The following is a 52,172-nucleotide window of genomic DNA, read 5'->3' as shown; positions in this document are numbered from 1 at the left end:
TATATTTTTACATGTTGTAGAGCCATTTTTGGGAGCCTTTCAAGTTGCCATACATCAATACAACATTTATAGCCCAAATTTTAATAATATGTCTGCATTAAGTGCATAGTAATTACATAAATTGCAAAAAAGTGCAATAAACTACAAAAAAATTTAAAATCGTTTTTGTTTTTTTAACATATATTTCTAGTTAAAGAAATTTAAGAGGCTTATCCCTCAAAACTGTAAATAGAAAAAAGTTGCACAAAATAGTTTCCCACCACAGGAAATTTATTTTAAGTGTCTTCATCTGTCAGTGTCTTCTTCTACATTTCCGCAAAATGACGTCACGTCCGGTTTCGGGCAGGACATGGCGGACATGCGATAGTTCGCGCTGATGGATGTAGGAAGTGTTACAAACAGCTGATCGGATTGGCAAAGCGTGTTTCTGGAGTATTATGTTTTTGTTGCTGCAAGTGCTTTTTATGCAATTTTTGCAAAGCTATATGTGGAAGGAAACCGTGACTTAGGACAAGCTGATGGCAAAAAAAATTATTGCGCTAGCTTATGTGGTTGCAGTGCTACCGGGATTTAAAAATATTTGCGCAAAACGGAGCGTGTCCGCTCCGACCGGGTTTAAAGGGTTAAAGCAGACTCATTTTAGTTTCTGCCTACCCCAACTGAGAGTGAGGTTTTCTTTATGAGTCTTCATCGCCATGAAACTTTGCAATCTCTTTGTGCATATACATATAGAACATTATAAAACATTATAAAATCATTTAAGCATGTGGTAGACTTCCCCCTGCAATCCCTTCGTTTGTGTGTCCTGCCCCTGCAATCCCTTCATTTGTGGGTCTTCCCCCTGCAATCCCTTCGTTTGTGTGTCCTGCCTCTGCAATCCCTTCGTTTGTGTGTCCTGCCCCTCCAATCCCTTCGTTTGTGTGCTCTGCCCCTGCAATCCCTTCGTTTGTGGGTCTTCCCCCTGCAATCCCTTCGTTTGTGTGTCCTGCCCCTCCAGTCCCTTCATTTGTGGGTCTTCCCCCTGCAATCCCTTCGTTTGTGTGTCCTGCCTCTGCAATCCCTTCGTTTGTGTGTCCTGCCCCTCCAATCCCTTCGTTTGTGTGCTCTGCCCCTGCAATCCCTTCGTTTGTGGGTCTTCCCCCTGCAATCCCTTCGTTTGTGGGTCTTCCCTCTCCAATCTCTTCATTTGTGTGTCCTGCCCCTGCAATCCCTTCGTTTGTGGGTCTTCCCTCTCCAACCCCTTCGTTTGTGGGTCCTGCCCCTGCAATCCCTTCGTTTGTGGGTCTTCCCCCTGCAATCCCTTCATTTGTGGGTCTTCCCTCTCCAACCCCTTCGTTTGTGTGTCCTGCCCCTGCAATCCCTTCATTTGTGGGTCTTCCCCCTGCAATCCCTTCGTTTGTGGGTCTTCCCCCTGCAATCCCTTCGTTTGTGGGTCTTCCCTCTCCAATCTCTTCATTTGTGTGTCCTGCCCCTGCAATCCCTTCGTTTGTTGGTCTTCCCCCTGCAATCCCTTTCAATGGTTGCCCCCCTGCAATCCCTTCATATGTGTGACCCTCCTCTGTGCTATTATGTTGACCTATGGTTTTGCCAGGTAGATCTGCTGTTTTATTATTTCCGTTCCCATCCATGTTCTGAGCTTGTGGTTGGCTTATTTCTTCTCCAGCTTCCTTGATCTCTTGTTTTTGGCCTCCACTCATTACAATCTGATGTGTGGTTATAGGTTTTTCTGACTGGTTTTTCTTATTGTCATGCTGCGTTGGGGGTGTTTCTGCTCTGTTTGCAGAAGAAACTTCCTTTGCTCTTTTTTCGCCATCCACATCACCACCAACCTGATTTTGGTTTGCCATATTTCTTTCTGATCCTGTGGGACTGACATTTTCCTTGATATTGTCCGGTTTCATTGTGTCTTCTCCCTCAGAATGAGTAGTTTTTTCCCCTTCTGCTTTAATTAGACTCTGATCTGCTGTTTCATTTATAGTTTGTGTTTTGTTTTTGTTTTCTTCAGTGTTTGCTTCTTCGTGTTGTTTAGGCCGATGTCCTTGTCCACTATTATCAGTCAGATTTGGAATTTCATAATTTCTTCTTTCGCTGTTATTATCAAATTGTTCAGGTTGTGCTTGTCTTCCATCATGTGATTTGCATACATTATTTGTTGTTTCTCTACCTGGGTGGTTATTATTTTGTTGTGTGCCAGTTTTTGTTGTCTGCATGATATTTTTGTTGGAAACATGGTCATTTTCCACCTCTATTTGACACAAACTGACATGTAAAGTGTCGTTGACCTTTTCTTCCCTCATCAGAGATTCCTCTTCTGGATCTTTACCAAAAGCTTGCATTTTTTCTTTGCTTCCAGTCTCTGTGGGGAGATACAATTAGTAATTTTAAATGCATTACTTTCCCACACCAAAGGTTTAAAAGTGAAGAATTACTGTCATGAAAATATTATTATTATTATTATTGTTAAAAGTAGCAGTAGTGGTATTATTGAATAATAATAATATGTGTTTCTGACTCAAAACAAACTTTTTTCATGTCCTATGTGGCAGTATAAGAATCACAATTGTTGTCTGAAGGACAAACAAAAAAATGCAAAATGAAAAATGAAAACAACACAGTAGAGAAACCACAGCAACAACCAACATAAGCTTAAGTAACATAAGCTTAACCTTAATGTTTAGAGGCAGCAGCCAACCCAGACAATGTGCGTGTGTGCACCTGTGCTTGTGAGCCTGCACACGCACACTGTCTGGGTTAGCTGTGTTCATGAGGTTTCTCCACGTAAGTATTTAATAATAGGTGTGGGAAACCACAATCCTGCCCCCCAGGACATGAAGCAGGCATGGAGCTTCTTCTATTGGAGGGGCAATAGCTTCTAATATTATTGACTTTATAAGAAAATAAGTAAAATATGAAAAACACAAATTTTAAAACTGAATGGAAAAAAGCCTCTATAGACATGACTGTGTGCATAATGACATGTTATTGTTAGAGTGTTTGTGTATGTTTGCAGTTGGCCTTAAACAACATATCAGCAACATATGAGGCATTAACAGCAGCATCTAGACTTGAATGTAAGTCTAGCTGGTCTAACCACACATTTTTTGTCAATAATTAATTGGTGCAAATTTAATCAGATTTGTCTGACAAAGTAGGAGATTACGCAATATTTGGGCATGCATTAGAGTCTCACCCATGTTGTTTTTTCTCCATTTCCAAACAAGAAAAACAAGAAAAACAACAAAAGTAATAAACATAATGCCAACAATCAATGCCGCAATGGTAGATCTAGCTGAATCCACAGAGAATTCATCTGAAATAATAAAGCACATGAGATAAAATAATTATTAATAAGTTAACATATGTTTTGTCAAGTTTGCCAGTTTGTAGCTAAAATTTGGATCACATCATTAATTAAAAAAAACTTAACCTGGGACATGTATCTTGGCTTCTCTATGCTGTTTGTTTTGTTGGATTCTACAGGTGATGTTCTTGCTGTGTCCTTTTTCCAGAGTCAGTCTGCTGCTGAGGGCATAGAGATCATCAGGACCCCTGAACATCTCTTTAGACCCAGCAGGGATGATCCTGCCCTCACTCTCCAGCCAAAACACATCCGGCTCTGGATACCAGCCTTTGGATTTACATTCTAACACTCCAGGGCTGACTTTGATTATCTGAATATCAGCTTCTGTAAACACATAAAATTGCGACATAAAAGATAAACAGTAATCCAATTTCTACGTTCAGCAGCATATACATTTTGTTCACTTACCGACAACAAGTTCAACACTCAAATCTGCACTTAGTCCAGGAATGAAGCATCTGTATGTTCCTTCATCTGACAGCCTCACTTTGGTGAGTTTCAGTGATGCATCTCCTGTTTTCAGTTTCTCAATAGACACTGATGTTCTGTTCTTGTAGGATGGGTTTTGGCCAATCAGATGATCTTCACCTGACCGCCACACATGGACAAATCTGGGATTCAGGTCAGATCTTGACCACTCAACCATCTCATCCACAGCATTCATGGGAGGATCCACACTGCATGGCAAGGTGATGTCTTGAGTATGACCAATTACTGCCATCATGCGAGGCTGACTGTTTGTCAGAGATTCACCTGGGAAAGAAAAATGTGTTTTTGATCTTTATTTAGAATTAGAAAACAGTAAATGTAAACTTTAAAAAAAATGCTTTAGTCACAGATTTGCATAATCTATATATCGAGTTATATGTGTTTTTGGTTACAATTGTCTTTTTCTTTTTTTTTTCCAATGTCAGGATAATGAAAATAATGTGGTCTATAGGATGTTGTCAAATTAAATGCAATGTCAGATAAACTAAAACAACAAAACAAAAACCATGACATAATAAAGTCATAGCTAAACAGTGAATAAAAACAAAACTAAAATCCCCACAAATTCAACTTAAGTATGAATGTAGTACAGAAGAAAATGTGAAACTCATGTGTGTCTCATAATTTTGAACTGTCGTTCATGTGAGTGACAAAATAACTCACACTTCTGCTACCATCCATACTTCATAACATGAACCTGTTCACTATTTAAGACTGTTAAAATTCACTTAATTTAAAGTGAATAAAATAATACATGTGTGGTATAATTAGTAATGAAGAATTATATAATAATAATCACAGCAGGATAAGAGAGAACAAAATAAACATAAATTACTTGTCTCACATTTGGGGATATAGGGAAATGTAAAGACGGAAAACTGTTAGGAGGATTTGGAAAAGTAATATATGGCCGTTATTTTAGTAGGTTAAACACATGAAAAAAATAAAACGTTAGTAATAAACTTGGAAACTTCTCTCTTATACGGGACCTTCTTAACCTTAACGTGCTATAAAATATGACTAATCTAAAGGGATGCTTTCACTTTCATTCTTAGTAGTGCACTGACCTGTTTATTTGAACAATGGCACCACCAACTATTGTTAAACTGTAACCGTTGATATTATTTCAACATTTGAAAGACCTTGAGCTAAAATACATTTTGTGATGGAAACCAAATGTTCTTAGCACATCTGGTTGCAATTTCAAATACAGTGTTGTCATTCAAAGAGAATCCAAACACATAATTTAAACATAAATATTTAAGCAAAGCTTTTTTTTTTCTATTGTTTACTTATTTATCACAGAAAAAAAGTGATCACTTAATGAAGAAGTTATTCCAAGTTAATAAAATTTCACAATTTTAAAATAGATGAGGAACAATGCAGGAAGCTGATGATGCATTGTTAAGTGTTCCCCCCTAATTGATTCCTCACTTGTTCTCTAGTTAGAGCACACCTTTAAATACATTATTGTAAACTAATATTTGTGTAATGACATTTTGACAAGTATAATGCGTACAATGCAATTTAGAAACACCCCTGTTGCTTCAGTACAAAACGCTACATTTAAAACATATGTATTTCATAGTTTATATTATTAATATATAACTACTAATTTCATATTATTTAATTTTTTACTTTTTAATGCAACCCAAGAAAATACCTTAACCCTACTGATAAGTTTTGTTGAAACTTTATTTACACAGAGGTGTTACTAAAACTGTACTTTGTCCACACTATGACATTGTGCATATCCTGAGTGTACATATCAAAAGTATATTGGCTGTTGTCACTAATTGTGAGGATACATTACCTGCATTGATCTGTGTCATTTGAAGAATGATAACAGAGTGGAAAAACACTGTAGTCCATACACTGAGTCGAGATTTAGAGGATCGTCTGTCCTTGTGTTGAGGCATTATGTACTGCAGAAAATTCAAATACACACAGTTGTAAGACATTTTCTTTCACACTGGAAATCAAATTATGGTGAGAAAAGTTGAGGATATCTTACTGTTGGCTCACTTTTCAATCAGCATGTTGAAAGTCAAGTCCTTAAATCAAATAACTTGACCTGCACCTGCTCGATCTGTCTTATCTACCTTTCAGTCTATTAAAATCTACTCTGTGCAGCAGAGCTGTAAAAACACACCACACCTATAGTCTGATATAAAATGTTCAGGGACAGACTTCAGGCATGTCCACTGCGCTCTGAACTACATACGTTGAGTGTCACATATGAGATAAGAATACATTACTCATTAATGATCAAGTTTACACTAAAGAGAAATCTTACTGTAGTGTTTTAAACCAAGTTAACAGTTTAACTAAAATCATAAATATATGTGTGTGTTTTTTTTTCTTTATTTCTTATTTTTAGCTCCTTCTATAATGGGTTACATATAAATAAAAGGCTGTACTTTGACCTGGTTGCCAGGTAGCTGATTACCGCGATTATGAAGCTCGGCACCTGTGAGGCAGTGATATGAGCTGCTTTATTGGACTCTGCCCTCATATAACCGAAAAACATGACAGTGTTTACTGGTCAGACGGGGGCACTATGGGACCTGTTATTCATGCTCACACTATCATATAATACTTAATCTCATGTGAAGTTTCACTCCTCGCTCTTTTTCCCTTTTTGTCTCTGATTTATTATCTGTGAATGAAACACTGAATCAGCATGTGTCTCTTGTGACATTTTTAGATTCCTGTAAATAACTACAGCACCAATCTTTCCTATTGTGGAAATGCTGCCGTTGTGCTAAGGAACAGCAACTGTAAAAATGTGTCAAAATTCCTAAAACACTGGAATTGAGGTACTCTCATATGGTCTCAAAATAGTTGTGTTGTTTAATCAGGCAATAGGTAAATGATTGAAATCTGTAAAATAATTGTGTATCGGCACAACGTGTAGCAGGGAATCTTTGCTATATACTGTAAGTAAGCACAAAAGTATAAAAATATAAAGTACAAGTTAGGAATGAAGGTCCAGAAAGAGGACGCTGTGTTTGAATTCATCAGCCAGCTGTTTGTTTTTTCTCTGTGAAGTCTGCACATTCTCACTGTCTCTGTGCAGGTTCTCACTTCCTCCAAAGTTGCAAACTTTAGTCCAATAGGGAGAGATCATCGGAAGCAATTGCTTATGGAACTTAATAGTGCCATATGACGATTATACTCTGATAGTCCATCACAGCTGAATGAAATCAAGTGATGGGAATTAGCCTAAGAAAAATGTTACACTTTTTTTGCAATTTATGTAATTACTATGCACTTAATGCAGACATATTATTAAAATTTGGGCTATCAATCAGAATCAGAATCAGAATCAGAATACTTTATTAATCCCTGGGGGAAATTATTTTTTGTTACAGTGCTCCATTATAAACCAACATTAAGACAAGACAGACAATACGCTAACAAGAATAGTACAATATATACATATATATACATACATAAGTCACTCATAAATAAATAGCTGGAAAAGAAACGTGTAGTTGTAGCAGTAACCAGTGTGTTAAGTGGATGCGTTGTACAGGGAGATGGCCACAGGCAGGAAAGATTTCCTGTGTCGTTCAGTGGTGCTTTTCGGTAATCTCAGTCTCTCACTGAACGTGCTCCTGTGACTGACCAGCATGTCATGGAGTGGGTGGGAGGTGTTATCCAACATTGTCTTTATCTTGGACAGCATCCGCCTCTCCGACACCACCTTGAGGGAGTCCAGCTCCATCCCCACAACATTACTGGCCTTACGGATTAGTTTATTAAGTCTGTTGGCATCTGCGACCCTCAGCCTGCTCCCCCAGCATGCAACAGCATAGAGGATCGCACTGGCCACAACAGACTCATAGAAAATCCTGAGCATTTTCTGGCAGATGTTGAAGGACCTCAGTCGCCTCAAAAAATAGAGACGACTCTGGCCCTTCCTGTAAAGTGCTGTGGTGTTTTTAGCCCAGTCCAGTTTATTGTCAATGTGTACTCCAAGGTATTTATAGTCCTCCACAATGTCAACACTGACCCCCTGGATTGAAACAGGGGTCAAGTGTTTCCTGGTCTTCCTGAAGTCCACGATCAGTTCCTTGGTCTTTGCCACGTTGAGCTGCAGATGATTCTGCTCACACCACGTGACAAAGGAGTCGACCACAGCCCGGTACTCTGTCTCATCATCCCTGCTGATGCATCCAACCATAATGGTTGTATTGATCTATAGCAACTTGAAATGCTCCCAAAAATGGCACTACAACATGTAAAAATATAATATAAGCTGTGGCGGACTTGGTTCTATGGTAGGTCTTAAAGGGTTAAGCGATTTATGAAAAAAAGCAGAAAAAAATATTGTTGGGTTGAGGATTTTATGGCAGATTTTGTACACAAAGATGTTGAAATGGTGCAAAATTCATTAAGCAGAATATGGATGATATGTAAGAGTAAAAGAGTTCAAAAAGAGTTCAAAATTTTAACTAAAAAGAAGATTTCCTGCAAAAATTCATCTCACAAGCTATAACACAGCCAACATAAGGAAGGCATGAGGGTTTTAACAGTGTAGTAAACAGTAGTCACTCCCCTGTGGTTCACTGACAAGAGTAACATTTCTGACATTGTACTAATGCCTGACTATGACACTGCCACAACTGATCAAGAGTTATCATCAGGATAACTGGTTTTGTTTTTGTTTGTTCAGCAAGAAATGTGAGTCTCTTGGCTAGTGGTCCCTCTCCTTGAGCCGCTACTATATTTTCCTTTGAAAGTAGAAAAGCTCTCTAGCTTTGACTGACAGAATGCAGAACAAACCTGATGACTTGATGATGAATTTAACCAAACACCTCCAAACATTCAGGATTTTTTCTGAGGAAACCGACTCTGCCCCCTAACAGCTGAAAAGTTGTGTTAACTGATGATTGTCACAGTTCAACACAGACAGGTACAAACTCAGTTTAATCTCAGTAAATTCAACAGATTGCTTCATCTTCAGTTGTTTCAGACAGCTGAGCTTCTGAGTTTGTATCAAGCAGTCATTTTCAGAAGAGAAACTGAAACAATTCATGTGAGTTGACTCCACCCACTCAGCAGCAGTCTGTGGGTATGTGGCTGTCTTCACAGAAAGAAAATCTGAGAAACCTGCTGCTGCAGTCAGCTCTGTGTTTTATCTCTATTTGGCAAATTCATTAAAGAAAAGCACAAAGGCTCAGCCAAGGCTGGAGGTGACACTCACCAAGAACAGAAATCCGCTTAGACTATGACCTTTTATTTTAAAATTAACCTACAGTAGCAGTGTTCTTTATAAAATAAACACAGCTTTTCTCACACTTTGCTGCTACATTTGGAGCTTTGTGGGAGCTTTTAATGACTGACAGACATTTGTCATCTTGTATGTGCTCACGGTTTGACAGAGAAACAACAGTCTGACATTATTCAGAGTTTATTCAGTAACATGTAGAAAAAAATCCCTTTGTTTTTTACCACAGTTTTGGTGTTTTGGTATAAGGTTCTTGTTTGTTTGTTCTCTGACTCAAAAACAAAACAAAACAAAACAAAAACAGAACAAACAAATAGAAGAGTATCTTACCACAGATAAAGACCCCAGGTTCCAACACAGTGATCCAAACTGTCGCTGTCAAACTGAAATGCGTTGCTGGAGGCCAACCAGGAAACAAAAACTGAGACAAGTATTAATGAGTCACTGCAAACTGGACACTCCGGTCGGATCAGTTTCTAACGTTCATTGCTGCACATTCCTTGGTGTTTGTCAGATAAACACTAAGCATGACCTTGATTGCATACTGCATTAGATTAGTACAGATCATGTGTAAACCAAAGAGGAGCTGAAAATGATTTCTGCAGTTTCTTTCACCCACTTCCAATGACATCAGTCCATTCAATGGGCCATTGGGGGCCATCTCTACCTGCCGAAGCAGGTGATTATAAAATACTACAGCCATGCTCCCGTGAGGCAGTGATATGAGCTGCTTTATTGGACTCTGCCCTCATATAACCGAAAAACTTGACAATGTTTACTGGTCAGAAGGGGGCACTATGGGACCTGTTATTCATGCTCACACTATCATATAATACTTAATCTTATGTAAAGTTTCACTCCTCGCTCTTTTTCCCCTTTTTGTCTCTGCTTTGTTGTCAATGATGGCCTCTGCTGCCTTTTTGCCCTCAGTCTAACATATCCACTGTTCTGTATTTATTATTGTAACACACTTGCAGCAGTCTTCATAAAACTTACTCAATAAAGTCTGCTCAACACAAGAAGTAAAGTGACCTGCACAGGAAGAGGAAGACATGAGCTACATATTTAGATTTAATGTTGCTTGATACTCTCAGTGAGAAAGACAGAATGGAAGTCATCGCACTCTGTAGTAAACTCTGTGAGTACAGCATTTGTCTCTTGCCTCATGTAATTTTCTTGCATGTAGAATCTTTTTTATATTTTATGCAATAGTCTGTTCCTGTTCTACCCCAACATGTTTTATTTTAAAGAAAATAATAGTTGTCTTAATACATTTAATCTTTTGGGTAGTTGTGCAAATAATGAAAATGTAACATTTACTAACACCTCATTTGCAAATTATGTGTTACTTTTTAGCACTTGTAATGTGAAATATATTTGTGCAAGTAATGAACTGTCATATGATGATATCAGTTAGATTATAATGGAGATGTAAATGTCGATCTCTTGCACATCCAATAAGTCACAAAAAGATGAGCAAACATACTTTCATGCTGACTGCAGATAAATTCAAATTTAAATTGTAAATGTTGGTGTGAAAACAAAACTGTCCGTTGGGACTGTTTCTGCAGGGTTGTTGCTGTTGATGGCACATGTGCAGAAAAGTTATTCTAAGATCTCTTGTAAGTAGTATTTGTCCTTTTATATTCATGTCATGTTTTCCAATCCTTCTGCCTAAATCCTTGTTTTCCACCACTCACCCTGAATTAGCATGGGCCTTACTTCTTGAATCTCTGGGAACTCAGTCGTTGTTTTATTGCATTGTTCTTCTTTCTCAGATTCATCTTTTTCTATCATTCCATCCAGACTGCAGCTCTTTGAATATGAGTCAGTCTCTTTTACCTGTGAAGGATTTAACATTTCAGCAGGATGGAAAGTGAGGAACACTCAGCAAATCCTTTCGAAATGTTCCAATAACACTGTGACGAGGACTTGTGGGATCAAATATGCTTTTGCTACAGATAGTGGAAAATACTGGTGTGAGAGTGGAGCAGAGAGAAGCAACACTGTCAGTATCACTGTTTCAGGTATGTTATTATCAGAATTAAAATATGAAATGTGAAGGTTATAATGACTAAACCATTGCACATTTGTAACATTTATAAATTTCTTTGCATTTTCAGCTGGTGCTGTGATACTGGAGAGTCCTGTCCATCCAGTGATGAAGGGAGATGCTGTTATTCTGCACTGTAGAAACAAGACAGAGAAACAAGACTCAAATTTCACAGCTGATTTCTACAAAGATAACTTGCCCATGGGTACCAGCTATGATGGAAAGTTAGAAATCAAAAATGTTTCAAAGTCTCATGAAGGATTCTATAAATGCAAAATACAGGGAGTTGGGAAATCACCAGAGAGCTGGCTGGCTATCAGAAGGAAATCCAATGCAGAGGATGGTATACAACATTTTTGTTGTTTTTGTTATCGTAATCCTGAGTCAGTAAATCCCAGCAATACTGACTAGCATAGACTTAAATTTTAAGAAAAAATAGCCAGATAGTTGTTAAAGTAAAAACAGTTTAAAGGGCTTATTTGGCAGATGTGAATGTTTCAGCAGTGTTTCCTGAACTTTGGAATTGAAACTAATTGCATATGTCATTTATTAATTATTAATGCACACCCTTGCCTGCATGAGAATCCATGCAGGCAGGGCGGGACTTTATTTTGATCAGGACACCATGCTGCCAATCACATGCAAAGACAAAGTCTTGAAAGGAAGTGGGGCGGAAATTCCATATAAAGACAGCAAGTATAGTGGTGCAGGCCAGGTACATAGAGAGTTGGGGGGGGGGGGCTGATTTAAATGCAAGCATGTCAGGGAAAGTGAAGAAACTAACAAAAACGTAAAATGAGGTACATCTGGCTGCAAAGCTGAGTGCACTGAGCTGAATAAAGTAATACCTGTTTTTTGTTTGTTTTTTTTTTCAGTCATTTTCCATTGTGGAGGACAAAAAGTTTCAAACTTTTCCAGGCCTTAAACCTCGTGTGTTCTCCCTAGTAGTAGTAAATGTTCAAAAATGAGGCATTTATGAAAACACTTAATAAAAAAATTGCTTCCTTGAAAAAGCCTAAATTTACAGTTTAATATGGAATATTATGTAAAATAAACTATATACAAAGTGTCTTTGAATGGCAGCAATGCAGGGATGTCTACATGTAGAACAGAGCCATGGCTCAGTACCTGAGTGTCTAAATGAGTCTCACAGGCCCAAATGTGCAGTTGAAGCCATTTATATATTACATATTTCCTTATTGTGTAGAAAAAACAGTTATGTAACTTCTTTACCCCGACAGAAAGGGGAGTTTCACTGGTGTGGCCCAGTTAAGTAAATAGTGGGGTATATGTGGAGCGCGAAGTAAAATGAGTTTGAAACCCCTGATGTATAGCCTTAAAAACACTTTGGCATTAGTGTTTCTCTGTTTGAAAGGGTCATATCTCTTTCAGAAAAATATGATGGCAGAAGAAGTAGCCAGAAATGTACTGCAGGTATTGATGAAGAAATGTGCACTGAACAATCACAGTCATTGTGGATGTGTTGACACAATATGTAGCCACATTTCTAAAGAACTGCATGTCGAGTTTTGCAGTAACTTACAGTTTAGGATTTCATAGGGTTTTGTGGTTATGACATATCTATGGTGTTGTTCAGTCAGACACAGAACAGACACATATTCATATATTATAATACAGTTATGTGGGTTCAAATTATTTTTTGTCAGTTGCAGGTGGCGCTGTGACCCAGAAGAATTCTGCTGATTCAGCAACTGAAGGTAAGGCTTTTACTCTTTACTATCTTTATTAACTTCATATCTGATATATTCTTTATAGGCAAGTTGGTCAATGCATGCATGTTGCAATGCATGAAAATACAGAAGGCCTCACATTTACATCTACAATGTTTTTTCATATTTATCATCAAAGTTCCAATCCAACTTTATTTATATAGCACTTTAAAAAAAACAAAGTTGACCAAAGTGCTTTCCAATAATAAAACCATACACCAAGCAGACAAAGAAAAACATATAAATAACAATAAAAGGCAATTCAGCTTGCCACAGAGAAACTGGTAAGGACTAGTGTTGATGGACAGGACTTTTTTCCACCTCCACAATTGGATCAGTCACTGCAAAGTGCTCAGATCCTGTGATTGCAATACAAGCCCATAATTGCACCCCTCTATTCCAATGCATGATAGCTGTTAAATGTGTTTGTTTTTGCCAACTCCTCTGTTGTGCATTATTGCAAGACACTTTCACTTTGGTCTTTCCACATGTTTTCTGGATCTTTCCGGTGCAATTTTACACAGCTAATCTATACTGCCATATACTTTTTAGACAGAAGAGGCTTTCTTCTGGCAAACCTTTCAAACAAGCTGTATTTTTTCTAATTGCATTCTCATGATCTTTAAGATTTAACATGCTAACTCAGGCCTGTAGTCTTCGAGATGCAGTTATTGGAATTTTTAGAATTTCTCTGACCATTACAAGGTCTGACCTTGGGGTGAATTTGCTCAGATGTTCACTCACAGGAAGATAATGGCATTAATATACATCTGAATGCTCTAGACCAACACACAATCAAAACTCCTTTTACAGAGTTGGCTACAGAGATCAACTAATCAAGGGAATTATCACCTGTCTGCTACTTACCTTATAATTCCTATGAAAGCAGTGACTGTTTACTTAGTTTTTCACAGGATTGCATAGTCTTCTCAATTGTTTTCTTTTTCCTTTGTAATATATGTATAGTTTATTGTAACAGTATTGTACACATTAGTCAAATAGTTTGCTTTCCTGTTCTTGTCCAGTTTTCTAGCAGATCTATAATAACTTAAACACCATCTGTAAAGAACTTCTTTGTTTCTGCCTTTCCAGTATTAGCTGTATTTCCACTATCTCATGAAGAAATTCCTTCATTACACGTTTACTACACCCTGCTGTGGGTTGTTCTCACTGCTGTGTTGGTGCTGCAGTTTCTGGTGTTGGGACTACTTTACTGGAAGATGAAGCTAGGTATAACATGTTATGTTTTTAAAAATATATATATATATGTAAAATACACAACATGTTGATAATGAAAATTCTCTTTAATGTTTTAGTGTTATTACAGATCAAAATGAATGATCAAAACAAAGGGCAGTGTGGTGTTGCCAAGAATCTGAAGAGAGGTAGGATCTGAGCCACTTTTTTCCTCTTACTATTTTCATTATTGGGAGATACATGTATACAGATACACATACACACACACACACACACACACACACACATACACACACACACACATATATATATATTTATTTATTTATTTAAAAGCAATGGAAGGATGTGATGTGATGTTGGTATAAGCCAGTGGTTCCCAAAGTGGGGGGCACACCCCCTGGAGCACAGTCTGGGCTGTCCAAATCACTGACAAACAGTATCCGACATTCTTGATTTTTAGTTCAAACACTTCTTATAATGAATTTTGGAGATGTTAGCTCTTTATACAGTAAAGGTACAGTGGGATACAAATAATATCAGGCCGAACCTGCCACAATTTGTTCCCCTGGTTCAAATCACTCAAGATTTTCTTGTAAAAAAGAAGGGAGGCCTAGCAAAAAAAAAAAACCAAAAAAAAAACTTTGGGAAACACTGGTATAAGACATTATACAATTATGCGTAAATGTACATGGACCTTTCTTACCTGTTGAAAATCAAGTGGGGGAAAAAGTGGAAAATTTAAAAATATTAAAACACTTAAAAAGTCATTTTGCCTTACCAAGGCACTATCTGTAATGAGACAGAGAGCCTCCTTGCATGTCTTCATCCTTAAGAACACTTTACCTCCCTACCACACATCAGTTACCAACTTATCCATGAGGGCCCCGGATTACCAAAACGTAGTTGTCAAAAACTATTGTTGGAATATTTTTCTATAAAAGTCAGTTTTAATTTTCTCTTCATGGCATAGAATCGAACACCTGTGCACACCTTCATATCATATCACACATGACATAACATCACTGTAACATGCTCAGTAATAGCATTGAGTGAGATAATTTGTAAATGAGAAATAGTTGTAAAAATACATTGTTGTTTTGTAGTTGTTACAAGAAATGCTTTATAGCCGTTCTGCTTGAAGTTCACATCATCTCTGGCATTTTCTTTTAGACACTGAAACTGCCGCTGATAATTTGAGCCTCGAGACAAACAAAGTCACAAACCCACAGACACAAAAAGGTAAGATGAGTTCTGTGAACGTGTTAGTCTGCAGTCCTCTGAGGCTGCTGCGTGCAATATTTATACCTAAATAGCAATCTGCTGTTAAACCAAAATTGACCTGTGGTAACAGCTAGATGATAAGTTAACTCTTAAAATGCTACTCTACAATATATAATGTGTATATGCTACAATATATGTTCTGTTAGTTTCTTTTCCAGATAAAGATGAACCCTCGTTTCACACATTACACTCTACTTTCATTGACAACAATACTCTGCAGCCTATATATGGTGACTATTCATATTTTAATTCTTTACTATATTATATTTTATGAAGTATTTTACACACATTTTCTCACACAAGTTTGAAACATAAATTATAGCTGACTGTAATGAGAAATTGGCAAATACAATTCCTCTGTTGCTTCAGACAAACTATTTACCTGCAAGCAACATCAACCTGCTTAAAAGCCTGTTTTTCACTTTTGTTCAGTGTTGGTTTCACTTGTCCAGATTTTTACATTTTTGCTTTTCAACCCTATATGAGCAGGACCTTGGCTTGTAGTTAGTGCTTCTGCCTCAGTGCAGGAGGATGTGCACCTTGGTATCCACTTTATGCAGCTATTTAAAACACATCCTACGCTAATGCTGCATAAACTCCACAACAGTTTTCCTGATTAAGCTTTATATATGAATATGTGTTTTAAAAATAGAATCTGGATCTTAGTGTACAGACTGAAAAAATAACTTACTCTAATACTTAGCCTCGATAATAAAAAAACTTGGCATCTCAAGCGTTAAGCATCATATCAATGCTTAGCACAAAGAAAATATTGTAGAGGTTTAAGTACCACAAGTCCTTTCCCATTAGAAATAAAAATGTTTCCATTGTCAACTACCAGTGACTGAAGTAAGCCTGTTCCCGTCAGGGAAGGGGAAAAAAAACATGGTTCAAAAGTCTAAGGGGCTTGGAAAGAAAGGTGTTTCTTTAAGTTACTTGAACACATTTCTGACACCCGTTTCCACACCTTGGCTCATGTGATTAGGCAGAGCATCACTAGGGGGTCATGACCCTCTTAGGGACACTCCCAATAGGACTCTCCACTAATTGCTCTCAGAACTGAAGAAGCTTCTCGGATGAGAGATGAAACATCTTCAACAAACTTGAAGAAGTCCAGTTGCTTTTCTTTCCAAGCTTAGGCTACGATGACCTGGATGACTGAGAACCTTCACAGACATGGTTCAAATGTTAAAAGTGTATATAAAAATGTATGCATGTTCTAAATAATAGGAATCAAATATCAGTTTTATCCTACGTTTTGTAACATAATTTCAGTTTTTTAAATATTATATATACAAAGGTTTGTAATTTTGGTTATTTCCATAGATTCCGTAGATTCAGGAGAATGCAGCTTCATGGTGCAAGCTACTCTGTCAGATCCAGCTTTAACTCCTCAGGAATGCCAATATTCTGCAATTAAGTGGTGAAGTATGGGATTCTTTTGATATTTTGGTTGTTTTTTCTTTTTTAGCCCATTTCATGATTGTAAACCCAAAGAAGTCAGCAGAACTGATTAAGGCAAACAATTTCCTTATTTTTTTTTCTAAATTTATGAAAATTATGTGGTTCTGTTGGCTTCATCGTGTGCTAGCCTACAGCTACAGCTTGCTATGGAACGGTTTTGCAGGCAAGTGTGAAGCGGTGGGAATGAGAATCAGCACCTCCAAATCTGAGGCTATGGTCCTCAGCCGGAAAAGGGTGGATTGCCCACTCTGGGTTAGGGATGAGTTCTTGCCCCAAGTGGAGGAGTTTAAGTATCTCGGGGTCTTGTTCACAAGGGACGAGAGGCGGGAGCAGGACATCGACAGAGGGATTGGTGCAGCGGCTGCAGTGATGCAGACGCTGTACCGGTCTGTTGTGGTGAAAACAGAGCTGAGTGTTAAAGCGAAGCTCTCAGTTTACCAGTCGATCTACATCTCTACCCTCACCTGTGGGTTTTGACCGAAAGAATGAGATCACGGATACAAATGGCAGAAATGAGCTTCCTCTCAAGGGTGGCTAGACTCTCTCTCAGAGATAGGGTGAGTAGTTCAGCCATCCGACAGGGGCTCAGAGTAGAGCCGCTGCTCCTTCACATCGAAAGGAGCCAGTTGAGGTGGTTCGGGCATCTGACAAGGATGCCTCGTGGGTGAGGTGTTCCGGGCATATCCCACCAGGTGGAGGCCCCGGGGCAAACCCAGGACACACTGGAGAGATTATATCTCTCGGCTGGCCTGGGAATGCCTTGGTGTTCTGCCGGATAAGATGAAGGAGATGGCTTGGGAGAAGGAGGTCTGGGCTTCTCTGCTTAGGCTGCTTAAGCGGAAGAAGATCGATGGAGATAAATGTTGAAGGCTGTCAGCACTTCAGTATTTTAATTACATTTGACAATGTACTGTCTGACTAAAAAACAGAAATGTTTCATAATTAAATTTAAAAATATTCAGTAAATTGTACTTAAAGTTTTCATTCATATCCCCCAAAAGTTGTACAAAGTTGACACAACGTAAAAGGAATGAGTACAACAGAGTCACTTTTTTAGTATAGCAAAACTCAATGTTGTAATAATTTTTAAATAAACAACAGTCAAACATCAAATTTGAAAAACTGAACAACATGTCACACGAAACGCCAAAAAAATAAATAAATAAAAAAAATAAGGCAACTAATTGCCCCAAGTACATTGAGTACTACTAAATTTAACAGCTTAAGTGCATTTCTTTCAGTTCAACAGTATTTTCTTGGCCTCTGCTAGTAACACACTATGTTGTTAATATTCAAATAATAAACTGATCATATGAACAAATAAATATTTAAAAAGAATATATTAAATGCAAAGACAACATGTACTTTTAAATATCTGAATGGCATATTTGATGGATTATACTGTCAACTGCTGAAACTCCAAAGTGAAATAAAACAAAAAACAAAGAACAGATGGGTCAAAACCATATTTGGAAGTAATTTGTCACATGAATCATGTCTTTGTCACCACCTAGTGGTAGGAAACATAGTTGTTGAACACATGAATCTTGTACAACAAAACATGAGTTAGTTCTGGTTTAGCTCTGGTTATTAAAAATACTAATCCTCTTTTCTCCCTCTTTACAGATCAGTGAAAGGAGTGTCAGCTCAATCAAGGAGACTGTGCAACCCGTTTACTGTGCTGTTTCGTTTGCTAAGATTGGGTCACATTTCTTAAATATTCATCTCGGGTTGCCTTTTCAGTCTGTGTATATTTGGAATAAGACGAGTTGAGTTAAATGTGAGTAAAATTCAAAAAAATGCTTTACAACATATTTTTTAGCTTGGTTGTGTTATTGTCATGGTCCCTGCGGAGGCATAGAGTTTTGTGTGCGAGGGATAACCTGTGAGGAGTGAGGGAGCGGAGCGTGTGTGGACATTTTGTATTTCCCTGACCCTGTGGACCCCTGGAACCCTGGTTTAACTGTATCTCTCAGTGTGCGCCTGAGTCCGTCCTGCCTGCCTTGACAGTTATAGTGAAAATATTGTGTTGTAATGCAAACAAATGAAATTCAAAAAAACAATGCAATAATTAATTTTTCATGTAGCCACAAGACTTCGTTTGATGTAATATAAATAAATGTGGAATCACTTAACAAATTTGTCAGGATTTCTCATTTGTCATGATTTAATGTTGCAGTCTTTGCTTTGTTTCATGATTTCTACAAAAGAAAATTAAAATTAATTAACTTCTAAATTTCATTTCCAGATACAAATTCTGTTTACATTTAATAATAATAATAATAATAATAATAATAATAATAATAATAATAATAATAAACCCCTTCTTTCTCTTGTGAAAAGAGATGTAATTAAATGATAATGAGGACATATTTTAAAAAAACTAATCTGTGAAAACACAGAACAATTATTTATGGCATAATGATAATTTTGTCTTCGTTTCACCATTTATGTGAAGCAATTATATTGCTCCTTTTAGAAAAAAAAAGCTACTTGGACTATGTAGGCTAATTGTGTCTGTTTGGTCATGTTAATGGTCTTAATCTCTTATACTGAACATAGTTACATCCACAATAAAAATCAAACAGTAAATTTTTTTGACTAACTGAAGTTAGATTTTCTGTTTCTCAAGTAAACAAGCAAAAAATAATAAATTCATAATAAAATATAAAAATATAAGAAAAAATATTAGAAAAAAATGAACGGCTGTAACTTTAAGAAATACTGGTAGGAGCAGTACTGCCCCTCAGCATCCTAGTGGATGCACCTATGGTATTTCCAGTTCCATTTCACCAGGACTGGAACTCATGGGAGATTTTTAGTACATGCACCTATGATATGAATTTGTCTCTTCGTTCTCAAGATTCTTAGAAAACTTGACCTCTAAACTTGGCCTTGAGGTCAAGGTCATCCGGATTCAAACTGGTTTAAGACTTTTAGTAGCCAAAAAAAGTTAAAAAGTTAAAAAAAGGGTTTAGAACAGTTGTTTGTTTATTTCATAATTCATTTCTGACATGTATTTAATTTATGTTTAAGAGCCTTTCTTCTCTGGATAATTAGAAGGGAACAGCAACTGTTAGAAATAAGTTTTTAATAAAGTTTCTTTTCAATATTTATCGCAGTGTATACTCATAATAGAGTTAATATACTCCTCAATAAAAGGATACAAGCATTATGAAGTGTTAACTAAGAGAGACAGAAAGAGTTGAGTGTTTAAGGTAAATTGCTAAATGCTCACAGAACACAATTTCAGACAGGACAGGCTGCTTAGCCTTGGGTGTATAATAACAGGATGCTCTAGTCAACAAGAAATAGAGACTTCATTGTGTCAGTCAAAGCTTACTTTAACATGAAAATAAACATCCCTGGTAACAACTGTAAGAGAGTGGTTTTCTCACACAGGACAATATCCCTGATTGGAGGTTTATGACCGCTGCCATGCAGAAGGACCTTGAGGAGTACAAATCAGGGAGCGCTAAGTGTAAACCACGGCATTCCCCTTAAAATTTATGTTCGTTTTTGTGCCTCTGAGAGTGGGATACAATGTATAAAAAGGGCTGTAATTTCTGAATAGTTAATGTGATACTGTTGGTATTCAAAAGTATTACTACAATATTCAACTACAGCTGAAAGTCTGCAATTCAATAACACATCCAATGTTTGATTTAAAATCCACTGTGGTGGTGTACAGAGGCGAAAACTACAAAAATGGCATCATTGTCCAAATGCTTTTATATACTGTAAACACTGGATAGGTTGCAAGGGCTAGTAGAGGTGTGGTTTATCCATGCAAAACATCAGGTGGAAACTTCCTTTGAAGAAGTGTTCAGCTCCATATTTGTTGTTCTGAGATATATCTCTGAACATTTATTTTCTTCAGTGTCTGGCATGATAAGGGCAGCAATTGTTGCAGCCACAGCCCTCCGTGGCTCTGTTCAAAGGATATAGGGCTTTGGACTTGACATAACGCCAACGCCTCAACGTGCATTGTGCGAGCATGGCACCATATTGGCAGGCTACGAGTCAAAACAAACACACTGTGTTGGAAGGAAGATTGCTACGAACCATACATAAAAGGATCTCAAAAGAAAAAGGACAGTATAGAGACAAATTGCGTCCGGATGTAAAGAGACAAAAAAGGCAAAAAAAATAGTGTGCATCGGAAATGAAATACGACCGTGGAGGAGAAATCCTGAAGACCAACCGCTATTGACTTGCCATGATCTATTCTCGTACCTTGTCTGTGGAGTCAGGGCATACACGGCGAACCAATTTCGCAATTATAAATCTCTGGAGGCGCACATCCAATTCACCAAGGATCTTTTATTCTTGTTTATTTGCTAGTGTGGGTTTTTAACTTTTTACCCCCCTAAGAGTGTATAGTTGAACCTTAAAAAAAAAAAAAGGAGCCATGTTCTGGGTGAAAAAATTAGAAAAAAAAGAGAGAGAAATTACCAGAACTAGCACAAAACCATAGTGCATGATAACAGAATGAAAATGCTTCAACTTAAGTTAAAAGGTTACGAGAATAAAAGGAGGAAATAAGAAAAAGCTCAGAAATGAGCGGAGCTGCCGTAACAGGCTGCCACACAAGAGGGCGCTGGAAATAACAAGACTGTTATTGACTCAAACCTACATATGTGCCAAAATAGTCTGCACAGGAAGTATGAAATAAGTTATATCTTTCTGTAGACCTGTGATGCTCGGTCAGTCAGGCTAGACAGCATGGAGATGAAAACATTTTTCACCTGTCTGCGTGAGTACTGAGTGTACCTATATTTATTCACCAATAATTCATCAATTAATTATTTTTTTTTTATTCTTAATATATAGCTGTCATATATTATACATAAAAAATGTATCAAAGAAGAATTGTTAGAGATTAAATGTTTACAACATGAGCAATAACTTTCTTTGTGCCTGGAATTATTTAAATTTCATAAAATGGGCTTAAAAAGTGTTTCTTTGGGCCATAATATACATGATATTACAATGATATTACTATGTTAACACATATCTTTGGATCCAAGCATCAACAGCATGACTGATGTACTACTCTCTTTTTCCTCCAGTCCCGAACATATTCTTGCTTTTGACTGCACACTGTTCTCACAGTTACGCTTCAAAAACTGGTGAGAAGTTAAGTTTTACAAAAACAGATGCATATTTGAATTTTGCTGAACTGCTTTGCAAGGCTAATTATTTCTTACTGCTCTAAAGCCACAGTCAAAACCCCTATCACAGCTGAATATCTTTCATCATCACATGGTTAAAAATTAATTAACATTTTCAAATAAAAGAAATTTAGTTCATGGACATGTATTTTAAAAACAATTCCAAATCATTTAATCATTAAAGTTTCTCATTAAAAAATGGGATCCACTGTTCAAAGTGTTTTAACACAAAATATATGTGTATGGGTATGTATATATGTAACATGTATTCATTATGAGGTGTTCAGTGTTTTGTGTACCCATAAAAAAGTGTCACTAAGTTCTTAAACTTAGGCCTTTCATCTGAAACAGGTAGTCCAAGAATGACTGTTGCTCAAGTGAAACTGCTAATTAGACATTTGATATCAGTAAGTGTATCGAGTGATCAAAAAAATAATGACATAAAAAAATAAAATAATTTATAATCATATAAGAATTGTGGATAATTAAATAAAAACCTTAATTTCATATGCTCTTTTTTTCTTTTTTCAGATCCAGATATTCTCACTGTCTTCCCAACCAGACTGCAGTTCTTTGAATATGAGTCCATCTCTTTTAGCTGTGATGGTTTAAATCACCAGGCTAAATTGAGAGGGGTAAGAAATATTGAAGATTTCATTCCAACATGTACAAATTACACAGTGACGCCAACAGTGAACTGCACCATAAATAATGCTTTTGAAACTGACACTGGAAAATACTGGTGTGAAGATGAAGAAGGATGGAAGAGCAATGCTCTCAGCATCACTGTCACAAGTAAGTTTACAGCGTTTAAAGAAGTTAATTTAAAAAGACCCACAATATATTCAAGAATGGTGATGGAAGGAAAATGAAATCAGAAGTAAATCATCAAATAACCAACTCAATTGTGGCCAGCAAGTGATGATAAAGTGAAGGGCATATTAAAAAATTTCCAATGGTTACTACAACAAGTACACATCTCCAATTGTTACATCTTGTAGGATAGCTTTATTGGTTATTGAATACAGATCCCCTTTTCCAAGTTTTACAACTTTATTGATAAATGCAGAGAAATTCAGAAAAATTCAGAAAAATTTAACCGGAACCATAAATTGCTGGTCTGATCAGTTCATTCCCGTACAATAGTATTACATCGATAAGGTTTTTTAAGTGTTACAACAGCAGAATTCCAAGACATTTCCTTTAAATATTCAATCTTCCAATTTGAGGCAGCGCTAAAAATGTACTTATTTTGAATAAATTATCCCAATGTTAAGTCAAATTGGATGTTTAGTGAACTTAGTTTAATGCATTTATATATATTGTTTGAATGTTATTAGTAAAGTAATGCATAACTGGTTATCTTGGCAGCGTCAATAATCAAACTTGGTTATTGACGCTGCCCCAGCAACACATATTTGCTTTCTTGTCTGTGATAAATATTGCCTGGTAATATCAGGTCTGGTAGGGAAAAGTTTCATTAAGTTCTTTTGCACTGATTTCTACATCTGTTTTCAAAAGGACAGATTTTAGCACTGTGCTAAATATCACTGTAATAGTGACATTGTTTTAAGTGTGACGCCAGTGCAAGAAGGCTTCTTGTGAGGTTTGTGAAGCAGATTAAATTAGACAGACTCTTAAAATACACAAATATTCTGCTTGTAAATGCTGTGAACCTATGAATAACATCTACAACAATTTATTAAACACTGTTTTTTTTCCATTGTACAATTAATAAGTTTGTATTTTGTTATAGCTCCTATTTTAGAACTTGTAGATAGTCTTTTTGTCACTCATGATAACTAGCTCTGCTTCAATTTCTCTTTTTTTTCTTTTTTCAGTTGGTTCTGTGATCCTGGAGAGTCCTGCTGTACCTGTAATGGAGGGGAAAACTATCAACCTGTACTGTAGAAAGAAGGGAGCTCTTCTAAACCAAATAGCTGATTTCTATAAAAATGACTTAAAAATTGGGACCAGCTATTTTGGGAAAATGACCATCCACAACGTTTCCAAATCTGATGAAGGGCTCTACAAGTGTACCATCTTGGAAGCTGGAGAATCACCAGAAAGCTGGTTGATTGTGATAAATAAGACTCTGGAAGACCAAAACCAAGAAGGTAATACTCATTAATATTCATCTTCTGTAGTTTATACACTAAACCAGCGGTCCCCAACCCCCGGGCCTCGGACCGGTACCGGTCCGTGAGTCGTTTGGTACCGGGCCGCGAGAGTTGAGGCTCAGGTGTGAAATGTATGGTTTTCAGGGTTTTTATCGGTTTTCAGCGTTATTTTGTTATCGATTTTATCGTTAACTCTGTTTTCCTGGGTCTTTTCACGCGTGTTATGAATAAATCTTCTTTTTTTCTGTACCGGTACTAGCTTTATTTTGTTGTATTTATCCGCGACACCTTAAAGGCCGGTCCGTGAAAATATTGTCGGGCATAAACCGGTCCGTGGTGCAAAAAAGGTTGGGGACCGCTGCTCTAAACCCTCTTGTTAAGCCTTATCATTTCATGGTTCACATGCAGTAATTTCACTGCAAAACAATTTTGGAAAAAAATAAAAACAAAAACAAACTCTTCATTGTTTTGTTTTGAGTTTGTTTTGTTTTTGCAAGGAACTGTTAGATCCCAGGTGAGTCACAAATAGAAACATTTTAAAGTTACAGCAAATGAAACTGCCAGTGAAGATTTCTGCAACTTTCTGATGATTACCCTGAATTTAGAGAGAATTTGAATCATTTTTTTTACACTTCTTTTTGTCTTTTTTACACTACTTCATACACTATCTTACCTATTTAACAAAAGAAAACACAACCTTTACCATCTAATAAAAATGCTGACTGCATCGAATTCCTAATCCAACTAAAAAATTATGGAAAATGCTGTATTACATAATAGATACACTGATGTGTTTAGTTTTGGTTTGTGCTGTGTCTCATAGTACCGTGTCACAGTTGTTAATTAAACAGTCATGTGATATAAATATTTTGTCGGTGTGACCTAAATAGAGGCCAGACTCTCACTCACATGCATTTATATACAGTGAATAGCAAAAGAGTTCAAAAAAGTCAGAGCAGTTGGAAGGTCCAGTTTCCACAGGGCTTAAATCGAGACAATGTCAGTTTTCTCACAGAATCCAGAGTCAGTCTCGCCACTTGATGTCTCATAAACTCCAAATCTTGCACACAGGGACAGACTGGTGAATATAACTTCACAATAATTTCAAAAAACTGCAGCAGTAGTGCTTTAGAAACTGCTTTCAGGGCAACGATCCAGAAAAGCCTGAGCCACTGCTGCTTCATTATGAAGTTGCCAAATGAGATCATCAGGACAGGTGTTTGATTGCTACCAGGTGTCTGACTCTGAAACTCACACACCTGGTGAATAGTGCATAGGTCTTCCATTAGGCCAGTGCATATACACACACACACACAAATGGGGAAAATGGAGACACGGACTTGAAACAGAAGCAGAAGCCAAAAACACAAAGAGAAGACTGAGGGAACAGGAAGAAGTCATTGATGACTAGACTGAAGATCTCAAATAATATAGTACAGAACTAACAGGAACAGAAGAAAATCATACACAAGAAAATAAACATAAAACATATAATATAGACACAAGCCCTCTCTTCAAAATAAAAACAATGTGTTGATAAGACTCAGTAAAAGCCAGTGACTATAAAATATTCATAAACTCTACTTTAATCAGATATCACGGTGACCCTGGAGAGCCCTGCTCATCCTGTGATGGAGGGGGAAACTGTGGTTCTGAGCTGCCTAAACGAGACGTCTGCAAACCTTCCAGCTGTCTTCTATAAAGATGGCCTCTTCATTGGGACCAGCTCTGTGGGAAACATGACCATCCACCAAGTCTACAAGAGTCATGAAGGACTTTACAAGTGCACAATATCTGGAGTAGGAGAATCATCAGAAAAATGGCTGTCTGTTAGAGGTGACACATAAACATGATTCAAAATATCAAAATAAGGATTTTGTGCTTGATCGTTGTGTCTGTTTAACCATAAATAGCTATTTACAGCACTTATATTGAACTCTTGAGTTGTATTTTGTAATACTGTTGCTTTAAAACACCAGAGAAATTTGGATAAATTGTCTACACATTTGTTGTCTGTCATGGCATACAGTTTAAGCTTTATTTTCTTAATAAGTATATGACCCTATACATAAAATTAACCCTACCCCTGGGATTACAGTAAGAGAAGTTTAATGTGTCCCAAGAAGACAAAATGGTAAGAAGTAAAAAGAAAAACATGTAAATGAGTTTTGTGTGACATATGGTGACGTGGTGTCGTTGCAGGGCTTCCCAGAGAGGCATGTTTTGGTTCGGACCAATTCTTTCACCTCCTCCTCCTTTTGCGGGTCGTCCTAACTATTGTGGTGGTAGCTCTGCTGATACTGCTTGTGGGACTCCTTCACTGTGGGAAACTCGGACCAAAAAAGAACTCATAGATTGATGAATCAATCATAATCAACAAGAAATCACCATCAAGCACATAAACACTTTTATAAGTTTGGTTACTACAGTTTTACTGTTGTTCTTTTATTACATTTAATCTATTTTTGTTTAAAATACATTTGCATTGCATTTTGACAATGCGAGAGACTCAAAAATTATTTTATTTCTGCAACTACCTTAAAAAAGCAACAAAAAAAGACTAACTTGAATATGTGAGTAAATATGACTATGACTGTTAATGTTTGCAGAATAGGTATAACCATTCTCTAGTCACATGTATATTTTTAAAGGTGTGCACTGAGTTCTTGCAGCATGTGTTACCCAAGGTTTTATTTAGTGGCTGCAGCTCATCAAACGCAAACCGCAGAAGTAACAGACACACATATGACTCTCCTAGACCTAACAAAATGTTTATAGAAAAAGAAAACTCTGTCTTGGTTGATTAATATAGCTTGAGAAAACTAAAAGAATACATATATTTTAGATATATATAATTACTAGTGCTGTCAATAGATTAAAAAAAATGAACTAATTAATCACACAATATTCTGTAATTAATCGCGATTAATCGCAATTACTTGATCAATAGCCTGGTTGCATTACATTTTATATTTAAGCTTGTAACTGACATTTATGCAATATAATGAAGTAAATGCAGAATAAACACAAAGAATGTATGCTTAAATTCAAAGATAATTTGAATAGTTTTCTTCAGTCTTTTAACACAGGTTCTCTGTGTGAAATACAACTTTAAAAAAAAACTATATAGACTAATATGCAAGAATAGACTAATATATAATATATATTAGTGCTGTCAAACAATTCAAATGTTTAATCAGATTCATCACAGGGTTACAGTGGATTCATTTTGATTAATCATGATTAAATATCATTCATTTTTATTCTACATTAATTGCTTTTCATTTTGCATAAGCAAACAGACTTGAGAAAAAAGAAAATATACGCACTTAACATGTTTACTGAACATCTTGAACATTTATGTTAACAAAAAACATTTATCCACTCTCTCTCTGTCACTCGAGGAAGCTAATGCTGGTTTGAATGAAATGATCAGTCTGCCTATAGAACTATCATTCATACATCAGCCAGAATACTGTAGATAGATATTCAAACCTAATACAGTGGCCTCTGTGCTCTAATGACCATATATGTGATAAAATGCAGTATTCTTAGAATACTGCATTGAACGTGAAATAACTTGTTAATTACTTCCCAGTGATTTGCTTTGGTATGGCTGAGCTGTTAACATAGATTAAAAACACACTGATAACGTAAAGGATGTTTATTGAGGAAATAATGACAATGATGACCAGATGGAGTTTCCACTGTGATAGATGTAGAAACTGTCGCACATCTGTCCTAGCCTATAATACATAGTCATAATGTTTTGATTAAAAAACATATTTGGATGAATAAAAGAAAGAAATATTATTAAGTTATTTATTCAACATTGTGCACATCACGACTATTAAACAAAACTGTACAACTAAAAAAAAAACCCAGAAAGTTAAAAAAGACACCAAAAGACCAATTAACTTCTCAAAACAATTATTTCCTTCTCTGATTTTTTTTTTAAAGTAAAATCTTAAGACAAACTAAATTAAAAATCTCTTCATGGTTACCACTTAATGTTTATGATATGGGTCTGCATCTTACTGGATGTACTGCCTTTTCGTCCTTATGTATAGCAAATACCAAAGCACATTTAACTGCTTAAATATTTTTCTATATGCATTAGCAAGAAAATAAATCAAAACTTAAATAAACTGCTGTTTAAGCATGCAGTCTACTGAGTGGTGGTTTTTACTTTCATAGTAAATTATATGGAAAAAAAAAAGTATTGAGCCACACCTCTTACTTTTTGAATTCATGTGTTTTCAATCCCATTGCCACAGATGTGTAAAGTTTGCCCCAAGAAGTATGTCAAGTAATGGGTCGGACGAAACAGCTCAGTGAATTAGACAGAGAAGATTTATGGATGTAGCGAAGGAGGATGTGCAGAAGGTTGGTGTGACAGAGGAGGATAGAGATAGAAATAGATGGACGCAGATGATCCACTCTGTCAACCCTTAATGGTGCAGCTGAAAGACGAAAGGTTCTGAAATAAACACACTATATGAAAGCATACTGTCACTGATTAATTCTCATCTTCTCTTTTCCAACATCTTATGAGTCTCCATTTCTTCTTTTTGCTCTGCTTGTCTCAGTCTTGTTCCATCTGAGCTACAGCGTGGTTTGTCTGAATCCCTGTGCACAGAGAAAGGATATTTACTTTAGATTAGTCTTTACTTTAAACAATAGTTACTTGTATGCTGTGGCATTTGAGCCGCTCCTCATTCTCCAGGTTTGCCTTTGAAAACTACCTTTGGTCTGCCTTTGTGATAAATGCTACTACAAGTAGTACAAGTATATAAAATGAGTCATTTTGAAAGAGCAGCTTGAGGAGCTGACAGGAGCAATGGTTTATGACAAGAGGAAACAAAGGATTGGAAAGAGGAAGGCAGAAACCTCTTGCTTCCTGTATAAGAAAACAGGACATTTGGGGGTGTAATAAATTTGTCAGCCTCATTTTTTTCACTTTACTGCTTTATGTTTTAGAAAAAAATCTCCTTGGGTTGATAATACACAATCTGGTCATCCACAACGTTAAGACTCAAAAAAGACATCTTAAAGTATAATGTATTCAAATGTGATCCTAAGAGGACATGAAAAACATCTTTAATTGGCCAGTTCTGAGTGGACTGTTTTACTATTGTGTACTACTGCAGCATCATGCTGCTAATGTCTTTGGGACCCCAATCAGCGTCAAGTGAATGAGCATTATTGACATCCTGAGATTTTTTTGATACAAAAAAACAGGTCTGAGCACTCTTACTCATCACTTCACTGTAAATCAATCACTGAGCTGCAAGAAAAAAAAAAAATAAATTTAAATTATTTTGCATACGACTTACTGATCTTTTTCCTTCTCTGTATCCAGCAAACAAAGATCACCAGAAGAATGCAGAAAAGTGAAATAACAAAGAGAGTAAGAAGACTGACACAAACTGCAGGATTTGGCGGGGCCGTGAAAAAATAATCTGAAACAATAAAACAGAAAATAATGAATCACATCCCAATAACACAATCAACAGTTGTATATGTGTATTTGATTTCTTTTTTATATGACCTATATTCTTGCCAATATTTTAAAGAATAAAGACAATAAAAGGGATTTGCTTCAAATATCACCAAAAGCAGGACCAAAAATTGTGTTGCCTTTCTAGTCGCATGTTCTGAGTAAACATTGTGTTTGGACATGACCACAGTATGGATGTGCATGTTCACTATGTGACCTGAGTTTCATCATGTTTTTACCAGAAATGTAGATGTGTGTCTCTCTGCTCTGGTTGGTGTTCCTCTGTTGGACTCTGCAGGTGATGTTGTTGCTGTGTCTCTTCTCCACAGTCACTCTGCTGCTGACAGTATAGAGGTCATCAGGACCTCTGAGGGTCTCTGCAGGTCCAGCAGAGAGGAGGTTTCTCTCACTGTCCAACCACAGCAGCTCAGGCTCTGGATACCAGCCTGCAGACTCACATTGTAATGCAACTCCAGTCTTGGCTTTTTGAACACGCAATATTACAGGTAGGGATACAGCCCCTAAGATGAAGCACACAATATTCCTTTGGCAGAGTGCAACATGATTTCATTAAGAGGAACTCCAAATAAGAGATCGATTTGGCTGCACATTTACAGACTTTTTAATATGAATAGAAACTACTTTTCTGTTATATAATGCTAATGTCTGGCAATACTTTGTATTTGAGTTGAGTTTAAGCTTAAACCACTTCTTTGATTGATAAATATCAGATATTTCTTACCAACAATGAGCTCCAGTAAAGTTTCACCCATATCTGGAAGGAAGCATCTATATCTTCCCCTATCAGAAAGTCTCACTTTAGACAGATTCAGTGAAATGTCTCCATGCTTTAATTTATGAAGGGATACCGTTGTTCTTCCTTTGTAGGAGGGATTCTTTTTGCTTTCCAGTTCACCACCATCACGCCACACATAAACAAATCTGGGATCCAGCTTGTATTTTGTCCACTCCACCGTCTTGTCTGAGGCACTTATGGAGAAGTTCAAATAGCATGGCAGTATGACGTCATCACCCACTAAAGCAACTATTGGGTGAGATGAACCAATTACCTGAATGGTACCTGAGACAGGAGAAAGAAAAATAATAATTATTATTTTTTTGGTTTAGAGACTGTAGAGTTAGAACTCTGCTCTGTTAGAGTTGGGTGACAGAAAGTGTGCGATCATGAATAGTTATTTTTGAATATTTAAAATTAAATATGAGAACAGTGGAATGTGATAACCTGGTAGCCACTGCTTTGCAAATGAAACTAATCTAAAAACTGCGACTGACTTTCATATTTGCCTTTACAAACAAAATGCTTCAAGATAACTTTGTGGATTCACTTAGTTATATATATATATATATCAATCAATCAAAGCATTTCTGATAAGGATATTTAACCCTTTAATTAGAATTTACACCATGTCACAGTTTGGCTGAGGAAGACTGTATGTATAGTAAAAAAAGGACTCAAGTGCAGACCAAAACAGAATGTGAAACGTAACGTGGATTAACAAAAAACAAGCCATTTATTAAGGCTGGCAAAAATAGATACAAACAAAGGGCAAGGGTGAAACTAAAGAATAACGTTAACTGGGTGAACTAAAATTAAAACATGAAAAAACCTTGAACATGAAGACCTTGCATGGATACCTGGAGACACAACGTGGACTAGTAAACAACCTGACAAGTAATGACTGGAAACACACGGACTAAATACATACAGGAGGATAATGAGGGAAGTGGGAACACATGGGGAAACAGCTGACACACATGCACAGAACAACATCACAGGGGAACCGTAAAACTAAACACAACACAGGAACACAGGACCTCTTCAAAATAAAACAGGAAACATAATGAAACGCAGACATGACAACATGAACTTGACAACAAAAGACATGAAACACATAAAGGACAAGGGGGACTTAACACAGGGGTTGAAAACACAAGGGGGAAGTTAAAAAACAAATGAACTTAGAAAACCCAGTGAACTTAAACATAAACCATAAACGTCAAAATAAACTTAAACTCAAAACGCCTGGTCAAAAGACCCAGGATCGTGACACACCATTGGGTTGTTAGAAACAAGAAAATAGTTCAGCCATGTTTATATACAACTATGCAGCTTAAAGCTTGAAAAACTATCTTTAAGTGTTTTGTCCATCTTAATCTATCTGAATATAGCATTTTACAACTATTAAGTAACTTTTACTGCATTCCATATACAGTGTCCTATATACATCCATGTGTGGTCACTTGCAATTGTTTGACAGATCAGACACAAATTTTGAGTTGGGCAAAAGTTGGTAAAATTTGGTTGCTACAAATTATACTGTTTAGTTAGAAATGAACAGTTACTTACCCGCTGCAGTCCTTCCAGAGTCCTTCTTTCAACTACATCACTTTTTGCAGTTGGTTTAGTTTAAGATAACCATGCATATTTGCATGTAACCATGACACAGTAAAATAATGTAGAAGCATCACCTTCAAGTTAAAATGTAACCATTAAACCGGATACTAACTTTAGCTTTTGTTATATTCTCTCAGACTTATAAATACAAAATTTATAAATGCAGAATACACAATATCCAAATTTAGGGATGAAAAAAAAAACATATTATAGATCTAAGTGTACATGTCAATAAATGAGCTCAAACAGAATAAGTCTTACAGTAAGACCATATCCATATAGTTCAAATGGCAAATGCTTTGAATTTTTAATTTTATTTATTTGTATAACAAAGTTAAAATATAAAGTTGTGAAAATGCTTTTGAATTGTCCTGTCCAAACTGATATGGGTGACATTAATTTGTAAGTGACTGATGAATAAATGTGTACTTTAGGCATACAGACAGTTCAAAAAAGCAGCAAAGTAAAGAAGTCGTGCACCATTTAAAATCATGTTTAGCAACCAGTTTCACAGTTGTCATTTTAGTAGGAACCCCAGAAAGACTGTTGTTAAACACTATGCTCTGTAGAGGTCACTGGATCATTTTGTATGTTATTAACAACACGAATCCACTGTGAGCTATAATGTATGAGCTATGACAACCAAGTGACATGATATGATTTGCAATTACACATTGAATTCAGTACTGAGGGATTATGATGCTTTAGTTAGTTTGTAGCACTTCAGCCCTTTAAAGGCCTACTGAGGTGATTTTGGGCTGAACAGGTATAAGTACGAGATCCAACCACAGGATAAGGCCTCATGAGTAGAAAGATAACGCCTCTATACTTCAGCAGTCAAGCAGGAAGAAGTGGTCTTCAGTTATGCTAAACACTTTATTGGTCAAAAATTCTGTCAGCAAGACAACATGGAGGTTCCACTTTTCTGTGTTTGACTGTGTAAGTACTGAGTTTGTTATACGTTCCAGTTTTCCTTTAGCTGAGGGAAAAGTCAGTGTCATGAAAACCTGAGTTATGTTTACAGAATGAAGCATCAGTGATATTGAAAACATGTAAATTAAAATACAAAAATTTAAATAACTCAGCGGATTCGCCAAACTGTTGTTCCAAAGTATATAACTACTTATGTCTACTAAATTTTATAGGCGTGCTAAAGCTGATTTTATCTCCAATACCTTCAATTTTCCTAAAACTATTAAAATATCCACAAGAAAATAGTCAGCGATGTAGAGTAGTATGATTTTACCTGACTTTACAAACTTGACAAAAAGCATTTGATATAATTTTGTTTTCTTCTTATTCATTTTATTTGGAGTTCAGGGGGTGCAGCTGCTTTTTCATGCATGTTATCTAGAAGCTGTAATTATTTCTGGTGCTGACAGCACTTTGATGAATCATCATGTTGGTATTAAACGTAAAGTTTCACCAGAAGAGTTTTAGCATTCCTTCGCATTAATTCTACAAGTATCAGAATCTCCAAATGTGAGCTAAACTCTAATTTTTCTAGAAAAAAAAAGGCATTTAGATGATTTTGGTGAAGACTCCTGTCTATTGCAGCATTGAGACTAAATGCAAAGCAGTGTATGATAGCACATAAAGTCTGATATGAAGGGATGCAAATTTGTGTGGTGAGCACATTGTCAGAAATGCTAGTCAAGACCTTTGCAGAGTTTCCACACCACACACTGTCTCTATATTCATATTACTATACTCGTTCAATCTTTTTTAATGTTAGTGTTTCAGCCTGAGAAACTATCTGCACTATAACCACAATACTGCCAGAGCTGTGTGAAAAGAGGCTCTGAAATTGCTTTAGTAACAACTATTCAATGACTACCAGGGTCATGACTTTTTAAATCCTGTAGAGCCTAAAATTTAAATATGTCTTAATATAGATCAAAGTACAAGTGTAAAGAAAGACAAGAATAAAGATTCAGTAAGGTAATACTAGTAGTTATCCATCCTACTCCACTTATCCAACTCAGGGTCATAGGGGTGCTGGAGCCTGTCCCAGCTGTCTTAGGACAAAAAACAAAGTACACCCTGGACAAGTCGCCAGTCTGTCGCAGAGCTAACAAAGAGAGACAGACAACCATTCACATTCATGCCTATATGCAATTTAGAATCACCAGTTAACCTATCCCCACTAACTACATGTGTTTGTACTGTGGAATGAAGCAGGAGTACCTGGAGAGAATCCACACAAACACAGACAACAAGCAAACTCCACACAGAAAGGCCCTGGCCTGATGATGGAACTGAACTCAGGCAACAGTGCTAACCACTGCATCACTGTGCTGCAATACTAATTATCTATTCATTATTTTCATTTATTAATATTAGTTTAACAAATCCATCCATCCATGTGTATCCGGGTCAAGGACATCAGTCTAAGCGAGCAACACCTCCTTTTCCTAAACCATTTCCTCTAGTTCCAAAACCAGCTATGGAACATGATTGCTACAGTATGACTGAAACATCTCATCTATCTACCTCATCTAGATGCACTGATATGATCAGCTTAATAAATATATTTATACTTTAAATTTTATACGAGTGGTTCCGAAAGTGTGGGCGGTGCCTGCAGGTGGGCTGTGGAGGTACTGCAGGTACTTACTGTTAAAACAGTATAAAAAAAGAATCTATTGTTACTTATTTAACATAAGCCATAGCATAAGATTTTTTTTTCCCTTTTTCTGATTCCTAGCAAATAATATATTCAAAATGCCCTCCAAAGTGTAACAAAGTGTATCAAACATGTTTTTATGGGAGACAGTGGGCAGTACTGGTGTGAGAGCAGAGATGGAAAGAAAAGCAACACTGTCAACATCACCATTACACGTAAGTTTACTGTACCTGTGTTCACTAACATGCATATTTAAAGGATAGAATAGAATAGTCCTTTGTCATTGTAAATGTACAACGAAATTCTGAGTGCTTCACACCAACTATGTTGGAATAAAATATTAATAAAATATATTGCTGAATAAATTACTGAATTGGATTGCAAAAAGTACATTCTTATTAGTACACCACTAAACAGAAGGCTTGTTGAGAAATCTGCTAAATGTTCTGATTATTATGTGATATCTGTTAAATGCTCGTAAGTGACATAATTAAATGCTGGTAATAGTATTTTTCCTCTGCCCACAAAAGTGCTCAAAACCTATAAATTACATGACAAAGGATTATGTCTTTCAAACACACGATTTCCCAGGGTGCTGTAGTAATTATACCATATGTTATAATTATACTAGCTGGTCCTGTGATCCTGGAAAGTCCTTTACTTCCTGTGATGGAGGGAAACACTGTGAGTCTGCGCTGTAAAAACAAGACAGCTTCTACCAATGCGTCTACTTCCATTGCCTTCTATAAAAATGGCCTCTTTATCAAAAACATCTCCACCAGCACTTTGATCATCCACAATATTAACAAGTCTCATGAAGGACTCTACAAGTGCAAAATCTCAGGAGCTGGAGAATCACCTGAGAGCTGGCTGGCTGTCAGAAGCAGAGACAACACAGGTGAGAGCACTTTTTTTTGGATGTATTTTTTAGAGGCATTTTAGATGTGAGACTTAAACTGTATATAAAATAAGTACTTACTGCCCTCATTGAATGTCAATATCAAGATAGATAAACAGTTCTTCAAAATGAGATTTTGTCTCTCTAAAACTGCAAAACACGAGAAATGGCATAAATTGTGGTCTTTTATATTACACAACATAGTTTAAAACCTTATCTCAAAGTGAGGTTAACATAACTGTCAGAAAATAGTAGAAAAAGTTGGCTTTTTTTTCCAGTCACTAAATGCTAACACATTATGGAAATTCCTATTCCTGTCATCAGCATTTGCAGCCTGACAACATGACAGTCCAAAAAACTACTTTACGTCCCTTATTTAACATAAACTCATAGTATGCTAGAGGCATATATTCCCCATGCTTTATGAGAAAACAACTTTAGAACTTTTAATCTGCCCACTGCTGCCATTCTAATTCTTATTGTTTTAACTGCACACACTTGGGTTAACAAGCCCAGCTCCTTCCCCTAGTGGGGTGGTGGAGCTACTACACACCAGCAGTGACAGCACAACATAGCTTCTGGGTCTGGAAAGAGATGCAGAAGAGCCTTTGAAGAGCCAATAGTCATGTCCTATTGGCTACACAAATGTTAAGGCCATCTTTGGAAAAACAACAACAACAACAACAAAAACAAACAAACACAAAATTGGACATTTTGGAAATATTAAGTACGAGTGTTGTTGTTTTTACAGATTATCACATGGTGACGCTCCTTTGTTATGATCAGCTTCCTGTTCTCCTCTACCTCCTCATAAGGACTGTTGGCACAGTTTTATAAGTCGCTCTGCTGCTGTTGGTATTAAGAAAATGTCAGCCTTGGAACAACTGAGGAAGAAAATGTCCACAAGTGCAAATTGCAAAGGGAATAACAACTGTTGCATCAATGTATAGAATTTTCAAAAAGTAGAGGGAAGGAAAACATTTTTTGTTGTCACCAAGGTTCTGTAGCAAGACAATTTTTTTTCTAAGAACATATTAACTAGTCTATTGATGCTTGGTGAGAAAGTCTTAATCAGTCAATACCGTAATGTGATTTTTTTCCCGTCTATATGACATATTACAATAAAAGCCTTTGAAAGTTATTTCTACAGATAAGTGGGGGGGAGTGTACCTCTAGTTATCAAAGTCATAAACTGGCACTCCCTTCAATGTCCAGTGTGGAATTAAAGACATTATTTTACTGTTACTATTCATAATCATCATAATTAATTTTGTAGTCATTATCATTAATCATTGCATTAATTCTTATTCTCATCAAAAACATTGATTGAAGCTGTTGCCATTATGTTATCATTTGTGTTACTGGTGTTATCATAATCACGTACTAACCTTTTCATTACAGGTGTAGTTGTAATCATTTTATATACACTTTGCATTTCTGTGCTTATTTAAAGAGTTGAAGCTCAGTCAGGTGGTTGAAGGTCGTGAACTTTGTTTGGCGCTATGATCAGACAATACATGGTGTAAGGGATGTTGAGCTATGGAAAGAACACGCTTACACAACACATATTTTACATTCTTTTATTAAGCCTTGAGTAGGGGCATTTTGGTAAAACATTTATTCAATAGATCACACATACTTTTAGTTAAGATTATTTAGAAGCGCCAACGGGAGGGGTGAGGCTGAGTGCGTTGGAGGTCGACACACACACACACACACACACAGACAACAGTTGGGCTCATGTTTAGGCTAGGAGTTCGAATAACAGTTTGCAAATGCCTGTAGCTGCAAAAGTATGCTCCAGGAGATAAGTGAGAGTCGGCATCTGGCCTCGAGACGGAGAGAAGGCTCTTTCCATTCATGTCGAAAGTCGTCAATATCATTGTATGTGCTTTGTATGTGTTTTGACGCAATGAAGGGGCGTCATAAACAATACCCTGATATAAAATGATTGTTTCTGTAAAGCTGGAGGCAGGTGATTGCTGCTGTGTCCAGTGATCATCTCCCCGCACATGTGTGGGTTCATTAAAATCATTGTTTGACCGAAGCTCGTCTGGACCATGATTGTTTTTGTGCTCACCCTCAATATCTAAACCCGCAACACCAGTAAATTCTACTGTCTGGAAAAATATATCTCTAGATAAGTGTCCTATTCACCACCTGTCATGCTACTGTGGAAAAAACAAACATTATATGATGTAGCTATATATTTTTAGACCAAGCAGCTCAATAATGTACATTAACCACTGCACTGTGCGTGCCATGATGTCAATGAGGTGAAATTTCTCAGAAGTAAACTGAAGATGTCTGTTGGGTTTCTAAACCCCAGTATCTCTCTACATTCATATTTATATTGTTGGTTAAGTCTTTTTTCTTCTTCATTTTTCTTCGTCTGAAAACTATCTGCAGCATAACCACAACGTCTTTAATGCTCTGTGAAAAGAAGCTGTAAGTTTGTTTGAACTGTAAAAACATTATTAAAACATATTTATTAAATGTCCATGTGTGATGTTATTTGCACTACAGCGGAATGAAATGACTCCACTGAAATATTATTTTGTTTAAAAAATAATTTTTAATTTAATAGTAATTTTAAAATTGATGTGTTATTATTTGAGTCTTTTTATGCTCCTCCAAAACTCAACAACAAAAGAATTAACAAAAACACAACCTATTATCAAATACACACTGAGTATGTGATAGTAAAAAAAATAAATAAAAATACCGGATAACAGGATTAAGGCCACTTTTTCTCATTTATACCTCCTAAAATGATATGAATGTAGGACTTGATACAACTGTATGAAAAAGTATTGTTTTAAATACAAGAATCTGTAAATTTTAACAATTGCTTTGGAAAATACCTGAGCTATGCTCCTTCAGCATGCCAACATGGATGTAGACTGAGACAAACAAAAATCAATAAGCTGTCAGACTTTGTTTTCTAAATTAAAAAAACAAGAAGAAAAGTACATGAACAACTTCTTGTGAAACCTTACCCAAATAAAAATACACGTATTGTCTCACAGGAAAAGGCCCTATTGACACTTTTCTTCTATGCCAGAGGTCACTAACAGACAGACTGCGGTCTGAATCTGGACCCACAAGCTGTCCCATACGGACCTGTAACCAAAACAGAAGGTTATGATTTAACACCTAATGGGGTGCTTCTGTTTTAACTGGTGCTGCTTTTCTGGTTTTTATGGTAGTGATTCAGTGGCTGAAGAAATTCAAAGACCATTTGAATGTGAATTAAGCCATCCAAAGTGATACCAACCAGCCATTCAACTTTGTGTATTCCAGGCTGTAAACACTGACTCTACAGTGCCGACAGCTGACAGTTAGTGACTTACACATTAAAAGACAGTAGAAAGAAGAAGAAAGATAGTGATGTGGAAAAAGAAAGTGAGAAATATAGACATCTGTGCAAGAGAAAGCTGAAAAAAGAGACAGGTGACAAAGAGAAAGGAAGGAAAAAATATGGAACAAATGATGCTGTGCAAAAAAGAAAAGTGGAGAGTGAAAATAGAGCAATAAGTTTATGCTGGGCCTCTCCAGATGCAATTTGTTGATCTCTAAAACAATGTGGACCCAAAAGAGCAGTTAGTAAAAACAGACCCTTCCTCTGTTCCACTGAGACAAGTTTCTCAGGTATGAGGAAAGCAGCCCTGTACATCTTGACCATGTTTGGCTCCACACCCAAAAGCCAAGGAGTTTTCTCCAAATTGTCGAAACAAAATACCATTTCCAGCTTATCAGTGAGTACCTTTATACATGTATGAGCATTGCCCTGACTCCATTGGTTTATAATCCTGGCAGGGCAACCTAGAGCTGAATTCACTCACTGTGACAAAAAGTTGGGGAGTTGATTAAATATGGAGAGAAATTTGTGTCGACAGTGTTGCAAATATGTACAATACGTTCCACAAGCATAAACTAAGATTTACACGTGTACAATGATTTGTGCGTAGCTTTTGAGGACTCACAAGCATGTGATCCAGTCCACACACAAATACGAAGCAATCTGACCATGCAAAACTGTTTTACAAATGTGTACATTAAAACCTGAATAAATAGTGATCATTCACGCAAAAGTTCAGCTTCACAAATCCAATAGTTTTCTCTTTCAAAAACCTTTGTCAAAAGCCTGATACTTACAGATCACGTTGCATGCCTAAGTAGGATTTTCAGGCAAATTTAACACAGACCCACAAATGTAAACTCACATCCCAGTGTAAAACTGGGACATCTTGGCTTCCACTGTATACCTGCACTTTTTTGTTGTGTTTGTTTTTTGTTTGCACAGAAAGGTTTTTGAAAGAGAAAATGATCAGATTCATGATTCTGAACTGCATATCCATTTGAAACACATGCCTTTGCTCTGTCACTTTCTGCTTTCTTATCCACTGACTGTCCATTCTTCTTGACCTCACGGGAGGACAAATTAGGGCCTCACTCCTCACTCTACTTCAGACCTTTGAAGCAAGCACAAGAGATGCTTAGCAGCCACATCTTTCCTTTTATTTTATTTTTTTTCCAGGTGTGCTTTTCACTTGAGGAAGGCCATAATTTCGCTGAACCATTGCGGCAGAGCACACAACTTGTTTATTAATAAATACAAATAATGAAAAAGTGTCAGTTATTTGTTATTATTTAATTTTTCAAAGATTTTACTTAGGATACAAAGCCAACAGTGAAATCAGTAATACATACAATATCCAAAATACATAGATGAATATGGAAAAAATAAAAATAAAAAAAGTTACATAGGATAACAGAGCCAACAGGACACAAAAGAATGGCAAAAAAAACAAAACACATATAAAACGGTACAAAAACTCACAGGCACATCATATGATAATGAGCCCCTCAGGGTGGACTATGGTCCATAGAGGAAAGAAGGCTTCCCAAAACTTTTTCAGAGGTCGGACAGGGCAATCCAATGAGGTTGATGGGCACTGCCCTGCCTTCAGTTTTCCCTTTCTAATCCTAACGCCCCTAAGGCAACGAGGACCTATGCTTCAGTCACGAGAGGATGAGGAGGCGATGGTGAGAGAGAGCATTTCCAAACATAGGAGTGGAACCGCAGCAGAGTCCCGCCGATCGCGGGCCATTATTCTGCCCGACTCGGAGGACAGACTGGGCTAGATCAGGGATTGGAAAGAGGAGCTGCCAGAGACAATCGGTATGTCACTTGGTGTTCGCTTGCTCTGCGATAGAGTATCACTTCCTGTTCCTGCTCAAACACAGTGGTGTTTCTGAGTAGCTTATCTGCTTAGCAATTTAATTAAAAACTTTTAAATAGATTATTTTTTTCAGTAGTATAATCTTCACGTGCTTCATCCAAAGCACACGTTCTGTGTACTCACTACCTAATTTATAGCCAAAGTATTCACTCACTGTCTCTGTACTGTTTCGCTAGCTTAGCTTAGCTCCTAGCCGACTCGTTAGCACCATGGCTACTTCACCTGTCCCTCCTGCACTTTCCTGCTCATTGTGTCAGATGTTTACTTACTCCTCGGCCTCCTTTAGCAGTAATGATACCTGTAACAAATGTAGCATATTTGCAGCTCTGGAGGCCAGGATTACTAAATTGGAGACTTGGCTTCGCACCCTTCATTCACCCGTAGCTAGCCAGGCCTCTGTAGCTGGTGCAGCCGAAGATAGCGTAGGCCCCGCTAGCTGTTCCCCGGCAGACCCCAAGCAGCTGGGGAAAGAGGGTGGCTGGGTGACGGTGAGGAGGAAGCATAGTCCTAAACAGAAGCCCCAGGTACACCACCAACCCGTTCATGTGTCTAACCGTTTTTCCCCACTCGGCGACACACCCGCCGGGGGTCAAACTCTGGTAATTGGTGATTCTGTTCTCAGACATGTGAAGCTAGAGACACCGGCAACCATGGTCAATTGTCTGCCAGGGGCCGAAGCAGGCGACATTGAAGGAAATTTAAAACTGCTGGCTAAGGGTAAACGTAAATTCAGTAAAATCATAATTCACGTAGGCAGTAATGACACCCGGTTACCTCGGAGGTCACTAAAATCAATATTGAATGTCGACTCTGTAGTTTTCTCTGGTCCCCTCCCCAATCAGACCAGGAGTGACATGTTTAGCCGCATGTTCTCCTTAAATTGCTGGCTGTCTGAGTGGTGTCCCAGAAATGATGTGGGCTTCATAGATAATTGGCAAACCTTCTGGAGGAAACCTGGTCTTGTTAGGAGAGACGGCATCCATCCCACTTTGTATGGAGCAGCTCTCATTTCTAGAAATATGGACAAATTTATTAAACCCCCCAAAATATGACTATCCAGAGTTGGGACCAGGAAGCAGAGTTGCAGTCTTACACGCCTCTCTGCAGCTTCTCTCCTCCTGCTACCCCCCCCCCAAAAAAAACCCCCATCTCCATAGAGACTGTGTCAGCTCCCAAAAAGACAAAAAACAAACTAAAAACCAGCAACAAACAACTTAAACATAAAAAATCACAAAGAAAGAACAATACAGTATCCACATCTGAACCAAAGAGTAAAACAGTGAAATGTGGATTATTAAATATTAGGTGTCTCTCTCTCCTCCAAGTCTCTGTTAGTACATGACTTAATTGATCAACAAATCTATTTACTCTGCCTTACAGAAACCTGGTTGCAGCAGGAAGATTATGTTAGTTTAAATGAATCAACACCCCCGAGTCATTCTAACTACCAGAAATCTCGAAGCACAGGCCGAGGGGGCGGTGTGGCAGCAATTTTTCACACCAGCCTATTAATTAACGAAAGACCAAGACAGACTTTTAATTCATTTGAAAGCCTGATGCTTAACATTGTCCACCCCAGCTGTAAAACTCAGAAACCAGTCTTACTTGTTATCATATATTGTCCACCTGGGCCTTACACAGAGTTTCTGTCTGATTTCTCAGACTTTTTATCTGATTTAGTGCTCAGCTCAGATAAAATAATTATTGTGGGTGATTTTAACATCCAAGTAGATGCTAAAAATGACAGCCTCAACATGACATTTAATCTGTTATTAGACTCAATTGGCTTCTCTCAAAATGTAAAAGAACCCACCCACCACTTTAATCACACTCTAGATCTTGTTTTAACATATGGCAAAGAAACTGAACATCTAACAGTGTTTCCTGAAAACCCTCTCCTGTCTGATCATTTCCTGATAACATTTACATTTACAATAAATGATTACACAGCAGAGGAGGACTTTATCACAGTAGATGTCTTTCTGAAAGCGCTGTAACTAAGTTTAAGAATATAATCCACCCACTGTTATCATCTTCAATGCCCTGTACCAACATAGAGCAGAGCAGCTATCTGAATACTACTCCAACAGAGGTCGATTATCTTGTTAATAATTTTTACCTCCTCACTACGTACGACTCTGGATACTGTAGCTCCTGTGAAAACTAAGGTCTCAAATCAGAAGTACCTGACTCCGTGGTATAATTCTCAAACACGTAGCCTAAAACAGATAACTCGTAAGTTGGAGAGGAAATGGCGTGTCACAAATTTAGAGGATCATCAATTAGCCCTGAGAAATAGTTTGCTGCTTTATAAGAAAGCCCTCCGCAAAGCCAGAACATCTTACTATTCGTCACTGATTGAAGAAAATAAGAACAACCCCAGGTTTCTCTTCAGCACTGTAGCCAGGCTGACAAACAGTCAGAGCTCTGTTGAGCCAACCATCCCTTTAACGTTAACTAGTAATGACTTCATGAACTTCTTCACAAATAAAATTTTAATCATTAGACAAAAATTTACCAATAATCATCCCACAGATGTAATATTATCTACAGCTAATTTTAGTACCATTGATGTTAAGTTAGACTCTTTTTCTCCAATTGATCTTTCTGAGTTAACTTCAATAATTACTTCCTCCAAACGATCAAAGTGTCTTTTAGACCCCATTTCTACAAAACTGCTCAAAGAAGTCCTGCCATTAATTAATTCTTCGATCTTAAATATGATCAACCTATCTCTAATAATCGGCTATGTACCACAGGCCTTCAAGCTGGCTGTAGTTAAACCTTTACTCAAAAAGCCATCTCTAGACCCAGCAGTCTTAGCTAATTATAGGCCAATCTCCAACCTTCCTTTCATATCAAAAATCCCTGAAAGTAGTTGTCAAACAGCTAACTGATCATCTGCAGAGGAATGGCTTATTTGAAGAGTTTCAGTCAGGTTTCAGAGCTCATCACAGCACAGAAACAGCTTTAGTGAAGGTTACAAATGATCTTCTTATGGCCTCTGACAGTGGACTCATCTCTGTGCTTGTCCTGCTAGACCTCAGTGCAGCATTCAATATTGTTGACCATAATATCCTATTAGAACGATTAGAACATGCTGTAGGTATTACAGGTACTGCACTGCAGTGGTTTGTATCATATCTATCTAATAGTCTCCAATTTGTACATGTAAATGGAGAGTCCTCTTCACATACTAAGGTCAATTATGGAGCTCCACAGGATTCAGTGCTAGGACCAATTCTGTTTACATTATACATGCTTCCCCTAGGCAGTATCATTAGAAGACATAGCATACATTTTCACTGCTATGCAGATGACACCCAACTCTATCTGTCCATGAAGCCAGATAACGCACTCCAATTAGTTAAACTGCAGGAATGTTTTAAAGACATAAAGACCTGGATGGCCGCTAACTTTCTGCTTCTTAATTCAGATAAGACTGAGGTTATTGTACTCAGCCCTGAAAATCTTAGAAATATGGTATCTAACCAGATTCTTACTCTGGATGGCATTACCTTGGCCTCCAGTAACGCTGTGAGGAACCTTGCAGTCATTTTTGACCAGGACATGTCAACGCACATATTAAAGAAATATGTAAGACTGCTGTCTTCCATTTGCGCAACATCTCTAAAGTTAGAAATACCCTGTCTCTTAGTGATGCTGAAAAACTAGTTCATGCATTTATTACTTCCAGGCTGGACTACTGTAATTCATTGTTATCAGGATGTCCAAAAACTGGCTGAAAAGCCTTCAGCTAATCCAAAATGCTGCAGCAAGAGTCCTGACAGGGACTAGAAAGAGAGAGCATATTTCTCCTGTATTGGCTTCCCTTCATTGGCTCCCTGTTAAATCCAGAATTGAATTCAAAATCCTGCTCCTCACATACAAGGTCTTAAATAATCAGACCACATCTTATCTTAATGACCTTGTAGTACCATATCACCCTATTAGAGCACTTCGCTCTCGCTCTGCAGGCCTACTTGTTGTTCCTGGGGTATTTAAAAGTAGAATGGAAGGGAGAGCCTTCAGTTTTCAGGCCCCTCTTCTGTGGAACCAGCTTCCAGTTTGGATTCGGGAGACAGACACTATCTCTACTTTCAAGATTAGGCTTAAAACTTTCCTTTTTGCTAAAGCATATAGTTAGGGCTGGACCAGGTGACCCTGAATCCTCCCTTAGTTATGCTGCAATAGACGTAGGCTGCCGGGGATTCCCATGATGCATTGAGTTTTTCCTTTCCAGTCACCTTTCTCACTCAGTATGTGTTAATAGACCTCTCTGCATTGAATCATATCTGTTATTAATCTCTGTCTCTCTTCCACAGCATGTCTTTATCCTGTGTTCCTTCTCTCACCCCAACCAGTCGCAGCAGATGGCCGCCCCTCCCTGAGCCTGGTTCTGTCGGAGGTTTCTTCCTGTTAAAAGGGAGTTTTTCCTTCCCACTGTCGCCAAAGTGCTTGCTCATAGGGGGTCATATGATTGTTGGGTTTTTCTCTGTACCTATGAAGCACCTTGAGGCAACTTTTGTTGTGATTTGGCGCTATATAAATAAAATTGAATTGAATTAAAACACACTCGGAATGAAAGGGCTGAACCTCTGAGGAATAAAGTACAGTCAGATGATCCAGACTTTTCTATTAACGTGCACATAGTCCACAGACTTCTTAAAGTGGTTCATCATCTGAAAAACTTTTCAAAAGAAACCTATTCTCCATCTCTGAATAAAATAGCCCAAAATGCTAAGAACTGGGCTCATACAGCTATTCTAATCCTCCGGGATCATTACAACCAGATCGACAGCCTTCCAGGAGCAAAATGGTGTCACACAGAGGCCCTGCTGGAGAAAGCAACCTGTGACACGACAATGGAAAAACTGGTTTTATCCTAATAACAGGTATTTTTATAAGAATATTAAGAATATAATTTTATAAAAATACATTGGTGATGGATTTGAAAAGGGCATTAAAGGAAGCACAGGAAAAATTTCCTGAAGCTGAGATCTTCATCCCAGTTATGAACTTTTCTAAGACCCTTCTTAAAAAAGAACAAGACACATTGTTTCATTTGAACAAATTTATTTCAGGTTTGAAAGAACATATTCCTGAACTACCTGCTGTGATGTTCAGCACAGAGAAGGAGGACATCCACTGGACTGGTAAAGCTGCATTGTGTATTTTAGAACATTGGAATGAGCATGTAAATGGGGCATCGCCATAAGCCCGGAAAAGTGGGAGGGGAGTAGTGGTGTGATTAACCTTTCTAAAAAGTTTCAGCCTTCCACCGCTCAGGGCTCTATTAAGTAGAAATGTGAATTTCATCCCTACAAAAGGCTATAATAAAAACTTACGATTGCAATGTAAATATGATACGCAACAGTATCATAGGAGAGGCAAATTTAATATGTATTACAGGGACAAGAATGACTCGGAAGCCCAACCTTTTACTCCCAAGTCTGACTGGTCTCCTCCTCTCTCCTACTGGTCAGCGTCCACCTCTGATATTCACCTTGGTGAGAGCTGACTGAGTATTTTCAAAACTACTTTCATATAGATCACATCAAACTCAATATTACTACAGAAGTAACAGAAGCTTAAAAGAATTAAGAGAAAATAATTAAATTATTATAAAACCAGCAGACAAAAGAAGCACTGTAGTCATTCTGGACAGAACAATACTTACAGGAAGGCTACAAACAATTAAATGACATAACATACTACTCCGAATTAAAGAAACCAATTTACATGGACACACTACCAATTTCTTCTGATGTAATAACTTACATCAGAAGAAATTTATTAACATAAAACAAATGAACTATTTGTTAGGCTCCTCTGAGCCAAGGGGAAGGCTTTTCTATATGCTACCCAAGATCCATAAAGATCCTGCAAGGTCCTATTGTATCAGACTGTGAGAGTGAAACCTATTACACAGCAGAATAATTAGATCACTTTTTGAATCCCTTATCCACAAGACATGCAAGTTAGAAAGGACACATATGACTTTGTGGAAAAGGTGAAACAGAGGTAGCCGTTGTATCCTTTTATTCTCAATTGATATTGACAGCCTCATATTACATATTATATATTATAATATAGATTAAAGAGGGAATTAATTCCATTAGAAGGATTCTCCAAAAATACCCTGATTAGAAAAGGCCAGACAAAGAATTATTGCAATTCCTAGAAATAAACCTCATGAGAAATGATTTTTAATTCAACGGTGACTTCTATTTGCAAATAAAAGGTACTGCTATGGGGAAAAAGTTTGCTCCTGCATATGATAACATATTCATGGCTGAATGGGAGACTTCTGCCCTAGAAAAGTGTGTGAAAAAACAAAACAAAAAAATAGTATTACTATCGATTTCTGGATAACATCTGGAGAATATGGGAGCACTCTGAACAAGATATTAGTGTTTTTAAGGACTCTGGATGGCCACAATGCCTCAATTAAGCTTAAGTCCACAATTAATAAGACCTCAATTGACTCTTCGGACACAACTAAATTTAAAGGCCCACATTTTCTTTACAGCCACAGATTGGATGTTACTGTGTTTTTCAAACCCACAGAGATACATGCTCTATTCTTTAAAATGAGCTTTCACCCAAAACACACGTTTTGCTGGACTAATCAAATCTCAATTGCTAAGATTTCACAGGATCTGCACCCAGCAAATGGATATCAAATCAGCATGAAAATTCTATTTTCAGCACTGTCCACTAGAGCGTACTGTCGGTCTTTAAGAAAATGTTTTAGCACCTTTTTACAGATCAGACCTATTGATGTCTCTCCTCTTCTTTCAGTGTTTGTTACATATGCGCCATCCACTTGCAAATTGGTCAGAGTGATTAAGAGCCACTTTCAGAAACTTGTTCAGGAAATCCAAATGTTGGGCTTATGGTTTATGCACGTTTATGCATCAGTCTTGCAGCTGGAAGAATGACGGTTGTTAATAAAATTAAAGAAATTAATTGAAATAACTGTGAAAGTCCAAATTTGCCTTGCCTATTGGAATTTTTGATGCCATGTATTGAGAATAATTCCACCTGAATTGGGGAAAAAAAAACAAAAAATAAACAAAAACAAAGAATTTTCAACCTGGGTTTCTCTCTCTTTTTACGAACAAGATGTCTTATAATAGCAAAATAAAAATAACTGCTGTAAGAGGTTTTATTGGTTGCAATGAGGCAACTCCTAAATCCATCCATCCATCTTCATCCGCTTTATCCGGGGCCGGGTCGCGGGGGCAGCAGCCTAAGCAGAGAAGCCCAGGCCTCCCTCTCCCCAGCCACCTCCTCCAGCTTATCCGGGGGAACACCAAGGTGTTCTCAGGCCAGCCGAGAGATAATCTCTCCAGCGTGTCCTGGGTCTGCCCTGGGGCCTCCTCCCGGTGGGACATGCCCGGAACACCAACCCCAGGAGGCATCCTTGTCAGATGCCCGAACCACCTCAGCTGGCTCCTTTCGATTTGGAGGTCCAGCGGCTCTACTCTGAGCCCCTCCCGGATGGCCGAACTTCTCACCCTATCTCTAACGGAGAGGCCAGCCACCCTTCGGAGAAAGCTCATCTCCGCCACTTGTATCCGCGATCTCGTTCTTTTGGTCACTACCCACAGCTCGTGGCCATAGGTGAGGGTAGGGACGTAGATCGACCGGTAAATTGAGAGCTTCGCTTTTACACTCAGCTCCCTCTTCACCACGACGGACCGGTGCAGCGTCCGCATCACTGCAGCCGCAGCCCCAATCCCTCTGTCAATCTGCAGCTCCCTTCTCCCATCACTTGCAAACAAGACCCCGAGGTACTTGAACTCCTCCACTTGGGGCAGGAACTCATCCCCGACCCGGAGTGGGCAATCCACCCTTTTCCCGCTGAGAACCATGGCCTCAGATTTGGAGGTGCTGATCCTCATTCCCGCTGCTTCACACTCGGCTGTGAACCATTCCAGTGCAAACTGGAGGCCTTCACCCGATGAAGCCAACAGAACCACATCATCCGCGAAAAGCAGAGATGAGATTCTGAGGCCACCAAAATGAAAGCCCTCCGCCACTTGGCTGCGCCTAGAAATCCTGTCCATAAAAATTATGAACAGAATCGGTGACAAAGGGCAGCCCTGGCGTACGGTGTACATTTTAGGACATCGTCAGGTCTCAAGAAAAAAGTTGTCAGGTATCAGACAAAAAAATGTCAGGTCTCAGTTCTCAAGAAAAAAGTTGTCAGGTATCAGACAAAAAATTGTCAGGTCTCAGTTCTCAAGAAAAAAGTTGTCAGGTATCAGACAAAAAGTTGTCAGGTATCAGACAAAAAAATGTCAGGTCTCAGTTCTCAAAAAAAAAGGTATCAGGTATCAGACAAAAAGTTGTCAGGTATCAGACAAAAAAATGTCAGGTCTCAGTTCTCAAAAAAAAAAAAGTTGTCAGGTATCAGAACACAAGGTACCAGACAGAGAGAAAATCTTCCTGCAGGTGGCGGTGTTGTCATGTCCCACCCAATGACTGTATAAAAGATGGACGACACGACAGCTCCCCAAAAATGAAGCCAAAACGTCTCTATCGCCCCCTGGTGTCTGGCTGCAGTATATACGTCATAAACCCCGCCTCCTCCATGTTAGCGGATGGGACTGGGGTCAGACTAAAATAAATTTATTCTCCTCAGATAATTTTTTTCCAAAGATTCTTTCTTTTGTTATCAATAGTTCTCATCACGCTAATTGATGTTCAAGGGGTCTCCTCTCCCATAAGTTTGATTCTAATTCCTACCGCGGTGATGTTAAATTGGGGTGAAACGTCATCATAACAGCTTTGACTGGCAGCTGCAGTCACGGAGAAACTTGCGTATCTCTGTTCGGGAATAGCAGATAGAACGTAGGCTCTGAGAGGAGGGTCAGCGTTTACGCTACGAAAACACGACCGAGTGTTTTAACCTGACAGCCTGAGGTGTTCTTCAGTAAACTGGACTACCCGACAGAAGGACCCGAGGCCCCGCTGCACTGTTTCGGTAAGTTAAACGTGTTTGTCAGCTAATCCGTAACTACCGTCCTTAGCTCGGTCCTGAGACCTAGCTAGCTAAGATGAGGACTCGGCTGTCAGGGTTCGTTTAGCTAATCTGTGCAGGTGAATGAATTTACACCGACTAAAGAAATCAAGAGAAACGCTCCGGGCTACTCAGTCACTAATTACTGTTACTGTACTTTTATTACAAGTATTATACTGTAAAAGCAACAGGCTGCATCCTGCTTCAGCTCCTGTGGAGAGCTGAATATTAAATATGTGCAAACAACAGCATGTTTTCAGTCTCTTGCCACATCTGTAAAGACAATAACTTTAAAAAAAAAAAAGCTTGTACCTTGTAGCTCCTCATTAATCAGGAACTATGGATTAAAGTACTGTAGTGTACTGTAATACTGAAAAAAATGTAAGAGAACAACTTCAGATCCTGAGTGTGTGAGGACAGAAGAATCAGCTTTATTTCAATTTTGAGGGATAAAATTTATATTTGAGTTTGATGGTTCTGTTCTCTTTGTGATTACAGGAGCTGCCCTCAGATTCAGACCTCAGCACCACCCAGTGACAGCAGACAGATCATCCAACATGTTAACTGCAAAATGAACTGATGAAAACAATACAAAGGTTAAAGTACCACATGTGCTGTAGTGAAAGATGCAGCTGTTTTAATGATAAAGTTAAAGACAAAAAAACAAAAGGATTAATCACCCCTGTAACTGTGTCACTATATATCAGCATTAACAGGACCTCAGTTTTTATCTCAGACCTGCACAGCTTCCGTTTTAAACACTTGATGTACTCAGCTGTATAAAGAGCACGTTTGAGTTTCTCTAACACAATTAAATAAAACCTGATGAAGGTCAAAGGTCACAGTTTTTTGCAGATAGTGTGTTATTTACCATAAAGTGATTCAGAGTTATTCATACCAGAGTAACCAGAGAGGATCATATCTTTTTAAATATATAACTTTCTACAGGACTGAATATAATATCTTTATGTAAAAGTCCGGAGCCTCTGGGGAGTATCCGAGTATTTATAACATTACACAAACCAAAGGTCTCCATCACAGTGTTCATGAAATGCTGGGTTTATCCATCTCCTGGAGTGGGCCTACGGAGGAGTGCTGAAGATTTCCCTGTGAGGGAGCTGCTGGTGAAGATCATGAGTCCTGCTTGATCAATGCGATGAGCTTCAGTGTTCCTGGTGTTTCTTAAATGATGCCTCTTTCAGTGGGTCAACAGAACTTCTGGCACAGGACAGCTGTGATGAAAGAAAGGGAAGAAGTTTCTCCAAACCTCTGGACCCAGGAAACCCAGCTTGGTCCTGAGCTTGGTTCTCCCTCACTAGTTTCTCTCCAGGGTGAATGTAGCTGTTATACATAATATGGATTATTATTAAATGAAAAGAACAAATTAGACTACACTACTGAAACCTTCTGCTGCTGTTTTTAAAGTTTCCATGTTACCAGGCTGAAGAGATTTAAACAGTTTTAGATCCATTAAACTCACAGTCTTAAATGTTAAAATCTCAAAGGACAGCATTATATTTTTGATATTAACAGTAACTCTGGGCTTCTGTGGAGTGTGTAGCCGATCTCATCGCTGTCTAAAAATGGATTAAAAAAAACATAAGAAGTGCTGAATCCTTCAACAACACAGACTATTAGAGTAGCAGCTGTCTGTGTGAAGCACTTGCTGCAGGGTTGCGCCATGAATGTATTCAGCTGCCAACAAAAAGCAGGACTCAGTGCGGGCAACTGCCATGAGTCTGACGATGTTGGGGTGAGACAGTCTCCTAATAAAACAGAAACATCTCCGAATAAAAAACAAAAAAATCACATTTCACCACTGTCGCTAGCTAGAATGAATTAGCCAGACAAAAATAGTACTGATTTGGTTTCGTACAAAACTAGCTTTCCTTCTCTGATATGTAACTTTCACAACATAACCGCAACTTAATATAACACAACTGTGGCAAAAATATGAACAAAAGTTAAACTTACCTTGTGTCGTTAGGAGCCTAAAACTCCGGTGAGGTCAATGACCTTACGCTCTCCCACTGTCACACGTTGATGACGTATTTGGAAATCAATTCGGGTGGGACATGACAACACCGCCACCTGTAGGAAGATTTTCTCTCTGGTACCTTGTGTTCTGATACCTGACAACTTTTTTTTTTGAGAACTGAGACCTGACAATTTTTTGTCTGATACCTGACAACTTTTTTCTTGAGACCTGACGATGTCCTAAAATGTACACCGTACTGGCGGAGCCCATCACCCACCGGGAACGAGTCCGACTTATTGCCGGCAACGCGATTCCTCCTAAATCCTTAGGCTAAAAAACATGAGTGAGGTATGTGCCAATGAACGTAGACAG

At 37.8% G+C, this 52,172-nt stretch overlaps 2 protein-coding genes across 2 annotated transcripts; both read right to left on the bottom strand.

Annotated features, from left to right (window-relative positions):
* Positions 1–758: 758 nt before the first annotated feature.
* LOC146390150 (uncharacterized) lies at positions 759–9,493 on the bottom strand. The gene is made up of 6 exons (XM_084920783.1): positions 9,417–9,493; positions 5,664–5,775; positions 3,770–4,114; positions 3,428–3,685; positions 3,191–3,310; positions 759–2,356 (listed from the first exon to the last, which is right to left on the bottom strand). Exons 2-6 carry the CDS (start codon positions 5,767–5,769, stop codon positions 759–761), a joined length of 2,427 nt encoding a protein of 808 aa, XP_084776909.1. The 5' UTR covers positions 5,770–5,775; positions 9,417–9,493.
* Positions 9,494–27,776: 18,283 nt separating this feature from the next.
* On the bottom strand, positions 27,777–30,500 carry LOC146390149 (putative butyrophilin subfamily 2 member A3). The gene is made up of 4 exons (XM_084923194.1): positions 30,348–30,500; positions 29,845–30,126; positions 29,442–29,567; positions 27,777–28,734 (listed from the first exon to the last, which is right to left on the bottom strand). Exons 1-4 carry the CDS (start codon positions 30,376–30,378, stop codon positions 28,691–28,693), a joined length of 483 nt encoding a protein of 160 aa, XP_084779320.1. The 5' UTR covers positions 30,379–30,500; the 3' UTR covers positions 27,777–28,690.
* Between the last annotated feature and the right edge of the window lie 21,672 nt (positions 30,501–52,172).

This window comes from Perissodus microlepis, chromosome 3 (genome assembly GCF_051167445.1).
Source record: "Perissodus microlepis isolate ML-2025 ecotype Zambia chromosome 3, ASM5116744v1, whole genome shotgun sequence".
In the NCBI taxonomy this organism is placed as follows: domain Eukaryota; kingdom Metazoa; phylum Chordata; class Actinopteri; order Cichliformes; family Cichlidae; genus Perissodus; species Perissodus microlepis.
This window is presented reverse-complemented; position numbering and strand designations above follow the sequence as displayed.

Bases quoted from the DNA above. Each gene is read 5' to 3' on its own strand.
- LOC146390150 (XM_084920783.1), bottom strand. From the start codon at position 5,769: ATGCCTCAACACAAGGACAGACGATCCTCTAAATCTCGACTCAGTGTA. The intron at 4,115-5,663 runs GTAATGTATCCT...TTTCTTTCCCAG, and splicing joins AATGACACAGATCAATGCAG to GTGAATCTCTGACAAACAGT. The intron at 2,357-3,190 runs GTGAGACTCTAA...ATCTCCCCACAG, and splicing joins ATGGAGAAAAAACAACATGG to AGACTGGAAGCAAAGAAAAA.
- LOC146390149 (XM_084923194.1), bottom strand. From the start codon at position 30,378: ATGGGTGAAACTTTACTGGAGCTCATTGTTG. The intron at 30,127-30,347 runs GTAAGAAATATC...GCTTCATCTTAG, and splicing joins TTTACTGGAGCTCATTGTTG to GGGCTGTATCCCTACCTGTA. The intron at 28,735-29,441 runs GTAAGTCGTATG...CTCTGTGCACAG, and splicing joins ACAGAGAAGGAAAAAGATCA to GGATTCAGACAAACCACGCT.